Raw genomic sequence first — 72,089 nt, 5'->3', positions numbered from 1 at the left:
ATGCCAAGAAAAAAGCAGCGAATTTTACAAAGCGTGACGGGCCTCGCCATTTTTACATGTCAGCAGCAGCCACAAAGCAGAACACAACCACTGAACGGAAAGATTGTACAAGTCTATGCACTTACCGAAATCAAGAATTGAAAAAAAACGTAGTATTGTTCAGGTACTGACTTTATCAATGGCAAAAAAGTACGTTATGTAAACATGCCTAGAAAACAAGGCAGGAAAACGTGGGGCCCAGTTTTTATTTGCATAATGCCTTACTTAAAGATATAGGTAAGGCGGGGCAAAATGAGCGCGGGGCAAAACGCGACATTTTTACTTTGCCGCCCTCTACAGCTGATACAAAAAGTACCGTTTCTTTGTTTCTCTATTTCAGCGATAGGTGCCGGTAGTTTTCGACGTTTTTTGGGTAAAAGTGATGATTGCTCACAGCGTTCGCGCGGGAAAAATTGCGCGGCTGATGTCAGTGGGTTCGTGAGCCCGCTAAAAACGGGCGAAATTCTGCTCGGCCAAATTTTCGGATCCGTGCATGAAGCTACTCCGGCGTCAGTACAACAACGTAAGCTATTTATGTTGTTACTTTATACTACTAGCTACATTCCAGCAAAAGTTTAGTTCATTTGGTGTCGTGGGTCAGAGGGCAATTTTTTTTTTTAATTCGGACATGTGAGAGGGGCAAAACGCGACAAAAAGGCATTGAATTGCCTTCAGATAGGTGTCTTATTAGGTGAAACATTTATTTACGCTCATTATATATACTATTTTTTGTTTAGGATGGTACGGACGTACAAGAGAATATCATCTAGAGTTTCCTGGGAGAAAAACGACATGAAAAATGCAGCTGAATGCTTTTAAGGAGTTTCGGAGCAACACAACGTCGGGGTTCTGTTTGGATTCAATGCGTGGAGTGCAAAGACTGGGCTCATGAAGACTGCGTGTGGGCCCACGGAGTGAATTTGAAGAGCTTCTACTGCAAGAACTGAAAGGATAAAATTTTTTCACACTGTCTCGTTTTGCCTCAAGCAGCGTCTCGTTTTGCCCGCAGGTTGGTGCAAAATGAGACATCTGGTGTATTTTTTGTTTCTTTTAAAATAACCTTTTGAGCAGTCGCAACCAACCGTTGAGTCGCAACATGGCCATATTTATGTAGCACATACCTTGTACCCAAAAGGAAGTTCCTATATTGGCATTTCATGGTAGCGAGTGAAATAAAATAAAATATTCGCTAGTTTTCAAATTTTTGTCGCATTTTGCCCCGCCCTACCCTAGATGGTATCTCGGTCTACTTATCTCCGATGGTAGATACGTAGAGATCTAAGAGATCTGGTATCTGATTCGAGAGTGTGTGTGAACATCGTTCTGGCACGCTTGAATCATGGACTATGTTCACGGGTGCGCGAAATAAATGCAGTCTTATCTGCGAACTTTTACCGCGCACTGCAGAACAACTGTTCGCTTGCTTTTGCGACGCTTTCCCTGAATATACCTGAGCCCTAAAAGCGCAATATGTGAGTAATCGTTACAAAAGAATCCTTCCATTATGTATTACCTGCAAACTTTATACCTTTCTTAGACCTCCCGCTGCTAAAAGGAACGCGAACTTACACAATAAAAAAAAACGCACGTGTTTGGCCCACCTTAACAAATATGCGAACGATATGCCACAAGAAGCTCCAAAATTCTTTCCATTTTTTTTTTGTTTTTCAATACCGTGTTTTGCCTTTCAAGCATCGTCGACGAAATGTATGCCGCGGAACCGTTACAATTCGTCGAATTTAGTTCGTGTCGTGCAATGTATGACTCAAAGTTCGCCTTACAAATGAAGGTTAACTTTATCAAAATGTAATATGAGTCGCAATAGCCGGGAAACATTTACCTGGCTCGAGAATTGCGGCAAGGCCGTTCATAGATAACTGTTTTTGTACTCTGTGAAAGGCAATCGCCACTTCACTGGGCGTCATGCGTCCTGATCCGCCTTTCACATTTTCCTGTGCGGCCCTCTGGCGTTTTGGCATAGTTTTGGTAGGGGACGGGACGACTGGTATCGCTATATTGAAAGCCTACGATATGAAAGGACGTTTCGAGACTTTTCCACTGGGAGAGGGTCGCACGCGCCGTTGCATTGCGAAAAAGGCTTATTGGCCTTCTCGACTGCAGGTAGGCTTTCGAGAATAAATCATGCCATTCTCAGTCTTTTATACTATGTGACTTAATTTAGGGCTCCTCGTGTCCTTGCCGTATGCCTTTCATCTACGTTAGCAAGATCAGCTCTATGTCCGGCTAGTTTGACACGAGAATGACTTCAGGACAACTATCTCAACTGAGACGTTGAGGAATGACCTGTCAGTGCCGTTTATAATACGAACTTAAACCTATTGTGTATCCACGTGCGACCGCCACAATTGGAGCAGCTGCTGAGAGAGAGAGAGAGGGAAATGGAGAGGTAATGCGTGATACGAACTTTCGAGACTACGCAAGCTCTCGCGCATTGCGCGAGTTCCGCATGAATTTATAGAGCACACGCAATCTATGCGCCTACTGTTTCTTGTCAATCAGTCGGCGCCGGCATTACCGGCTCGTCACCATGGCAGCAAGGCACATTTTGTTGCTGGCACTGCCCATAGCCCTAGCTCAGCCGTTGTGGAACTCGCAGGGCGCGTTTCCTTCGGTAAACCCGTGGGCTGGCTTACAAGGCTACCCCGGTTTATCGTCTTCCGCAGGACAGCAGGAAGTCGTGAATGACGGTAACGGCGTCTACCAAGATGACGGTAAGAAATACGTCCCACGAAATATCGTTCGTGTTGACTTTCTTTGAGTGGATTTGCTGTTTTATTACTGGTTATGACACATGCTTTCTGCCATATTCGCAGCTTTTTCTATGTGCACTGCTACCTCTGTAATAATAATAATAATAATAATAATAATAATAATAATAATAATAATATAATAATAATAATAATAATAATAATAATAATAATAATAACGTTTATCAGCCATCAGCACAAGAAAATAACGATGATTCCTCTTAATCAATAATGCATGCTTCACTATATATATGCATACAAACCGCCCACACCCACGCCTTGTTAGTTACATGCATGTTACGTCGGGTGGGCTGCATTTAGATGGGGCTGAAATGCAAGAACACCGTTCACTTCGATTATGGTGCACGTTATTAAAGAAACCCAGGAGGTCAAAATTAACCCGGAGTCCCCAACTACGACGCGCTTCACAATGATACCTCGATTCTAGAATGTTTTCGGCACGTAAAACACGAGAACAATTACAGACACACAACAAGCACAAACACAAATGTTGGTTCGGCAACCGCTTCGCCTAGAACAAAACTGCCCACCCCACTTTGCCCTTAACCCTTTTAGACGTCACCTATGAAGAATTGTCTGTAAATGCGTCAAGGTTTTTTCAAGGCACCCGATATTCTACTGCAACAAGGATAATGTCATGATACGCTAATTTATGTGTTATAGTAATTATCCCAATTAAATTGTAATTAAATATCTATTTATTCTGAAGTCATTCATGCCTTGTTTTTGCATAAGTAGAATGAAATCTCAAGCTAGAAATACAGCGCGAATTCATTTTCGGTTATGTCAATTTTGAGCAAAGAAAAGTTATACATTAGACGGTGGCTCGCCGGAAGCGGCATATTGAACGACTCGTCGAACGTGGTTATGCCTTCAGCAAAGTAATCGTATGCAACAGTGCGCTGCAAAATGAAGTTAAATGAAGACAAATTTATTACGCAGGAGGCTCAATTCATCCCAAGCTGAATGTATCTGGCTCGCTCTTAGCCACTAGTCGATACAACTAACAAACACAAGTGATGTACACAATTCGGTACATGGCGTGTCAAAGGGTTAAGCAAAGGAGGTCCTTAAGCTCTGGATTTACAGATTCACGGGTTTGAGGTCCCGCGCACGCGCCTTCATTGGCAAAGGAGTGATTTGTTTAGGCACGTTGGTGCGACATCTTGCAAAGTTAATCAACGTGAAAGGCGAGGACATAACACGCACACACAGGACCAGTGCTGAACTAAATACTGAGGTTTATTCGATATAAATGTGATTTTGATAGTGTCACTCGTCACCAATGACTCACTGGACACTCTCCTTGCTTAGACACATGTCAAGCAGATTGTCCCACGCGTCACTTCGGCTGGTGTGACCCCAAGGAACGATGCCCTTTAGTAACGCCGCGGGCGCTGGTTCGAATCATTTTTAAGAGGATCTTTGATATTTAGCATCTTATTTAATTCATTTGGAATGTTACCTCTGTTTTTTAGGACCCGCCAGGTCTTTGTTGAACGACGCTTCCCGACTCATGACGCCCAAGTCAGATATAAAGCACACCAGTCTAAAGATATAGATCCAGTCTAAGAAATGTCCGTCGGATTTATAAGTACAGAGCTCTTTTTATCCTCTTGCTCTCTTTATCCACTAGGCGTTGCGTTCAGGCGCTGCAGTCGCACTGGAACACTGGACTGTACGTTGGCTATGGGAAACACCGGTGCTTCGCACCTCCCGAGGTTTCACGTTAGTGGAGCTGTTTACCACCGTCAGCTCTCATCGTGCCTTCCTACCATCAGGTTTCACATTCTCGGCACTTTCATCATCAGCCCTGCGGTGCTTTCATCAACCTGAAGTGCGCCTTTCCGTCTCAAGAATAAGAAAGAATAAATACTTTTATACTCTGCTCCAAAGAATTCTAACAATCGTTGACCGTAAACATTCTGTTAGGGAGCAAGATTTCACTTAATGTAACTTTTTTTTCTGGTGTTTGAACGCGGGAAGTTGAATATGGTTTTGGGTAGTCGAAAGCTTGCGTTCAATATTTTGCGTTCAATATTTTGTGACCACATTTACACGTACGCACATGACCACGTAGGCAACATTTACGCATGCGCTTCCACCAATGACGCGCGATTAGATGTAGGCTAACGTAAACCAGGCGTAGTCGGTAGAAGTCGCCTGTGTCACCCGGAGCGCGCCGCTCAAGCGTTCTAGACAAGCGTGTTGAGCTCTGCACAATTACTTCAAGGCCATCCGCCCCTGTCTCAACTTTCTTCGCACTCGGTACTTTCCTGCACTCTTTGAAAATGCTCCGAAAATATTTTACAGTGTCACATTTCTTTACTATGAAGCCCGCCTTCCTTGCTTATTCCTAGCCCAATCATTTGCTTTTATTATTTCGTCTTTCCAGGAGATGAAACGTACGACGTAGTCAACATTCCCAGAGCCATGGAAGGCGTTCCTCACGGAACTCACTTTGGCGGCGATTACGGCTTCCCGCGCTACGGCGGTCGGTCCCGTGTAAGTCGATACGGAATCGACTACGGAGACATTCGTTCTCGTTGGCGTGGCAGGCACTACGGTCTGCGTGGCTTCGGAGGATACCACGGTCCCTGGGCTGGTGCACTCGCTTACGGTGCTTTCGGCTATCCGGCTCTTTACGGCCAGACCTATCCAAGATGGACGGGTCGGTTCGGCGGCCGGGAACATCCGACAACTTTTGACCCGTACCTCGCGTATCCGTACTACCGCAATCCGTTCGCCGTAAAGCGATTGATGCCGTGGTGATGCCGTATTTTCGTTCTTAAGAACTACATTGTGTAGCACTACTGTGCAGACACACTAAGCTTCATAATGCTGCGAATTCGAGCAAACTTTGTACATACCCACTAGCAACAAGAAGGAAGACTCTCCGGGAAAGTATAGTTTTAAAATTTAATAAAATTTACCCAAGGCTTCGAGGCCAATTCGGCCTCTTCTTTACGGGTTAACTCTGAGACAGCCCTTGAAGAAGAGACCGAATTGGCCACGAAACGTTGGATCAGTTATTATGAAAACTAAACATGGCTGGAGAGTCTTTCTTCTCGTAATTTTACCCAGCCAGACAGGGCACTGCACGGGTTAACTTTTGGCAAAAGTTTCTTTAAAATATGCGTCGCTCCTTCTTTGTCGATCTTGTTTCAGCATTTGACATTTGTTACTTTGCGCTACCAACAGCGCCGAGCGTCTGTGTTTCTACATGCCATCGTTGAGCAACAGTTAGCACAACAACGAGACACGAAAGAATCAATTTGTAAACCGCCCGTTTGTGGCACGAAACTGCAAAGAAATGAACGCGGATTTTTTGGAAAGAAAAATTCGACTTGTCTGGAACCAGGACTAGGACCAGGAAGGACTGTTCGCCAGCTAACACTTTTATTGAAATTTATTTAGATTTCCTTCTAGCTTTGCTATACAAATGGGGGCATCACAATTTGCTCTTTCGTGACACTTAATGCCCCTTGCAGGATTTCTCACAAATAATGAGCAACGAGAACAGGAGCATCGTTTTCCAGCTTCTGAAGGGCCTGCCGACCGAAACGCTCGCTTAATAATTCCGAAAATTTCGAAAGAAGCATCGTGTTTTATGCAGCCATTCTTCGACGAAACGGCTGAAGTTAAAATGTTTGCATGCATAGCATTTGCACAACGTGCTTCTGTGCTTTTTTGTTCTGTAAATAAATGTCTATAAATTCGACCGTTTTTGAAGTCTTTCGATATATATTTGTGAGAACTGGTCCGATTGGCTGCTTGTACTGACCAGGTTAGGAATTATTCCGGAAATTGCCTCTGGATCAAAGTTCACAAAGAGAGCCCCTCGGGAAAGCTGGTTGACCTCATTCGTACAACCTGTCACTGTTTCTATTCACGAGAATAGGCATGGGTGATGGGGATTTGAAAAATATGCGTGAAGACGCAAAGTTGCAACTTGGCTATAAACTCAAAGCGTAAGACAGCAATCCGAACAACCGCAATGACTAATACGAAACCACTTGCTTGAGAAAGTGCATCAGCAATATAAACAATGGGCAGGCGTGAATGTACATTTATTGGTATGCCCTTAACGAAGTTTCAGCCAAACCTAGAATTGTTTGAATGTCAGATACGCTGAGCAAACATCAAACGGTCTCGAATATAGATTAGCTCTTTCAAATTACGGCTATAAATAAAAATAAATTGCAAAATACTTGTGTTTCCTTATATAATGTAAAATAACTAGCAGCTTGATGTTTTCTGTATATATAATAAAATAAAATGCAAAACCTTTTGTTTTCATATTATGCGTGCAGTCTTCAAGCTTTTCCTGGTTTCAAATATTCTCTACAAAACTTAATTTCCGCGACATGCACGCATACAGTAGGGATGGAAAGAAACGCGAAGATGTGGCGTCTGCATTCGCTGCTTTTTCGCATTTATTTTAAAGCACTTGTAGCCTGGATGGTGATAAAAAAACCACTAGAGTCAACCATAATAAAATCAAGAACCATCTAGAGTCTCTTTAGTGCCACCAAGGTCAGAGCGTGATTAAAAGAGCGCGCAGCGCTGTTCGCGTTTCTTTCAATCCCCCCTGTACTTTAAGATTTATGTTTGTTATCTGTACAATTACATACCATCCCCGCAATAACAAATCTTCCTTTGCTGAGCTCTCAAAATGCTGAAAAATTAGAAAATTTTGAGCAGAATTCGAGTATTTTAGATTTTGAGAACCCACTGGATGTTGTTGCCGTCAACGTGCTTGCATCTTTGCGTATTTTTGATCGGAATCTTGTATTTTACCATTCGCAAAGTAAAGGCTAACAGCAAATCCGTTTGAATGCAGTGCACTTTGCATGAAACTTCGTAAGCGTTTCCTTAAAACTTCTTAAGATTTCCTTAAAATTTTTGCATTGATTGTAGCTTCTCAGGACCTGTACTATTTGCCTCGAAAATAAAACTTTTTTTTTACATATAATGCGTTCTGCCCCATCTACATCGTCAAGGAACCCAACGCACGGTCAACTCTAACCAGAAAACAGGCGCGCCTCGCAAGTGACGCTCACATGACACAGTATGATTTAGCTTATACAGAATGACTCGGCATTGGTAGACAGGATTCCCAATTCCAATGTCCGCCGCTGAGCATAGCCAACCAGCTCACTCAAACATATGCACATCTTGCTTCCCTTAGCATTGCTTTCTTGGATACCAGAAAAAGAAATCGTTCCATGTAGATTTTTCCAACTGCTTTCGCAGTCGACATGCAACGAAGGCTTTGTTCTGATGACAACCCGGATGATGAATCGGCCAGAGCCTCGAGCCCACTGTCTAAACGTTGTTGCGCAGCTACGCGAAAACGCTGCTGGAGAAGCAGGTGTTCTTCTTTACCAGCGTTATTTTCTTTCTGGAAATTTGTTCGTATGCCCAAATAAAGATATCGCGCGATGTAAAAGAATAGATACATGATATCGTAACTGCGCGTATCCATCATGACCATCAAGAGCAGCCTCTTCTATGTTCACTGAAAGACTAAAGCCACAAGCCAATAGTATCAAATTTACCCTGTCTATACGTCCCCTTAAATATTGTTCTTGCTGCTGCAATAAACTCCGCTTCATACCTACAAGGGATATTGCCCATACTCAGTTGCTGGTTGATTCTTTCATTCAAAAAGCCGGCAGATCCCACGCATTGCGGGAATCGATGTAATGCGAAGCAGCCAGCAAAGAGCTGCATACATCGTCTTGTATGTCATTCAGGAAAATGCGTGTCATAGTTTTCATGTTAACTCCTATTATTTATGTTGGTCACACAGTAACGTCGCGCAATACCAACATCGGGGTCGGTCAAGCTAGAGAAACGGCCGCCAGTGCACCATGAGCGTGGCACGTAAGCCATGCTGTACATGACATGTGTGTCATGACTTTCATGGTAACTCGTGTTATTTATGTTCGTCACACAGTCACGTCGCAAGATACCAATTTCGGTGTATATCAAGCTAGCGAAACGGCCGCCAGCGCCCTATAAGCGTGGCACGTAAGTCATGCTGTACAAGACATGCGTGTCATGATTGTCATGTAAACTCCTGTTATTTATGTTCGTCACACAGTCAAGTCGCAAGATACCAATTTTGGTGTATATCAAGCTAGCGAAACGGCCGTCAGCGCCCCATGAGCGTGGCACGTAAGTCATGCTGTACAAGACATGCGTGTCATGATTTTCATGTTAACTCCTGTTATTTATGTTCGTCACACAGTCAAGTTCCAAGATACCAATTTTGGTGTATATCAAGCTAGCGAAACGGACGCCAGCGCACCATGAGCGTGGCACGTAAGTCATGCTGTACATGACATGCGTGTCATGATGTTCATGTTAACTCGTGTTTTTATGTTCGTCACACAGTCACGTCGCGCAATACCAATTTCGGGGTAGATCAAGCTAGCGAAACGACCGCCAGCGCTCCATGAGCGTGGCACGTAAGTCATGCTGTACATGGCCATGCGTGTCATGATTTTCATATTAACTCGTGTTTTTATGTTCGTCACACAGTCACGTCGCGCAATACCAATTTCGGGGTAGATAAAGCTAGCGAAACGGCGGCCAGCGCTCCATGAGTGTGGCACGTAAGTCATGCTGTACATGACATGCGTGTCATGATTTTCATGTTATGACTTGTCATTTATGTTCGTCATACAGTCATGTTACGCCATACCAGTTTTGGTGCACATTCGATTAACCAAGCGACCAGGAGAGCACAAAGTCGTAGGCGGCTAGATAGATAGATAGATAGATAGATAAATAGATACGCTCACAGTCGCAGAAGTTCGCTAAGAAATGCTTCGCATTTAAAACTTCTTAGGATGCATGAGAATTTCGCGAATGGAATGGTAGGGCGGCTTGGTACGGCCGCCATCTGGTTTTTTATGCTGGCCACGCCTGATGGACGAGACACTGCTACTGGCCACACTCTACAAAATTCGTGGTATTTACTAACTTTGAGCTAGTAAGCTTTTGTCACAATAATTATTACGTGCCTAGCAACGGAAGGCAGTAAGTAACTGCAGAGTTAGTTACTTTACTACCACGACACATACTACTTAGAGCTAGTACCTACAGGGAAGTAGTAGGGGGTAATACAAAGTGAGTAACCTTACTACCCCGAATAGACCAAATAAAAAAGTCAGACCGCTACGGTGTTGTCTCTTCATGTGATTACCCGGTAAATAAAGACCAAACTGACACCCTTAGAATATTTAATTATTTATTTATTTCTCTCTTAACACTCTACACTCTAACTCTGACACTCTAAAAGCAACCTAAAGGATATATATAGCCCTACTTCGTGGTAGAACACGTTTACAGGTGAGCTAACCATGAACTCAGACTTGCATTTGATGTTTTGGACCCGGATGTTTATGCCTAAATACTGGCATATACGTGTGCCCTGACGTAGCAGTCAGGGCACACGTATCCGAACGTAACTGAGGAAAATATAGTTTGGCAAAATTTTTCATAATACTGTCACAATTACAAGTCTAACATACCAGCCGTTAGAGGTAGTGACATTGACTAACTCTTCGCGTATGTAAGTAGTAACCTCTACAAACTTTGACACGCTAAGTATAAACGATTTACTACCTCTACTGTATAAAACTTTACCGAAAGATCGTAAACATGTTAAGGGCGTAGTAAATGCTGCCGTTGCTACCATTTTTCGAGGGTGCTGAGTCATCCCTACGAAGATGGTAACCCATTGATATAAAGTGAGAATACAGTCTACCACTGGGTGAAACCAGCAAGCCCGTGCATCGTGGCCTCGGTCCGCAAGCTCTCCACTGCAAGGTCATTACTATTTTCAATTCACGATTCCATAGATAGTACACAAGCCGTGGAATAACGGGATCAAAAGTAAATAATAAAAAGTTAAACACTGAGAAAGTAAATTTAACAAATTTTCATAAAATTATTCAGAAAGAAGCAGATTAGAAGGACCTTACGGTTGACAACCCTCTCAGCATTATCTTCAGGACACAGCCCTTAAGTTATGTGCAGCAGCCAGTTATCAAACTATCTCGTCTTCTTAGGCTTCGCCAAGTAAGACTGCTAAACCAAATGAAGAAAACAGTGAACGATCTCTTACACTGAACGATCACGACCCTTTAGTGGAACCCATACTACACGCCTGAGCTTTGGGAGTGAGCCTTAGCCAGCCCCACCCTCGAAGACCAGCGCCAGCTGATAGGGAGTGCTCTCGATGCGGCGAAAGCCTTTGATTTCCTGTAAGGGGGAGACCACCCTGAAGATGACGCTTAAATAATACCGAAATAAATATGTTTATTCTGTCTCTGTCTGCAGGATGTGATAAAGTCAGAGCATTGGTGGGCACAAAGGCACTTGAAAGGGGTATATTATTTCGCATTGGCTTCGCACCATGGCTACGGATTACGTGACTGCTGGCAAGAAAGAACAGCTGGCAAGAAACAGGCGTAATTGATGCAGGCCTTTTCGGGTGAGTTTCGAGAAGACACCAAGCAAATGGTAGATGTGCACATGTAATGGCACACACGGTGGTGCTAAATCCAGTGCTCAGTGATGCTCGCCTTTTGAGACACAAATCTCTACGGAGATACTTTCGCGGACTGGATGCGCGGGAAGCTAGTGCAGAGCGGGAAACACATCGTAGACTCAATGCTATGAACACAGCCTAGAGATGCGTCAAGACATTGTCTCGCCACTCTGAAGCAGCTCGTTATGGCAGATGGCGAATAAGATGGATGAGTCAGAAGGTTCTGTGTTCGATCCTGAGCAAGCCTTGGCTGATGACATATCAAATTGATGTGCCGTAGTGTTGTCGGCTCAATCTAAAGCAGAGCCTATAGCAGATGACATGCTATGACGGAGCAATGCGTCATAGCGTGTGTGCTCAACCTTGAGGAGATGACACGCAAAAATGACGCACCTTCTCAACGTATACGGATGGAGTGTGGCGGACAGCGGACAAAAGAGGTGGGTCACAGTGTTGTTGATTGCACAACCTGGAGCAGATTCCATAAGGTTTCATATAAAGTAGATTCGTCATGGCATTGTCTGGTCAATTTGAAGAAGGCCCTAGATTGATATAGGATTGATGCACTGGAGCACAGTGGACATGATAAATGCTGAGCAGACTCTCGAATTGACGGTTGTACAAAAGTGATGCATCGCAGTACCTTCGGCACAGTCTGAAGCCGAGTCTTTAGCGGACAGCGCGCCATATTGACTCGTCAGATCACCGCTTTCGCACTGTCCAACCCCATCTTTCAGGATGTGGCTTTGAATTAGCACCTACGCGGCATGCCGGTTAGTCACGTAATCCGTAACCATGGTGCGAAGCCAATGCGAAATAATAAACCCCTTTCAAGTGCCTTTGCGCCCACCAATGCTCTGACTTTATCACATCTTGCAGACAGAAACAGAATAAACATGTTTATTTCGGATATTATTTAAGCGTCATCTTCAGGGTGGTCTCCCCCTTACAGAAAATCAAAGGCTTTCGGCGCATCGAGAGCACTCCCTATCAGCTGGCGCTGGTCTTCGAGGGTGGGGCTGGCTAAGGCTCACTCCCAAAGCTCAGGCGTGTAGTACGGGTTCCACTAAAGGGTCGTGATCGTTCAGTGTAAGAGATCGTGCACTGTTTCTTCATTTGGTTTAGCAGTCTTACTTGGCGAAGCCTAAGAAGACGAGATAGTCTGATGACTGGCTGCTACACATAACTTAAGGGCTGTGTCCTGAAGATAACGCTGAGAGGGTTGTGAACCGTAAGGTCCTTATATCTGCTTCTTTCTGAATAATTGTTATCAAAATTTGTTATAATTTACTTTCTCAGTGTCTAACTTTTTATTATTTACTTTTGATCGCGTTATTCCACGGCTTGTGTACCATCTATGGAACCGTGAATTGAAAATCGTGATGACCTTGCAGCGGAGAGCTTGCGGACCGAGGCCACGATGCACGGACTTGCTGGTTGAAAGTTTGCGCTGTGTTTGTACTTGTCCTCTCTCCATGTTTTCGTCGCGCAATTTCTTTGACGTCCGAGAATGGCTTGCGCTCTGCGAAAGCGCCCCGGCTGCTCGCAAATTTCTTGGGTCCCCAATTCTAAATCTATCAGAGTGCTTCGCCAGTGTTGGGAATTGCGCCTCCGACTTTAACTTTGACATAGAGAACATCGTCGACCATGCTCGCGCGCTTATCTCTTGAGGGTAGTTTTGTACGTCTTGTGCTTTCATCGTAAAGTTTGCGTTGAAGCTATAGACCACATGAAGGTCAGTTTGCTCGCTGCAGCAGCCGCGTTTGAGAAAGGAGTGAGCTGCTAGGCTAGAAGACCTAAAATAAGAGTTAGTTGAAGTCACCACTGTGACAATTCGCGCTCGTCCTGCGTGCACCTGTGCGTTCTTTTACTGCGTCGTTCGCTGATGTTCGAGCAGCGTGCTGCAAGTGTCGAGCTGTGACAGTTGTTAGTTCGCACTCGCCTTGTCTATTTTATTTCCCTGCGTCCTTTGTGTTTGATCAACGAGCAGCAAGTTTCTAGCTGCTTGCCGTTCTTCCTGTGACATTCCCATTTCTTGCTATCGCGTTCATTGCGTCGCCCTTGAGGCGAAAGTGTGACTTTTTAGGAGAAATGACGATAGTGTGGGTGCGCGCTTATTCGAAATTCATACATACATTCGTTGTAGTTCATTTCTAAAATGCAAAAGAAATCATGTTTCACAATGCCCTAAGGTTGCACAAAGGCTTCTTACGAAAGCTTATTTCCATGAAAGGCTTGCTTGCGGTGCAAAGACCACAGTTTAGTCCGCGCAAGCTCATGAAATATTAGTCAAGTACTGCAGTTCGCACTCCGTTTGTGCTATAGAACCTGTTGGAAAAATGTTCCAGATATTTATGGAAGTTTTATAACGGACGCTTCAACACGCGATGGCCCTAGATTTTGCTATCATGTGTATCCTAACTCAACTAAAAAACATTCTACATAACATTGCATTGAACAGTGCCTCAAATCTATACAGCCCTTGATCCGGTCGCTTATCTAGATGCAACTTCAAAATTTTGAGGACACCGGTCACATGTGCGAAGCTCGAAGGTGTTTTTGCATCTTTATTAGTATCGAAGGAGGTGATATTGAACAGCTATAAAGCGCTTTCGTAGGATCACTCGCTAGTCAGCCTTATGTGGCGTGGCTTCACTGATCTCATCTAGAGTATCAGTGAAATCCTCAAATAAGAAAAACTAAACACTTAACGCCACGCTGACTCCGCCTTTCTTCGCCTCCTACATATCCTTGACAGCATGTTCTCATTATATTCATATTCATGACAGATTCAATTTGGTAAACTTTCTATCAGTTACATACGATACAACACTGCACGCTACGCAAGCGGTCAGCTTCTTGGCTACTCAAGCCTGGTACCTTGGCAAACTTAGGGCGTCCTGTAAAGTGTTACAATAACAATATGGTCACTCGCATGCGATAACTTGTGCGAAAACAATAGTAAGCTTCATCATCTCAACGTCATTTTGTATCGGGGCCATTCGCCGTGAAAGCAAGCGTCGGATACTTTAGAGTTAAGGTAATTCTTGAAGAGTCGCAGGAAGTATATATGTAACTCCTAAAGCGAAGCTAAATAGAAATAAAATGTAGCTAACATAAAGGAACGACGGTTGTCATAGTCCGACGTGGTGCCAGACAGGCCACAATAAAGAACTGAGGACCCGTACCACCCTCTGTCGCTGGACGACCAGCTAAGGCGTTTAGCACACGACACCGAAGTGGCAGAAAATTTCAAACCGTAGCCGATCCCACAGCTTGCAACGAAATCCGAAATGGCTGTCCAGAAAGTTCTTCAATTTAGCATATGCTCCTCTAAAGTTTTTCATTTGAGCAGCAAGCGTCTTTTGTGCCGAGACAAGCGTGGTCTTGTCTTTCGTGTGGCACAGACGTGGGTTTTTCACGCCCAGTGCGTTTCATTCATTTTTAGTGGACCAGTGGTCAGTAGTGGGGTTGGCCCAATCACTGTGGCGCATACGTTTCCGCTTACTACCCAGCGGAATGATTTAGTCATATACAGCTTCCCTATGAAATATCTCAGGACCTTCCAGTTAACAACATGGTTTGCAGAGCCCAAGTTACCCCCTGAAGGCAGCTTCAGACTGACACTTATCCAAACCCGTCAGCATATCATAGATTATACCGTGAGATCTATCACGACAACACCTACAAGATCTTCGGAACCTGCCCCACCCAAACACATGCTCTGGAAATGAGAGGCAAATACTAAATACATTAATCTCGGTGTTCTCTTGGCGAGGTGGGCCGATGCCCTGCACAGCTCAGAGCTCGCCGACCAAATCTGGGCCGTGCAGCAGTACCCCGAAGTGGCGATTAGGCAAGGCCCGAACGTTCCGACGTGGGAGACCGGAGCCTTGGTCATAAAACTGCAGGGCCCTCAATTAAAGTTGTGGCCCGCCATAATTCTGCCTAGCACTGCCTTACTGCTGTTCTTACGCTTTCCATCCACCCTTCGTCTAACCACCGGCTTCTTGACCGAGTCCTCGTAGTGGGTTTACACCATGGCTTAAGGCGCGAGAAGGTACGAAAATACATGGTTGAGTTGGAAGAAGTTGCTCGAGCCGTAAACGTGCCATTGCGCGTGCTCTGTCACGCGACAGGCTCAAAAACCGCTGTACGTCAAGTCTGTTCATCCGCAGCCGAGCCTAATCGCTGATCAGCGTGCGTTGCCCCGTCAGCCACAATGCCGTTCTTCAGCGACGACTCGTTCCACAACGTACTCTCCTTCGCGCTGTTCTCCATCTGCGCCGGCCTGGTGGCCGCGCTCGTGTGGGTGCTGCTGCGTCGGTTGCGGCGCCAGCGGCAGATGTGCGACCAGGAAACCATGACTGTCGAGCCGAGCGCCAAGCAGGGTAGCATCCTCGAGTCGGGCGCGGGCGCCAGCCACAAAGAAAGCGTGCCGCAAATGCCTGGCCTGGACACGGCCACCCATGACAAACGGAAGCAGAGTGCCGGCGAAGGGCAGCACCAAGCCGCTTCCGGTTCACCGACAAAGACAGTGAGTGCACTTTGTGGGTGTGCTCCAATACTCCCGTAGACGCGAAGCATTGGTAGCTTTGCCAGTTGGCTATGGTGAATACTGTGAAACATTGTACTACGAACAAAGACACGGACAGGATAGAAAGTTGTGCGTCTCTCCTATCTTTTCCGCATAGTCGTACGCACAGGAGGGGGGAGGGGGGGCATGAGGAGTTCGTCCACCTTCACCCCCTCCCCCCCCCTTAATCATCTAACACGGCATTTCTTAATGTGCGTTTATGGCTACGCATGTTATTTTAGGGTAATGGCGAGCAAGGACCATTGATGTTGCTTTCAAAGATCTGTTTACCTCCCACTCTTATCCCGGAAAGCCACGGACCAAAGACAGGCCTTTATGAGAAGCACGTGATTGGTTCGTTTTAATTTTTCCGTCCATTCAGGAGCTCATTTTCTTTCGGACTCGACCAACGGGAATGGGGGAGGGAAGTCGGCGGTGAAACCTGCCCCCCCCCCCCCCCCCGCGCCCCCTTATGAAGGACCCTGCGCACGCCTTTGCCTGCCCGTGTCTTTTTTTCCCAAGTACAATATTTCACCGTAGACGGTCATGGCAGGTTTGGCAGGGCGCCACCGCGCCATCACGCAGATTGAAACAATGTAGAGGCCGCGCTTGATCTTTTAATTACTTACACATCAATATGAGAAATCAAAAATGACATTTTTTGTTCATTGCTAATGTTACAACTTCCGGTTTTTTTTTTTTTCTATTCCATGGTGTGCTAGGATTTCCTATCCTTTTGTATCGGACCCACAACTAGCTTTTGGTTACAGGTCCATTAAGTGTTTGTTATCAGTATTATGTACAATATGAAATAAATAAAAAGAACGGATCCGAGCCAGATGACGCGACCGAGCCGAGTGGGCAGTCACGGCGCAGCCGCCCGCGAGATCTATTGCGAGGCCGGAACAGTAAATACTTTGCCGCGTCTTTTGTTGCAAACACACGAGGCGCGGTACTCACGTGATCAAATGCCGGTCGAGCTCCGAAGTCAAAGTGAGAGCGCCTCAGAGCGCTCCGTGCTGGGGAGTGGCAATCTAAAAGAACCAGCCGAACGTCGTATACGGAGCGCTCGATTTCAACCATCCGAACGGGCCGCGCGCCGCCAGAGCCCCCTGAAGTGCTCGAATACCACCAGTCGAATGTACGATTAAACAAACAGCTCGGTCAACGGCGGCCATCTGAAGACTCATTCGGATTGCAACAAAGCCGGCAAAAGAGATATTTGCGCGAATACAGCGTCAGACAAAAACTATGTAGGAAAAACAAGACAGGGGCTGTGCAGGAGGCTTGGTCTACTGACGGGGAAAGTCGCCTGCCCACAAAAAGACGTGGTCATTCTTTCTTACGCACTTAGTGTATCAACTACGCTAAGCTTCTGATAAATTGGAACTCGGGGTAAGCTTTCAAACTTGGTGATTATACGTGCTTTCCTTAGCTTGGTCGGAGAAATCGTGAGCATCGCTTATAATGGCGTTCCATGGGTAAGTGCCCCAACAACTCTCTATCATCCTATTTGTATTTTGCCTTGAAGGCTGCAGCAGAAAGCGCCAAAACCTCGCCTCCGGGAGCCGCGGAACGAGTCGCCGAAACCAAAGCAGAATCCAAGGAGCAGTCGGTCGCAGCCGCTGCAGGCTCGCCCGGTGACTCCAGGTAACTTACTGCGTTATGCTCAGGATTTTCAATGTTGAAACACGGTATCTTCGCGCAAGTGAACACTTCCAGAGATCGTTCCGGGTCACTGGAAATTAGTGGAAGTCAGCATGCTTCACCGTGCCAGAATTTTAGAGCAATTTCTATTTTGCAAAGTTACCGAGAAAAAATACCAGAAATAGCTGTATATGAGAGAGAGAGAGAGGTTTAAGCATGGTGTCAGCCGTCGTGGTCGTGTTGGGTGTACGTGGATGTGCCTGGACTTCGTCCATCTGGACTCGTACAGCTCAGAGGCCTCGCTGATAGGTTTTTGCCGAGTAAATGTAGCATTATTGATTCCAAAAAACCACACGGTCCATATGCATTCGCCCAAGACGACGCTAAGGCGAAAGATATGTTTTCTTCCGAGGCAATTGTCCGCTTTTTCTTTTTAGTCGATTAAGTGAACGCGCAGAAAACGCACCAAGTCGGCTGCCGCAACTTCGATCCTTATACCTATGTAGACAGCATCTACGCGAATAATATCTCGGGCTCATCGATCATAGCGATGGACCTTTTTTTTATTTTCCTGTGTTACCACTCTGCCGTTTTATTGCGATAGCAATTATATGGAGAGTCTCGGCTGGATTTTGCCGTCGCCGACGCCGCCGTCATGCACCGTATATGTATAAGTATGTATATATATGTAAAAGGCCCAAAGAAAAAATAATTCAGAAAAATGCTTCCGAAGCGCGGAATCGAACCAGGAACCTCTTGCTCCGCAGCGAGTGGCGCTATCCACTACGCCACGAAACGCAGATCATCCACGTAGCTAACGGCGAGCGTTATATACACATCCTTTACGGCTGGACGGACTCAGAGACGGCAGGCGATAATAAACGTTTCTTCATTACCAGTGAGATGGTGCTAGGAGCACGACGGGTGCATTTAAAAGTCGTCGGCGAGTTCGTTTGTGTCTTCTTATATTTGCGCAGAGAGAACCTTGCCCTTCTTATATTTGCGCAGAGGGAACCTTGCCTGTCTGCTTGCGCGGTTTTCTCGTGGTGAGGGGAACAGGGATGTTTCGACCTTTCACCGTGATATCCGCGCTCATGTTACTGAGCGTACGAAAGTCACTTGAGCTCAAGGGACGCCGCTAAACGAACAAACAGAAGATGAGCGCGAACTATCAAGTGTCACAGCTCTACACTTGAAGCACGCTAGTTTCCTTCGCTGCTTCGGCCGCCTTTGCAACAGGAGCGCTGTCCAAACTGAGAGTATCCATTGGCGAGCCTCACTTCGTATAGCATTAGTTTCTTGCTATTGCATTCATTGCTTCGCCCTTGTGGCGAAACTGTGACTTTTTTTTTTGTAGAAACGGGGGGGGGGGGGGGGGATTGAGAGGACAGACAGAGCTTTGCTTGCGGCGGGATCCGGGACAACCGAGCTCGCCAGAACAAACACCTCCGGGATCAAAAGGCGTGCGGATACCCTATCGATGTTTCGCGACTTTCTCACCAGGGGAAGGACTGCTTCGCATGAAATCTATTCCCGCAATGCGTGGAATCTCCCGAATTTTTTTGGTGGGGTACTCTAAAACGAATGCGCAGTTCTTTGTTTACGCAGCTGATAAGTTGCAAGTGACGCCTCTCGTCTGCGCACAGGCAGGCGAGTGTTCTCACAAACAAGTCCAAGAAGCGCCGGCACTCCGAGTCCAAAAAGTCGCCGGAGAGCAGTAGCGCGGCCGACAAGGCAGATGGCAAGGGACGGCGGAGCAGCGTCCCCTCAAAGACCGCCTCGAAAACCGGATCAAAAGCTGGCTCTAAAGCCGGCTCGAAGCCATCCTCGAAGCCATCCTCGAGACGAGGCTCGATGCAGCATTCTAAAACGTCGCCGAGCAAGGAGTCCGCGGGGGCGGTCCGCAAGAGCTCCTCGTCGGAGCTGCCCGGCGTCCCTGCGCTGCTGATCCGGCGGCCGTCCACCAGTTCCAAGAGCTCGCAACGCTCGAACCGCTCCACGCGCTACGTGCGTGAATCACCCAAGGTAATAACTAATAGACGGATCGCGTTGTTCGGCTGGTCGATTGGTTCGTGTTCTTATCGTAACTGAGTGAGTGACTCGCTTAGAAATACGGGGTAGGGTCGGGTAGGGCTGGAGCACCTACCCCCTGTTTACGGACGTTTTTTCTTTATCCCAAGCTTCCATCTTCCCGTTCCTGCCGTTTTTTCGCTTAGAAATATGATTCACAGAATGACTACGCTATGTTGTCATGGGATATATAAACCATCTAGAGTAGCTCAACGGGACAGGACAACAGAAAGGAACAGACGAGCACAGGCGCAAACTCACAACTGATCAGTTAGTTTGCGACTGTGCTGGTCTGCTCCTTTCTGTTGTCATGTCTCGTTGCGCTACTCAAGATGGTTTATATGCCCAAACACCAACTGGCCCAACAGACAACTGTTTTAAAGTATATTACTCATGGAATCATACGATATTATTGGATGTGTGCCATATGTGCCTTGTGTCAGGAACAGGGTTTTTCCAGACATTTTCTTCTTTAGCGGTGGACTATCTGAGAGCGATGGAAGTGGGCGGGGAGGGGGTAATCTATTCGATTTAGGCATTACAAGCTTTCAAATATCACTTTGTGCATTTCTGACTTATATGACGCATATAGAAAACGAAATCAAGGGTGCCTGTGTTCTAGAGCTGGCACTGGAATCGGCGATCTTTTAGACCACAAGACCGCCTGTCCAGACTTCATTTTACGTTACCAGGTGGTGGGAGGCACGGCTCGCTGGCGTTCCGCGCGCACATTTGCTATTCATTAGTACCTCGCGCACGCATTGAAAAGCGGTATATCAGAGCGTTGGGCAGACCTCCGAAAGCGCTGAGCAGTGAACCGGAGCGGTGGGCAACATAGGCGTGCGCAGGGGGGGGGGGGCAAGGGGGCGAGAAGGGGGGGCGCAATGTCAGCCCTATACATTGTAGGGGGGGCGAGAAGAGGGGCGCAAAGGCAGCCGCATACATTGACATAATAGGGAGGGTGGCGCTGCGACGAACCTTCGCCCCCCCTGAAGGGGAACCCTGCGCACGCTTATGGTGGGCAACATTCCCACCGACGCCCACCATGGAAATAACTCTGGTCACGGGTTATCTTACTGGCAACTTTCTAACAATTACCTCGTCATCTTCAGCACGTGTAAACAATTCAGCGACTCATGTACAAAAAGTAGCGAGATTCAAACTGCCACCATTCTGACTATTGACTGTACCACGCGTTGCTATAGGTGCCTCCAATGTGCATAGGAGAGAGAGAGAGAACAACTTTATTAAAGAATAAACGAACCCCGGTCCGGGTCCACTAATAAAAAAAAGGCAAGGCTTAGCCATCAGACAAGCCTAAAAGTTTTAAATGTCCGAGTAGTGCCTTCATGATGTCTGGGGAAGAGTCCGCCAGCCACTCCTCCAGGGTCGCAGGTCTTAGATTGATAGGTATGTGTTTAAGGCTCTCGCCCATGGCTGCACGGCCCCCCGGACAATCCCACAGAACGTGAGCGTTATCCGGGTAGCCACCGCATGCCACGCTTCAAAACGCCCCCAACTTATTCAAGTGTCAACTTATTAAAGTGTACAGTCCGTGCCTTCAGCACGAGAGTTTACGACATGCCCATCCCGCGCTTAGGCGGCCATCGGCGTTCACCAGTTCAAAATTACCTACTTCTTGGCAACAGGTTGACCCACCCTTGGATGTCTTCTCGAGGGAGCACTCGTCAATGGCGGAGTCGCCGCCCTCCCAATCTACGCACAGCCCGCCGCAGGCTGTTGTGGTGACCGAACCCGCAAAGCCGCCAGAGGCGCCTCACGCGTCGTCCTCCAAGACCGAGGCGTCGGAGAAGCCTCGAACGGAGGCCACGACGGATGGTGGTCAATGATCACCATCCATCCTGCTCTCGCTTTTTTTTTTCATTTTATTCCAGCAGCTATATCCAGTAACACGTGTTTTGTACGATTCCAACGTGCAATTCTTTTCACCTTCGCTTATTTTGACGATTCTATTGAAAGTATCTTGAGCGACAAAAGTTACGTAAGGCACACTACGAAGTAGACATTCATTCTGCGTGTTTGTTTTTTTGTTTGTTTTGTTTTGTTTTTGTGCCTCTGCGCAGACTCTTAGTGTTTCAGTCATGGCGTTAAATGTAATTTAAGTTATATTTGTTTCTCTTTCATACCAATGAATATCTGCAACACGACGGCTTAATCATTACCAGCCCCGTTGAAAAAGAGGTGGCGACCTGAAGTAGCCTTGCCTGTTGGTTACAATCATGCCCTCCTACTAAATGCGAAGCATTTCTCAGAGAACCAAAGGCTCTTTGACCGTTCCTATCTGCATCAACTTATCCACTAACGTATAGGGGCTCTCGTGGTCACCTCCTTAACTTGGTACAAACCAAAGTTGGTATAGGAGGACATGAGTGTATGGAGAACAGAACAGACCATGACATGAATGCTATGATATTCTGTCTGGGTCATTTTAGCAGCAAGTATGGTTTCGAACATAAATGAACTAGGCCACGAACAAGGTTCTCCACTTCACGTGTCTCAAATATTCGCATACCACGGCCCGTTCTTCACGGGTGATCGCCACATGCATATTTCACATTCCGTATAAAACCAGGAACCGAAAGAAGACAATGGAAGTTTTATGAGATGCTATGCGGTGGGTTAAGCAAAGTAATTACATCCCGTTGGTTATAGTTGATTTCGATGTAGGAGACATACATTGAAAACTCGCTGCAACGACCTTCAGCCAGTGTCCAAATGGTACAGATCGTAAATAGATGTATTATATAAGCAGTTACGGGGACGGTTGCTTAACACCCGCTGTGATTGTGGTGCTTGTCTCTGCGTCAGTTGAGGTCGCAGTGTTGGTTATCCGCTTTTAAAAAGGTCTAATAAGCATTCATGTGCGTCAGCGAGCTTAGTCAAACGTTCCTCGTCCGCGAAGCCAAAGAACGCTATTAAAAGCGAAGCATTTCTTAGTGAAACCAAAGCACTTTGAGCCTTCCTATCAGGCCCGTAGCCAGGAATTTTTTTCGGGGGTGCCCACTTGCTGGAAACCTTGACTATTTGAGAAAAACACCTATTTTTATTATTTTTGGTAAAAACACCTACTTCGCAAAAATTTCGGGAGGGGGGCCTAGTTCCCCCCCTGGCTACGGGCTCTATCTATCTATCTATCTATCTATCTATCTATCTATCTATCTATCTATCTATCTATCTATCTATCTATCTATCTATCTATCTATCTATCTATCTATCTATCTATCTAGCCGCCTACGTCTGGGTGCTCTCGTGATTGCCTCCTTAGCTTGGTGTAGACCAAAATTGGCATGGGAGGGTAAGAGGGCTTGCTGAATATGACTGTCTGATCACGTCATGAATAAAGCGAAAATCCTGTCGCGTGCGTCGTCAAACCCTTTCCTCCAGACACGTGTGGCACATACCGTATACCATGGGCCACGGTAAGCGGGTATGCTACGCAGGCGATCGACAGTTTATACCTTCCGAAGAAAAGCGAGAACAGACATTAGTAAATTAAATGCCAGTGGCGTAAAGAAAAACCGATATCGGCAGCGCTGATCCGACGAACGCAAAGAATAAAAATTAGGATCCCAGCAGGAATCGAACTTAAGCATTCTGCGTGGCAGTCAGTTATTCTACCGCAGAGCAACGCCACGTCCTGGAACTGCTTTGGAAAAAGGCTATGCAGGCCTAATATCGGTGCAGCGTCAGTTGTGGTTGCATTGCTGGCTATCTTATTTTATAACAAAGCAATAAACATTACATATGTACTCCTATGACACAAGCGTCATGCCGGGTTAACGTGAGTTGTGTGTTCCACTGTTGGCTTCGCTTTCATAGAAGTGTAATAAACGTTACATTTGTATTCCTGTGATTCAGAAAGCTATATTCAAGCGTTGTTGGACCCCGGAGGAATACTCTAAGGAAAGCTACATATGATATTCACACCGCACCGTAAAGCGCGCTGCGTTTTGATAATACTGACGTCTGTGCTCTAAAGTGAGTGCTGTCGTTACGTCAGACCATAAGTTATTCTTTAAACGCCAGTGTAGTGACGTGCCTGTTAAGGCCACGGTGTTCACAGAACTACTACGCTTTCAAAAACACGTCGATCCACCTCGTAACGTTTAGCTCAGAGCCAATAAAAGCAGCATAGGCAGCTACTCGCTGATTGATTCGCATGAAACCGATTCCCACAAGGCGGGGGACCTGCCGAATTTTTTTTATTGCGATAGCAATTATATGGCCACTCTCGACGGGTTTTTCCCGTCGCCGTCATGTCCCGTATAAAGTCCAAATTGATAACAATCACCCCCCCCCCCCGCATCGCATGTTGTACGGCGGGTATAAGCACGCGAGCGGAGGTGACGAACGCGGCTGAAGCAGAGATGAAACGAACCGGCATATCTCCGTCGCCCGGAGGACGCATGCGATGACGTCACCCCACTCGAGAGGCCTGCCGTCGATGCAGAGAGGAAACACTCTGCCCGTGTTGAACGAAGATGAAAAGACGCAAGCGGGGGTGTGGGGCGAGGGGGGCTGCTCGTGCAGCAACTTTGAACTTTCATTCTAAGGACGCGGTCGCGATCGTTGGCGCGCGCCCTATCTCGGCAATAATGCGCAGGCGGCTCGTGTGCCCTTCTAAGTGCTGCTCTCTCAGCGCGAAGAGACTGTGGGGAAAGAGCACCTCTCCCTGGAGCGGCCGTATTCTCATACTTGCGTTTTGTAGAGTTACGCGAGACCGAACCCAAAAGAGCTGCTGCCAGCCTTACTTCGTGTAACATTACAGTTTGTTGCTATCGCATTCATTGCTTCGCCCTTGCGATGAAACAGCGACTTTTTATGATCACCTCATCTAACAAGCATTATTACGACTCAGCATGCTTAGTCAAACGTTGCTCATCCGCGAAGTAATAAGCCAAAGAATGCTGTTTATGATCACGTCATCGCGCCGCAGCGTGCATTTCGTTTGGATAAAACTAGGCAGCTACTCGTTCACTGCTTCACATTAAATGGATTCCCAGAATGTGTGGTATCTGTCGCAATTAAACTTTTCGCGACAATAAACCATCAAAACTACGTAAGCAGCTCCTAGAAAAATTCTGCCAATCTTAGAGCACTCTCTGTATTCGGTCTTCTCTCCTGAATGTTGATATTAGTGGCCCGGTTCTAAATTATTGCAGAACTTCGGGTGGTTAACTCTATTGCAAGCCACATTACACTCACGTGAGTCGTAGCTACTTTCGTTTTCCTTTCATTTCAACAAATGAACTGACACCGTTTGTGCCGTTCAATTCTTCCTCGTCCCTGACCCTTAATTTCTGCTTTGCTTAACAACCAGAATTCACCAGGTCCTTTACCAACCGATATAGCATGACCACCGCGCAGATATTGTATTAAGGTCCGCTGGCGAGCAGCTGGCTGCCTAAATGCCAACAACATTCTCAAAAAAAGAACACATGAGTCTTAACGTACGGCACGAAGAGCGCGAAGCACAGTACATTCCCTGTGCAAAACTGCAAAATTTGGTCGCTCGTAGAATTGCGCGCGGGCTTTCGCTGTTCATGAAATATTGAAACGGCGTCGTTTGGCGCGCAAGCCTTCCTAACGGCTTGGATGCAAGGCAGCGTACCTTTCGGCCTCCGGAATGTGGTAAAATCATTTCCTTGGTTCCTGTTGCGCAACATAGCAGAATGGTGTGGAGCAGCGTCGACAACTGTTCACGATCACGTCCTTCCGAGGCATGGCACAATGGTCGAGCAACTTCTTGCGAACGAAAGCAGCCCTTTGTCTTGGATGCGATTCTGTCTACAAATTTCAGTGCGCTGTGTATCACAGTTCTACACCGGTCAACTTCGGCCTGCATTATGACTGCGCCACAGCAGTTACAATGCGTCCACGGACTTTGCCGCCCGTTGTAGCCAAACAACGGCCGACCAGACATGACGGGCTCACAGTGTCGGCGTCTATAACGTGTGTATCGGAATGATGAAATTGAGAAAACTAAATTAGATAAAGAACGACGCAGTTATTGTGTTTTACTCTTAAAGGGCCCCTCACCACACCGAGTTCACGGACGAGGGAATGGTTTCTTTCTCGCCTTGACTACCCTTCCTACAGGCGCTATCTCCTCCGCGACACTTATTTCTTAAAAGCACGTGCACAATGCCAGCACTAAGCGTGGAGCCGATCAGGATTTCGCGCTTGTGGGCCACACGCTTATATCTCCGCCTTGCGCAGTCGAAAACAGAGAAAATGAAGTGAAATAAGTTGATCGCTCACGATAGTCATGCGAGACAGGAAAGAACGGGTGGGCGTCTGCATGGCAAAGCAGTTTAGGAGACAGTTCACAACTGCTATTTAGCGTATATGTACCAATCGAGAGTATGTATCGTAATGACATCACGTGAATCACTGTTCTTGCGCCACGAAGTGTGCCAGAAAGACGAGAAACGCCAGGAGAGGATAATGCGCTCGTCTTTTGTGTTTTCAGAGGCCGGTAAGGGGCCCTTTATGCTAAGATAGTGAACGTAATATTGAGAAAAAGGCTAGGTCTAACAGTCCCAACGTCGGAGCGCCCCGCGTTGTCGCGCTAAGAAGTGGCACTTTTCAGGATGCTTTAAATAAATTTCTTCGCAACGTACCCCGTTTTCACTCCAGTTTACCTTTTCTTTTTTCCTGTCTACTTTTGACGTCACAACCCCTAGCCACTGACCAGTTGAGCGAAGGAAACATTTCGCACGATAGCAACGCTTACGACACCTTCGATATTACCACTTATCAACTTGAGTCCCTCTTCTATACCCCGTGCAAAAAAAAATCTCGAATGAGTGTCAATAATAACAGCTCATTCCTTGTATCTTTTTACAGCAGAAAGTCATATGCCGTACGCGACCTTAATTAAACATGATTAAGCATGTACGCGACATAAGCATCACCGTTAGTGCATGGTGAATTAGACATGCACCAACTAGCCCAACAGCGAGTAGTACTTAAGCGTCACCTTAATTAGCAATGTCCTAATTAACGACTGACCTTAATTATCAGTCTTAAGAAGAGCACGAAGAAGGCGCGCACCGGCCGAGCAACGCGTCAGATGGTAGAGGCCGATCATGATAGTTTTTTGTTCACTCTGCAAGACCTAAACTCGAGATTCAATAGCTCCGCTGCTAAAATTGTAGCTGTCAAGTCACTTTGGTGTTTATGTGATGTTGCAGAACGTTTGTGTTTCAGAAGTGTAATCCACGGAAACAAACTAATTTATTGTAATAACACGCATCTAATAAAGTCCTCATAATCAGCCTGACTGCGCCCACTGCGGGGCAAAGCCCTCTTGCATGTTCCACCAGTCAACCCGGTCCTGCGCTTGTTGAGGTCATGCCATACCTGCGAACCTAATCTAATTGGTCCACCTAACTTTCTGTCTCCCCCTGGCCCGTTTGCCTTCTCTTGGAAGGCAGTCTGCTACTCTTAATGACCATCGGTTATGTTGCCTGCGGGCTACAGGTCCTGCCCATAACCATTTCTTCTTGATTTCGATTAGATGTCCTTAACACCCGTTTGTTCCCTTACCTACTCTGCTCTCCTCTTGTCCCTTAAAGTTACACCTCTCGTTTCCCTTTACGCCGATGACGTCACAATCTGGGTAAGCAAAGGGTCAGACGGCGCCATTCAAGACGCACTGCAGGACGCTGTCAATGTGGTTCAAGGGTATGCCTTAGCCGGAGGACTCACTTGCGCAGCTGAGAAGTCGGAACTACTGCTGGTGTTTAAACGCCGGAAAAAACCAACATATCACCAGACGTTATCGTGTATCTGAATGGAAACCTTATTCCAAGGGTAGATAGACTCCGCATATTAGGACTTCATATACAACACAACGGCAAGGCCACATATACCCTCCAACTACTGCGCAAACAAATCGCCCAAGTGACTCATATGATTAAGCGCATTACCAACCACCGACATGGACTTCTCGAAAAAGATACTCTCCGATTGGTGCAAGCCCTCATCATAAGCAGATTGACCTACCACCTCCCCTACCACAAGCTTACTCAAACCGAGACAAGCCGGATGGACGCCCTTCTCCGCACGGCACTAAAGGCTGCTCTGCCCAATCACGCGTCCACGCAGCTCCTTCTACCACTTGGGGTTCACAACGTGAACTAATTGAAGTGCATTTTAACAGCCAAATTGAACGTCTGCAGCGGACAAGACAGGCTTGTCTCATTCTCTCTCGGTTGGGATACAGCGTGCCAAACAAACCGCAACAAGAGCCCAAACATCTTTCACTAGATATCAGGAGGAAAATTCAAGTAGCCCCCATACCCCGCAATATGCACCCTGATCGACATAAAGGCCGGAGACGAGCAAGAGTAAAAGCTCTAATGCGAATCGTAGGTGACGGCACATCTAACGCACCAGTCCTTTACACTGATGTGGCCCGATATCCACAAAAACGGGCCATGTGTCTGGTCGTAGTGGACAACACCGATTCTGTAACGGTGTCGGCTACACTTAAAACCCTGGACAGCGGCACGGCAGAGGAGGCTGCTATCGCCCTGGCTATTCTACACGCTTCACAATTACCAGCACCGGACGAACCAATTACCGTGGTTACCGATTCACAAACTGCCTGTCGGAACATAGCGAAAGGAATGGTCACACCCTACACACACCGTATCCTGACATCAATACACCCCACTTTGTTACACAGGGTGCGTATCGTCTGGACACCTGGACACGCCAATCTGTCCAACCCAACCCAACCCAGACGATGCACCAACAGCACCACTCAACTACACTGAAACGCTAACACTACCGACAAAGCCGCATGTACTTCCCACCACCACACAAATCAGTCAACCGAGAAGACGCTGTTGCCTGGCGGCAGCTTCAGACTAATTCATTCCCCTGCCTTTACATCCTTCATCTCTTCCACCCCACACAATATCCCTCATACTGTCCCTATTGTGGAGCGAAGCCCACGGTGTATCACTGCACCTGGGAATGTCCACAACCACCGGGCTGCCGCCCTATTCCTTCACCCTCACAATCCTCTTGGGAGACTGCGCTGAGCAGCTCAGAGCCGCAGGAGCAGCGTCGGCTGATCCAGCGGGCACGTTGTGTGGCGCGAGCCAATGGGGCCCTGAACTAAGGGCTCCACCCAACGAGGATAATCCTTGAGGCCTTCACAAATAAAAGTTTTCTCTCTCTCTCTCTTCCCTTTCGAGTGCCCGCGGCGTCGTCTCCAATTTCGCTGCGTCGTCCATATAAAAAATACTTGAAGAAATCTACAGCGGCTCCACAGCCACTATAGTCCTCCATAACGAAAGCGACAAAACTCAAATAAAGAAGGGTGTAAGGCAGGGAGACACGATCTCCTAAATGCTATTCTACGTGTATATACAGAAGGTTTTCAGGGCCCTAGATTGGGAAGAGTTAGGTATATGAGTTAATGGAGTAATCTGCGATTCGTTGATGACCACTGCACGAATTTCAACTCATTATTACTCAAGTGAACAAGGAAAGTAAAATGGTAGAAAACAAATCTAATGCAACAGTCATAGAAGAGAACAGCGTTTTGCGTTAGGTAGCGAGACACTGGAAGTGGTAAAGGAATACGTCTACTTAGGTAGTGACCGCGAAACCGAACCATGAGGCTGAAGTAACTAGAAGAATAAGAATGGAGTGGAGCACATTCATCAAGCACTCTCAAATTATGAATAATAGCTTACCACTATGACTCAAGAGGACCGTACGTAACAGCTGCATCTTACCCGTACTTACCCACGGAGCAGAAACATGGAGGCTTACAACGGGGGTTCCACTGAATTCTAATAAAATACCTTGTTTTTAATTATTTCATCCCCGTTTCGGTGGGGCCGCTTCTAGGGCCGCGACGCCGCAGTCCACCGGGCCAAGTGAGGAGCGCGTGTCCGTACCACCGCCGCTGCAAATTCCGGAAACCGACCGCCTTCGCCGGCAGCGTCTACCCCAGTAACGCATAGCTCAGCCGCAGAAGCCTCGCGCGATCAAACTTGAGCTTGGGTTCCCCACAAATACCCGCCAAATACTACCTTTCCAATCGCTTGCGTGTGTTTGTCAGACGCAAAATGAAAATACAGCAAAACAGAATTTTAAAAAACGCTGCTGCCTTTTGCTGCGCGTCAATGCTACAATATCAAGCTGTTACCTGCCATGCGTTCAGCGTGTCGTAAATAGTAAAAACATACATATTGTACTGTAGCAAAGTTAAAAAAAATTACACCACCTCCCACTAAAGGGAACCATGTGGGGATGCGAAGCAGCACATGGGTCGACATAAAGTTCCGTTCATCACGGGCACCTTGCCCGATGTTAACGCGTCCTGGCAAGTGGAGCACACCATCAATTCACTGTAGTTGCTGTTGCTGTTACTCCTCCCGAACTCTTTTTGGAGCACGCCACGCGGGTTCATCGCGCGTCTGCGGAATCTCGTTCCCGACGTCATCGCATGATTGCTGAGAGAGTGTAAGAGGGAGAGGACACAGCGTCTTACCCAGCCCCTTACACAGGCCCGAACACGCTAGCGCGTGCCAGCACACATGGTTCTCGGGGGGACGGTCGCCGATGAAAGGACAGACACAGCCCCAAGCAAAAGCTGCTTCGCATCTAAAAAGGGAGGAAACAGTAAACTGAGAGAAAAGAAAGGCGCTGCTCTGTGTAGTGTCGGCGTCAAAGGAAACTTGAACAGCGCAAGCATTATCACTCGTATAATGCTCGCCGTCCAGTCATCCCCATGGACACGCGCAGTGCTGCCAAATCGGAGTGCTGCGTTCGCGTTTCATTGACACCGATAGTACTTCTGTGTAGCGCGTGCCTTTCTTTCCTCTCCGTCTTCTGCTTCCTTTCTTTTTCGAATGTTACGCCACTACAATATCTTCAGTAAACACCATCTTCCGCAAGAAGAAGTTATCCTGAAGTAAAAATTGACGTGTGCTGGGAGTGACACCAGTTCGCGGAAAAGTGTCACCCTTTCCACTTTAATTTTGTCAGCGACGTCTGAGTATCAGTCTGATTGGGGTTTCATACTATTTGCCAAACGCTCGCGTTTTCCCGCTCAAATCGGTCACGATAGTACACACTTCCATGGACATCCAAGCGTGTCAAATAGGACATTTCACTAACCTTTATTAACTACGCATCGCCTGCGTAACGTGTTGCATTCAGCAAAAAAATTCAGTTATCTGTTCGCCCTCTCTGACTGTTGCTGATCCACGTGGCTTAAACACTGCTCTCGTAAGGTTTTCGCCGTTGGCACGTAACCCCCTCACATCCACGTGCCGCGTACAGTCGAGCGCAATCTGAAGGTTATCGCGCGATCGTCGACCAAGAACTACAACAGGGCCACGGCTCAGATTCCCCTTTCGATGAGAGGGAGTTATCAGGAAAGCTTCACTCACTCGTTTGTCTGTTCCTCCAAACAGCCATCTGCTCCAGAAAACTGCAAAGTGAGTTTAACTGCGATCCCTCCCACCTGAGGAAGGCGCATTTTCATTTCTTCTTTTCTTTTTTTACGACGATGTCATATATTTTGTTACACTTAGCAAGTCCTTCAAATGACGCAGTGCCAAGCATCAGCTTTGCCACATCTTTCCCATCAAATTCGTTATCGTCCGCAGAGGCAAGAGCAGACGAAGACTGCGCTTGACTGCAACAAAGCTTAAAATAGAGAGAAAGGGCGGAGAGTTTGTCGTAGATGCGATTGGTGCAGCATAGAAAAGCGAACGAGCGACACAAGATGATGATGATGATTACCTTTATAAATGGCTCACACCCACTCTGGGGGATTGGCCAAGATATGAATAATTTATAGGTAAAATTGGTGACGTGAAAATAAATTATAGAAAGTTAGAATATATTAATAATGGTAATTTAAAAATTCAGAATCAAAATGGCCCTGATTCAATTAAGAATTTTTGTACAGCGGAACAGACATCCCGGTGACAATGACCTAATGAGGAGGCTCCCAAGGATAGAACATTCAAAGTAATGAAATCCAATCTAATACGATATAGCGCTGCTTTGAGAATGTTTTTCCTGAGTAAATTGAAGCGGTTACATGATAAGAAATAATGTTCAATTGTTTCGTCCTTGTTACGAAACACAAGAATGTGTAATCTTCATCTTCACTGTTCCGAAACGTGCCGCTAGGCCCCTGGGATGCCGGTCGATGCTCGCGCGATAACCTTCAAATCGCGCTCGACGGTACATTATTTGACTTGCACGTGTTCGCTCTGAAGCACCCGTTTGAATGTTATCGCACAGCGTGCTCCTTACCGTCTACAAATAAGAACTCTTGCGTTCTGGGGGTATCATCCATTTCTCCGGCTCCTCAAAGATAAACTCGACCTTGCCTAGGCTGCTATCAGAGAAAAAAATCCCACAACTGGTGTGGTGTGGAGAACACAAACGTGGTAGAATACAGGATGTCTGCATACGCTTAAAAAGCCACAGCCACCTCGTATGTACCTTAAACGCCAGCGCGCCGAGCAGCGATGTTGCAGAGTGAGAAGCTTCCACTAAATATGAAATTCCACCCAGCTAGCTACTTGAAATTCATCCGTTATTCCGATCCATTCGAGTATGAGGTGTTAAAGAACATACGCTTCCAAAGTTCGTTGCCCGAGGATCACCAAGTTCTGGAGGTCGGGTGCGGTACGGGGCACTTCGCTAGGCGTTTTTTGCTGAGTCACTGCCAACCTTGTAGAAGGATAGTGGTCACAGATTGCGATCCCGAAATGGTCGACTTGGCGAAGGAACATTTTCCGCACGAGGACATCTCCACGACGTCCTCGACATCACCACTTCAGACTTGAGTCCGTTCCTGGAAAGATACGGAAAATTCGAGAGGGTGTTCTCGTTTCTTGTGTTCCACATGATTCGGGAACAGAAAACTGCGTACGCGAACATCGCCCAGCTACTGAACGACAATGGCGAATGCCTGGTGGTCGCTTTCTCTCTACTAGATACAATGGACGCGTGGCTGGAGATACACAAGACGCCAAAATGAAAAGCCCGGATTCCGGTGAGCCGACCATCAACAGTGCTCGCTTATTCAACCCTGCTGCACAGTGTGCTTTGAAATTGATATCATAAACTGCTGTGTGAGAAACTTAAGGGATGTTTGCCTTTATGGTAGAGCGGTTACGGTGCTCGGCTGCACCCCCTAAGGTCGCGGTTTCGAATCCGGTCTCTGCGGTCGCCTTTCGATGGCGGCGAAATGCTGGAGGCCCGTGTACTGTGCGATCTCAGTGAATGTCAAAAAAGAGTATATCCCACTTTCCGGAGCCCTCCACTACGACGTGCCTCATAATCATGTGGTTTCGGCACGTAGGATCCGAGATATCATTATTGAGCTTTAAAATGTTACAGAAGCGTACCTACTCGAGCTGCTTGGTTCGTGACACGACTTGAAGCATAGCGAGGAAACGAAACATCAAGAAAGAAGACGGTGAGACTACAGTCGAACGTAATTCATGTCATACACTAGGGAAAATGTGTAAATTCTCGCATGAATGCATAATGACAGCGTACCGCCACATGGAGGTCTGTTGATGAAAAACGCCGGACTCCAGCAGGACAACCGCCCGCCAGGCACATTTCTGAAAGCTAGAGGTAAAGTTCAGGGGACCGATGCTTGAAATGATGATAAATTGTTGAACGGAGTATTTCGCTGGAGCCGACGTTTCGATAAGCGGACTAGTTTTCGTCGAGCCAGCAACAAGGTTGCTGCCTTGGCGAAGACCACTTCGAACCCGCGTCTTTCGGGTGAATAGCTGAGCAGCGTAACCACTACACCGAGAATATATTATTCATTCATTCATTCATTCATTTTATTACCTGAAAGGTCCCAGTTGGGATATTACATGAGGGAGTGGGTAATAGAAAGGCTAACAATATGATGGTAGTTATGATGGGATAGTTTCGATGAGCCGTTTGAATGCTTGGGTATCGGCGATGGTGGCGACTACATATTATCGCAAACATCATGAAGTTAGTATGATAATGAACGCAAAGAGAGTGGTCTCAGAAACATCGCTTCTCCACAGTTAGAGAATATATGCGATTGTAGTAGCAACGGTTACAGTGGTGGATGACATAACCACGTTGTTGTCGAGTAATTTACCAGCGTTCTTTCAAACAATAGGCACGGTTAATCCGTCATCAACACTTGATGGAGTCATATTGAACACCCTGAGCCACGTGATCTCTGGTGAGTCAGCTTGACTCATTCTTGTCATTTCCGCTCGCAGAATCCGCGAAACGTTTTCAACGCCTCCATCAACTTCAACCGCGTCAAGTCAGCGGCTCAGGTTGAAGCCGAAGTCAGAGACACATTACGGGGAACCGGTTTGCAATGCATCTCCTGCGAAGTTCGCGATTCCTCGTTGAAGTTCGACAGCTTGGATACCATTCTGGGTAAGCCACGGTAGAAACACATATAAAGCTGTTACACTTGTGTACTTTTGTGCACAAAAAGACTACCAATTGCAAAATTTTATTTATGAATGATGAGGTGCTACCAAACTTCTATAATGATCATAACTCTGACTTGTGCTAGGGTGAAAACAGAAGCGCCACATCAAGTTAGACTACTCGAAGGCGAAAGCCATCTTTTTTTGTTCTTCTTTGACAATTTCTTCTTTGACCCCCCCCCCCCCCGCGGAAGCTTTCTGCATCCAACGTGCTTCTACAGCACCTCCGGGATCGAGCCGCCTTTGACCAAGCGACAGTGTCATGCGATGACGTCATCATGTGACGTCATTATTGCTAGGGTTGAAGCTTGCGCTAGTTGGTTCATGTATGTAACAGGGTAAATGATCACGTTAGGTTTTCTAGATGGAAGCATCTTATAGCGGCGGCATGTCCCGCGGCGTCGTAACAGCGTCCGCACTAACACTGCGCATGCGCAACTCTTCTCCTTCCCTCTCTCCAACAGCTACGCGTTACTCTCTCCACTTCTCTCCAACCACCTGCTTGCGCTTCTCCTGCGTTCTCGCTTCTGCTCTCGCGGCGCATGCGCTACTCTCCTCCTATAGTCTCCTCTCCTTCAAATGTGAATATAAAGCGGATAGAGCGCTGCGCGCGTTCAGTTCAGCGCTTGCTTCGATTCACTCCGCTTGATTCCGTTGATGCTTCCGATGAAGTGTGATAGTCCGATGAAGTGTGATGCGGGCTCGACATGCCGAAATTCTCTCCTGCGCAACGCCGCGATGAGCGCCAGCGTATGCGCGTCCCCTCTCTCTTTTCTCCTACGCTGCGCCTCTCTCGCGTGCCTGTCGACCGCGTTCCCCGCTCGCCCTGTGAGAATTAACGGCCAGGCTAGAGGGAAGACACGACGCGCGTAGCGTTCCTCTTCGCGTTCCACGACGCGAGGTCGGTAGCACGCCCAACGAACACCAACGGAACGCGTTCGTGCAAGTGCTCCGGCTTCGCATCGCCTCATGGTCCCCTTTATCGGGAAATGGTCTATTTTTCTATTTCTCATATTTGTGTCTATTTTTTACTGTCATTGCACATATTTGCCCACTTATGTAAAAATAAAATCAGCTTTATGTCAGCCTTGTTCTCGTCACTTCTTCGTCTTGTCCCCAGTCAGAATTTTGCGCTCTTTCGTTCCGTGCATGTTACATGACGTCGTGATGATTTCACAAATTTTGTTAACTGTCACATCGCGATGATGTCATCACGTGATGATGACATTTTGCATCACTCGTGTTGACGACGTCGACGGTCACTGTTCGCGTTTGATGAGGCATATAATGCTTTCACCTTTGAAGAAGCAGCGCATCCACGCCGTGGCCACAGAGGTCGAGCTCCACTATGCTCCGCGCTTTCTCGGAGACAATGTCTTCGTGCGCACAACGCGTTGCAACCCTCTCATATACGCTGCGACCCTCTCATATATTTTGTTTAATTTTCTATCGCTCGCTCGTGCAGCCCTTCAGAGATTTAGAGCTTTATGGTTACCTTGTGACATAGGATCGACATCGGTGGTTAAGTGGGCTGGGGAAGCATTTCTGTTGTTGCGAACACTAACTCCTTATTATTATTGCTTCTCCTCTTTACAGACATACTCTTAACGGTTTTTCCCTTCAAGGACTTCGTTTCTGCCGAAGAGTGGGAAGACTTCCGCAATTTGTGGGCAGAGGTGCTGTATCCGAAGTTGTCGCCAACACCGGAAGAGCAATTGGCATTGAAATTCACATACTACCTCGTGCACGCACGACGATCCACGGATTAGAGCGGAACAAATGCCCGAACGGTCACATTCACCCATGATATTGTAAAAGCCACCGGGCGATGATTGCCGATGCATGCGAATGTAATATGTGCATCAATAAAGTGCATTGAAAGAACGAAGCACATGATGGTGTATACGTATATTGCGAAGATATTTAGGCAGCGCTTGTTGTTTCTTTAATACGGCGAAATCCGTAAGCGCCGCATCATACGCTGGCCTAGACGTGCTGTACAGAAGCTCACGTGATCTCGCGCAGAGTGAGAAATGAACACCAGAATTCGAGAAAGAATGGAACCCAGCCACCCTACGTGCAAGTCAAGCATTCTACTTCAGGCCACGCCAGCATTTGAAACTTCTTCGAAAAAAATGACTCTATATATAGAGGTGTCAAGCCAGTCGAGCAGTCACGTTAACAGACGTCAAATAACGTGGCAGAGGCGTAGAACTGCAGCAGGCGTCGCACCATATGAATTGCGTAATGTGCGGCTGGTTCAGTGCTTGCCGACTGCAACAAATTTGGCTCAGCTATAATTCATAATCGTCCTCAGCAACCACAGGCTCAACACAATGTGCAGTTACATAGGTGCACATTGCATTAGAGATTCGTAGTGGGTACTTCGCTGCTTCGCAAAATGACGATGGATTATGGCGTATCAGATCGCCTTCGCCTTCCAGGCACCTCAGGCGAATCCATAAGGGACCTCGTGAATTTTTCTTTTGTGTATTTTTGTGTAGAACCGAGCCGCTAACCTGCAATTTTGTAGCAGTTTAGTATAGGCAGGCAGCACGCAAGTCTCAAACAGCAGTGAGAGTTTCCAATCGTCCAAGAACGCGCACCGAAACATGCGCAGCTTGTGTGACAACCTAAGTGTTTAAAGCACTGATACAAAAACGTCCCACTGGGGAACTGTAGAAGAGCGTGTAAGAGTTATGTGTAATTGCATCGTCTGGCAAAAGTATGGGATTACAAATGAGCAATATTAACCAGGAAAGCGCTGGTCCCGGGATCGAACTCTGGACAGGGACGAATTTGTCGTAAAAAAATCCCGTCTTTCCTAGAAATCACTGCGGATTTCGTTGTCGCCTAGGACAAACTGGTGAATGGAACTTTTTTTTTTTCCTTTCTTAACCATTCGTTCATCTCCCACAATTCCGTAGAACTTATATGCCATGATTCAGCCAACATTTTGAGTCAGTAGCCGACATTAGGTCATCATTTAACCTACATGAACCAACAGTATCTTGCAATAGCCAGCATTTCCCCATAGCTAAGTTTTATCATAGCCAAGTTTCGTCCAGTTTTACCATAGGCCAAACCGGAAAGGCGAGCTAGTTGGTACTGATTCATAATGGCGTAATAGTAGCGCAAAAAAAGACGAAGACAAGAAAGTGAACACCACAAGCGCTTAACTCACAACTGAAAGCTTTATTGCTTGAACAGAAAATATATATCTAAACTTGACGCTCGACTAATTCCCGCGCATGCGCATCGTGGGCAAGGCAAAAGGCAAAAACGAGAACGAAAACACACCGCTATCAACCCCCTTCCCCCAACAGGCTACCCCCTTTCCTTGAGTCGCATCACTTCTCTCCCCGATATGGCTAAAGAAGGACTAACGCGCGTAGATGCCCTCGTTACCCTCGTGTTAATATGAAAAGCTTCAGAAAGTTCTCGTGTCGTGCGATCGTGGTGTCTAAACAAGATCTCCGTCGCCGGGAACTGCGCTTCGCACCGGCACTCAGCGCAGTGTATGGCCAAGTGCGTTAGGGGTCTCCCCTGCAAGGGGAGACCCCTAACGCGCTTGTGGTGTTCACTTTCTTGTCTTCGTCGTTTTTTGCGCTACTATTACACCATTATTTACCATAAGCCGCTCGCACTGAGGCCCTTACGATCAGAATGAAGTGCAAAGTCAAGGTTTTAGAGGGGCAGCCACCCTCCTGCCCCGCTTTTGTGCACGCCTATGATCACGTGCAATTTCGCAGAAATCACCCTTCTTTTCATTCCCACTCCTCTCTCTCTACAAAACACTGCGGATTTGTCACTGTTCTAACCCTGTTTTCATCGTTGTTGCATCCCGTCATCACAGCAACGTGTTGTGCATGTCTACAGACCTCGTGTGTATTCTCCCCTAAGTGTTCGCCCCAGTGTCCTACCGGCCACTGGCCGGCAGCTATGAATTAGAAACAAGACTGGCGTCGCTGTTCAAGAATATAGCAGTTTATTTCAGGCCCGAAATTAAACAGGAAAGAAACGGGAACGAACTAACAATATAGCCGTTTAATAGGCGTCTGTTCTCATTTCCTTGCCCTCTCCAACTGTTGCTTCACGCACGTGGCTTCAACGATGCGCGCGCTCTATTTCCATCGATAGTAGGTCAGTCACTCACATCAACGTGCTGCGTGCGTCATCCAGCTTACACGTGTTTTCTCCAGAGCACCCATATCAATGTTATCGCAAAGCGCACTCTTTATATTCCACGAAGAAGGCATCTCTCGTTCTCGAGTTTGATTCCATTCTCGAGATCATCGAAGATAAAAAAATGACCACGAACGCGACTTTTTCCCAGGCCATTATCACAGATAACGCCCCACAAGTGCTACGTTTTCTGTGCGAAAGACAAAACATAGTAGGAAAAAAAAAACATCTGCACGCGCTAACGGAGCCGCTGTCGCCTCGCATTTCCCATGTACGCCAGCGCGCAGAGAAGCCGTGTTTAAGCAAGTGTGAAGGTTCCAAGAAATATGAATTTCGACCCGGACAGCTTTGCGAAATTCGATAGTCAGTCAAGCCAATTCGCGGATGAAGTCCTAAGAAAGATGCGCTTCCAAGTTCCCTTGACCGAGGATCATCAAGTTCTGGAGGTCGGGTGTGGTACGGGACGTTTCGCTCGATATTTTTTGCTGACTCACTGCCAACTCTGCAAAAGAATAGTGGCCACGGACTGCGATCCCGACATGGTCGACTTCGCGAGAAAACATTTCGCGCACGAGGACATCGTCTACGACGTTCTAGACGTCACCACGGCAAACTTGAGTCCGTTCCTGGAAAGATACGGAAAGTTCGACAGGATCTTCTCGTTCATGGTGTTCCACATGATTCGGGACCACAAGACAGCCTACGCGAACATCACCAAGTTACTGCACGACAACGGCGAATGCCTGGTGGTCGCTTTGTCGAGCCTCGATACAATGGACGTGTGGCTGGAGGTATACAAGACGCCGAAGTGGACAGGCCGGATTCCGGTAAGCTTACCGTCCTCCAGGCCCGTTACAGGGACACTAAACGTATATAATTTGTGTTAGATGGTAAGTGTAGTACGCGAGCTGCGCTTCCAGTGAAATATTCTTGTACTGCAGCCCGATGATGTAGAAGGGAAGGGCGATAGTACAAATAATTCCTACTACTCACACTCTCCATGATAAAAAGGTGTCAGTGAATTACAAGACTGAACAAGATGCAACTTGTGCATTTAAGTTTCGTTCATGGAAGAAGGAACTTCTTTACTTTGCCCTTGAGAATGACGTGGCTGGCCCAAGAGTTCCGTTTTCACCGGGCTGGGCTTTGCCGCGCCGGCTGTCGGGCAGTAGAGAGCGGGCATTCCGATTGCTGCGCCAGAAGCCCCTCCTCGCAGGCGGGTAGTTTGAATTGCGCTAACGGTATGCGGACCACTGAACAATGGCGCTTTTTTTCGAACTAAGCATTTGGTACGAAACAAGCACTACGAGGTTTCTGGAACGGCATTTCAGCAGTCCACGACGTCTTAGTATTACCCTTTAGTGTTCCTCTGATTAAAACCAGTGGCACAGTGCCTTTTGAATTTTGTATTAGCGATTGCTGCTTAGGAACCTAAAGAGATGACAAATCTTTGAACTGGACGAGTCGCTGGAGCCAACATTTCGACAAGTGGTCTTCTCTTCAAGGCCGCAACTGGGTTGCTGCCTTGAAGAGAAGAACACTTGTCGAAAGAAGGAATACAAAGAGACACAATATACAAAGAGACACAATATTATTCCGTTACGGTGAAAGCGAATATCGCTTTTCCACCTTTAAACAACACGTGTAATTATAGTGGCAACCATCACTATACGTAGTGGACTTCATAATCATATGATTTTCGAATAAGTGAGTTAGCGTGATTAATGCTTTATAAATTTATTGAATCATTAGAGATGCAATGACCACAGAAGAGTCAACCAGCGTCATCGCTAATATCTTCGCCCACAGGACCCTCGAAACATTTTCAACGCCTCCATCAACTACAATCGCGTCAAGTCAGCGGCCCAGGTTGAAGCCGAAGTCAGGGACACATTACGTGGAACCGGCCTGCAGTGCATCTCCTGCGAAGTTGAGGATTCCTCCTGGAAATTTGACAACATGGACGCGCTTCTTGGTAAGCTACGGTGAAATAAGTGTAAATCCATTACGTATAAGTAGGACGGCATACTAAAATTCGGCCTTTTTTTCAAATTTCGTGGCTTTTTTTCACTGGTCGATCCGGAGCGGGCTCGTGTTTTTAACTGGTCATTTCGGTTCAACTTGCTCCACGCAGGATCGCTCTCATTTACTACGGCGCCGAGGCGCAGATTCGGGCGGAAATAGCCCGCGTCACACCCATCATGTCTTGTGGCATAGCATGACTTCCGGTACCAATTTCCGTCACGTCTTAGCGAACTTCCTGTAAACTCCCTTTCGGGACGTTTCCGCTTTCCCCTGCCAGGTTCTGATTCGTGAAATCCGAGGGTTCGCTCCAGGGTTTCGGCGGCCGCTCCAGTCAGGAATCATTTGGTGTCGTCGGAAAACTAGAGGAATGAAATTACTGACAATGCTATGACGAGTAGCGACTGTCACCCCCATGCTGCGAATTATAAAAGTAGAGGGTTCCTTCTCATAAGCACAACGATAGAACTGATTTACAGTCTGCACAACCTCGGAGAAAGTATCTCGACGCCTAAACCACCTTGTGCAAAGTTGCAAATCATTTGATGACTTCTTTAAAGTAGGTCTTCGTCACTAGCCTGCGCATTCTTTCATCGTTTTAGAGTTTTATTATATTGCGACGTACAATCACTGTCGCTGTTTAAGTAGGCCGGGAAAATGTTTCTCCTGCGGCATACACTAACCACCTTTGTTTAAGGCGAAACCTTTGTATGTCTGTTGGGGAGGGTTACGTGGTGAGAAACGGGCACGTGTAGCACAAAGAAAAGTAAAAAAAGCCTCGAGCCACCTGCGCACCTCGCAGGTCCATGCGCGCGAGCTGCGTGGTCACATTGTCTTTCAATTCGTCTGATTCAAAAATAACGAAACCGGAGTTCGCGTGACTAACTTCGTGTTTGCGAAAGCCTGAAAGTCGGGCGATAAAGAAGATAGAAGAAGACAATTCCGTGGCGCAAGCAGACGTTAGGAAAGCTTATTAGGCTAATACACATTCTTGAAGTTATCAGAAAGAAGTTACGATACACATTCTTGGCCAATCCCCCAGAGTAGGTATGTGCTGTTACGTTTGGCCTAAAAATTCATCGAGGCCGACGCCATTGAGCGTACAGCTGTCTACCGGAATGCTGTCTTCTCCCCCCGTATAGGCGCTTAGACGGAGGCAGGAATGCCTATTCTTCCTGGAGGAGCTTTTGCCGGGCGAGCGGACATGTCGCCGTGGATGGATTTCCCAGAAAAAGGACGTCGGAATTCGGAGACCCCTTTTTGGCTCGTTGTTCTCTGCGTGAGATAGCTCCGCGGAAGGGATTCTCACCCAGCCACATCTGCCTTCTACCCTACCGCAGCAGGGAAAATTAACCTGCGCCGGAGGGAGCGGTCTGTGTGTTTTCCGGAATTCGACACACCCGCTTTGTCGTGCGTTTTGGTCAGCGTGGGACTGCGCCGTTGAAGACGCTCCCATCAACCCAGGTGGTGCCTTCACCCGAGGCAGCCATCATTCAACGCTTCTTCCAAGTATTACTGGCAGTGGAAGCGGAGGTCATCGGCCCTTTCCCCTTTGGACTGAAACTCCTCGCCGACCTTCTCACCTACGAGTCTTCGGGGCGTGGCGAGTGTATTGTGTGACTCTTTGCCTCCTTTCGCGAGGCCGGACGCCAAGACGACAGGTCACCGGATTGGCGGGAGACGCTGACACCGGTTTGCCTGTGCTTCTGCAGTGACGGTTTCGGGGCTATAAAAGCCGAAGACTTTTGACGTTATTTCTCTACTCTGCTCTCTCTTTTCACTCCAATCTCTTAACCATGTAAATAAATCTACGTTCCTTCTTGAAAGAACGCGCCTCCTCACTGGAAATCATCGGCTATGGGGACGGACGGCGGGAGCCAGCTACCGTAACGAGACCCGCCGAACCCCACTCCTTACAGTGCCAGAACTTTGAGGAAACAAACAAACAAAAATTGGGGGACCCTTAAGCTTCGCCTTTAAGAGTTGAACGCGATAGCGAAATCCGGCCCCCAGTGCGCACTTCAACCACTAAGTGCATACTTATTAATGTAGGAAAGAAGTGTTAATTTTAAGGGCTCGTTTTTCTTTGTTATACACAATATTAATGAGAACTAACAGACAATAATGCCAAGGAAATAATACCAAGGAAAGTTTCCTTGGCATTATTGTCTGTTAGTGCTCACTTATTAATGTGTATTGTTACACACACACACGCACGCACGCGCGCGAATTGTACAGGCTTTCGATCTAAAGCAAGAGTCGCATGGCCTCCAAGATATACGCCGCGCGCCCGCCCTCTCGTATGCCATGAAAAGTCGAGACATATTTCTCACAATGCCTCACAGATGGCAGCACATTATCTAGCGTTTGCTGCGTTGGCTTGATATGTTTTCCGCTAGATGGACATAGTTGTCCATTTTTAGAGCTGTTTGAAAGTTCGTGTGTGTATTTAGCGGCGATGGCTGCACTATCCCGGTCCTTTTTCGACGTAGTTTCATGGCCTCGCGATTGCGCCTACAAATCGCCGTATGGGCTCGTTTTCGTCGTGACACCTGCCGAACAAAATGCGTTGAGACTCCTTTCACATGACATTTATGTAGTGTTTTTTTCCAAAGCAGCTGCAAGTAACATCGTGGCTTTGTGGTAAGACACCTGCTTGCCACGCGAACGGCCCGGGTTCGATCCTCATTGGGACCGAAGGTTTTATCGTTTATTTGATTTGCTACTTTCTCGATTTTTCGCTCACGGATGATTTTTCGCTCACAACCAACGGTGCCGACGCCGACACCGGAATTTCTGCGACACGAGCTCTCTAACGCTATCGCGTTAAAAGAAACCTTCCATATTGCCTAGGCTACAACAACAGCAACAAAAGATATTCCGTGGAACTGCACCGACCCCTTGAAGAGTACAAAAAATAAGCAGTGTTCGCTTTGCTTTGTTTACTGACGTATAGGGGAGTGAAAGACACACAAAAGCGAGGAAAGTCTTCATTGTGTATTTGTAAGATTATAAATCAAAGCAAATTATGTGTGCAGAGAGACAGTGAAAATTAATAGCGAAATAAAATTAGTGAAATTCGTTAATGTATAAATTAGTGAATTTTAATTATATGATGACAATCAAATGATACTAAGCGAAAGTGAGTTTATTGAACAAAAGAAGGGAAATTTTAAGGGCTCGTTTTTCTTTGTCAGACACAACATTAATGATAACTAAGAGACAACCAAGGGGATGATATTTATAGTAATTGTGACATCATTGAGATGTAAATCAATTGGACTAAAAGATAACTTGCCGCCAGCAATAGCTGAAACTGCAACCTTAGAATAACGCGTTCGATGCTCTACCAATTGAGCTACGGCTGCAGCCATCCTGCAGTCAATTATCGGGTATAACTGTGCATTTCTTCTCATTTATGTCACAGTTACTACAAATAACATCCCCTGTACTTCCCTTGGCTTGATTGTCTGTTAGTTCTCATTAATGTTGTGTTTGACTGTGTTTATTATTTACAGTTAACTAGTGCACGTTGAAAGTCCATAGAAAGTACATGGTACATAGTCACACCGGATAGTTTTTCGCCATCGAGTCATCTTAGGCGAACCCATAAGGGACACCCTCCTCCCCGCAAGGGCATCTTAAGTATCAAGGTGGTAGTGCTTGGCGCCACCACGCCCATTAGTCTTGATGCCGAAGCTGTTATCCACACCGTGGCAAAAGGTCTAAGGTGAAGGGTAGAAACCATGAACTGTGGCGGTCGGGCCCATGGTCAAGCTCCGGCTGCTGGGCTCCCCGTCTGTTTACCAGGCGAAGAGCTCCGAACCCTCCTGTGAATAAGACGATAAAATACAGGTGACATCTTAGGAACCGTCAACACACCCATGTCGCATGAGTACTCCTTCCTGCAAAAAAAAAACAAGATTGGTCCCTGAAAAGGTACCGCACCGTAGAAAGCTCCAAATAACTCGACCTTAATGGGGCCACTTTCCCCGTTTTCTTATCACACACTCACTCGTAGATAAGGACTCGCTTGCGGTAACGTCTGTTTTCCTCATCGCTAAGACCCTTGAGAAATCGATACGAAAGAACTACGACGCAAAGAAGCTCTCATCTGGTGATCTTCTTGTTGAAGTATTGCAAAAACACCACTCCGACATCCTTCTCATGCAAAAGAAGTTTGCTCACTTGCTGGTGTCCATTACCGCACATCACAGCCTGAACGCAGTCCAAGGCGTAATATCAAAACGCGATCTAATGCGCCAAACAGAATCTGACCTCCTCGAATGATTCAAAGACCACGGTGTTCTCGCCATCCGTCGGATCGCGATCAGGCGGAACGATGAAGAAGTGGCGACGCCCCATATCGTCCTAACGTTTAGCCTTTCCATCCTGTACGAAGCTGTGAAAGCTGCGTTCATTCACTCTAAGGTACGCCCCCTATATACCGAACCCAAGAAGGCGTTTTAAGTGCCAGGAATACGGAATCGGATCCAACAATTGTCGCGGAAAACTCACGTGTGCGAAGTGTGTTGCCCACGAGCACCCAACCGAAAGCTGCACTACCACACGAAGAGAATGTCCTAACTGTCACGGGCCATACGCCGCGTTCTCGCGGACATGTCAAATATTCAGAAGGGAGAAACAAGTAATCCAGCTCAAAGTAACAGAAAAGATCACACTCTCGCAAACCCAGAAGAAGCTCTCGCCTCGCTCCGGAACATCCTACGGACACAGCGCGCCGGGGAACCGGGCGGCGTATAGTCACGGGGGCCACGCAATACAGCTTTGCTGATGGGTGCCCATCACAGCCCCCCACCGAGCAGCCGTCGGCTGCACCAACCTTTCATGTCCTAGGGGTCAACTTCTCATATTCCTCAGGAACAACACACAGAACTGAGAGGTAGTCTATCCCTCTTGACAAATCCCATTAGCTTCCGAGACACCATCGGAAGCTATGGAGGTGACACCAGGATACTCAGCGCCTCTGACGGGGACAGAATCCCCTAAAATGAGGCAGAGCTCCCTTGACCACCTCAAGCTAAGAGAACATACTCCAGTCAAGCTGCATTTTAAAGGCGCTGAAGCCTTCTCTTCCTCCGTCACAAAAAGGGCTCTCGACATTATTCATACACACTACTAATAAACTAATAATACACTACTAATAAGCAGCAACGTCAAATATTTCAATTGTTTTCCATCGCCCCTCTCAAATAATCAAACATGGCGTTCCTATTACTTTTGAACTGTCATGGATTCATAAAAATTACGGTGACGTGAAAGACCTCTACAACTCTTTTTCACCTGTGGCTTTATGTTTACAAAAAACTAACTTAGGACCATGACATAAGAACATTTTCAGAAAATACAGCCTTTCGCTGTGATAGATAACAAGCGAGTAGGCTCTCTGGAGGTGTCGCAGTCATAGTTCGAAATATTGTTGCTACTCGTGAACTCAAGCTCCAAACCAAATATGAGGCAGCAGCAGTAACAGTTCTGGATTTTAACCCTTTGACACACTATGTACACAATTGTGTACACCACTTGATTTTGCCATTTGTTACGACTAGGGGCTAAGAGAGAGCAAGATACATTGAGCTTTGGATAAAATGAACCTCCTGCATAATAAAATTGTATTCATTTAACTTCATTTCACACTGTACTGTTGTATATTGTCACCGACATTTCGAGACCTCGACACTTTTTAAATCTAGCAGCGAAAGGACACTAAATTAGCATCGCTCTTCACAGCTACTACAACACACCATTTCTGTGCACGTGACGACGCCCCTTACCACCGCTTGGGCACCAGCTATAATTATTGTAAAAACACCAACTCCGCACTCGTGTGCCTGCTTTCTTCGTGCAAAAATATGTATCATCCACTAACATCTCGAGGCACAAAAAAATATGGGAGAAAGTCCACAGAGTGAACTCCACCTTCTCCTCTTCACAATTCCATTTCTAACGGCTTCCGGCCCACAAACAAGTTTGGAAATACAGTCTGATATACTAGGCCGAAATTTCTCTAAAGTTTCGAGCTCTGCAGACTGCACAGAGTCATTCTTCAAATACGAAGAGACGGCCGAAAAAAACAACTTCTCGCAAGTGGCAGTACAAACGAGACCTATAATAGACTAACAGACTGCAGGAAGGCGTAAAAGTATTGTCTGCCGGCAAACAGACGGCACCTGACCCTGATGATTTTTATTAAGAAATACTTGCTCACCTCTCAGAAGCTCTAACAAACTTTGGCTATCCGGAAAAATGCCCAAAGCTTGGAAAAAAAGCCTTAATCATACCGTTTTTCAAGCCTCAAATACCACCAACCAATCCTAGTAGTTATAGGCCCTTAGCTCTCAGAAGTTGCCTCGAAAAATCATTTGAAATTGTCTTGAACATGAGGCTCATGTTTATTCTCGAAACACGTTAACTGCTTGACATTCACCAGAGTGGATTTAAAATGGCGCGCGGAACAACTAATCATTTTGTTCGTCTAGAAAACACAGTTCGTGAAGCCTTCGTACACAAACAGCACTGTTTGGCAGTCTTTTTTGATATGGAGAAGGCCTACGAAACCACATGGAGGTTTGGAATTCTTCACGACCTAGCAGACCTTGGTATCCGTGGTAGGATGCTTAACTGCCTGAAAGATTTCCTGACCGACTGTTCCTTATATATACGCCTGGGTACAACTCTGTGAAAGAATTTCGTCCAAGAAAACGCAGTGCCGCAGGAGGGTATTTCAAGTACGACACTTTTCATAGTAAAAATAAATTCCGTAGCAAACAGTATCCCACAGTCCATTATGAATTCTGTGTGTGTCGATGACCCTCGATTTACTGTACACCCTTGAGATTGCCAACATGTGAAAGGCAAATACAAATCATTTTAAACAAACTCGCGATCTTGGCCGACAAGAATAGTTACAAATTGTCACCACAAAAACAGTCGCTGTTCTTTTCTCGCTGAAAAGAGGCCTTCGGGTTGGCCCCACCCTGCACCTACATGAAACCGTACTTCCAGTAAAGAAGTTGGGACCATCGTTGGGTCGTTGGGAAGTTGGGATGAGTTGGGACAGTCGGGGCCCTTGCTGAGACAATAGCTCGCGGATGAGATCCAACTTTTTACACAATTCATAACTTGCGCTTGGAAACGAACACATCCCTCTTCACCGAGCGCTATTTTTAGGCGAGGATGAACTCGTTGATGCAACGTGTGCTGTTAGCTTTTTAAAGGGAGCGGAATTTCTTGGAAAACTTCGAACTCACCGTGTACCTAGCTAAGCATTCCTGTCTACCTCATCCACTTTCTCATCCATGAGAAGAGGAACGAGGTTTTATTCTTATCAATTGGGGACAATCGGGACCCCTCAGAGACAAGAGCTCGCTGAGAAGACCAAGCCGCCCCGCCATGGTGGCCTAGTGGTTATGGCGCTCGACTGCTGACCCGAAGGTCGCGGGATCGAATCCCGGCTGCCGTGGCTGCATTTTCGATGGAGGCGAAAATGTTTGAGGCCCGTGTACCTAGATTTAGGTGCGCGTTAAAGAACCCCAAGTGGTCGAAATTTCCGGAGCCCTCCACTACGGCGTCTCTCATAATCAGATCGTGGTTTTGGGGCGTTAAACCCCAGATATTATTATTAGAAGACCAAGTCATTTTCGCAATTTATACCTTGTGTTTGGCGCATGATAGCCTTAGTTGTTTACGGGCCATTAAACCCAACAAACAAACAAGTATAAAGCACCCTAGTGGAGCCCAGGTATACTACGCGGAAGATCATGAATCACCAACTTGCCCAATTGCCCACATTAACCTTGTGGGGTATCTTGTTTCTTATTCATATTCTTTCTCCTCTTTACAGGCGTACTGTTAACAATTTTTCCATTCAAGGCATTTGTTCCCGCAGAAGAGTGGGGAGGCTTCCGCAGTTTGTGGGCAGAACTGATGCACCGGCAGTTGTCCCCGACACCAGGAGAGCCATTGGCATTGAAGTTCACGTGTTACGTAGTGCACGCAAAACGATCCGCGAATTGAAGCGCACTGAATGCCCAAAAGGTCATGTTTCTCCGGAAGATTGCGGAAACCATCGATAGTGATTGCCGATGCATGCAACAAGAATAAATGCTACGTGAAAGCTGTTCACTGTAATAAATTAATGAAGCTTATGGTATACTTTTGCTGCAACGCAAACACTCAAGGTAGCGTTTGATCTTTCATTGTCTATTTTTGTGTAGAATAAGCTCACTAAACAGACGGGGTGATGTTTGAATCAACAAATGAAAGAACACGCGCAAAGTGTCAAGGAAGCGACACGTGATGGTTGGTTGGAAATGCACTGCAGTTGTTGTGGCTGTGAACCTCTTTTCGCACAGTGTATTGCTGTCAGCAGAAGTTGTGAGAGGCTCACTCGCGAGATTATAGAGGAAGAAAAGATGACTTTATTAGGTTCAGTCTATGTCAGCATCCCTTCTGTACACCTTTCGGATAAAGGGCTGTCCTTTCTTAGAAAGTGGTGCACGCATGTGCGATGGCGACGAGAGCACAGTGTGAACACGTGTGGTGTTCAATAAACCTTTGTTGGTAGTCAGCGCTCATACTTCGTCTCCTGTCTTCCTTTGTGTCTGTGTTTCCTGCGCTACAAATCACTGCAGGCCCACCAGCCAGAACATTTGTAGCAGTGGTTCGGGCACACAGCACGCGGGCCTTTAATAAGTTGTAGTTTGCGGTCGTACGTAGACGAGTCCCTAAATCATCAGGCCCCGTGCGCATCGCCTTCTCAATTCCTAGCCTATAGCTTCGGTTCTCAGTGCATGCCTCAACCGCGCCGTAACGAAACCAACGACTGTGCGCGTAACATTGGCCGTTTCAAACTATCCTAGAATGCCTACTGCAAGAGCGGTTGTTAAGTGCCCACTACGCCATAATTCTTCCTTTTGCGAATCAGCGAAAGGCCCACTACGCGTCCGTAAGGCAACGCGCGAACATACGCAGCTCCTCTCTTTTTTGATGCTTTTGCAGCTGATCATGACCAAATATGCCTGAGCGCTTTGTAATGGCTGGGCTTTTGAAACACTGCTCGTTGCGCAGTTCACATGTTTTGACGTCTGACGCGATTCTACGCTCCTGCCACGCAATATTACAGGCGTTAGGAAGACTCCTTCCACTACATGACATTATTATGGTGGTTTGTCCCATTACAGTTTCAAGAAATTGCGTGGCTCTGTGGTATAACACTTGCTTGCCAAGCAGACGCCCTGGGTTCGATTCTCACTCGAACCGAAGATTTTAATTATTCATTTTATTTGCATCTTTCTCGTTATTTCTATCACAGACAAGATGATGATTTTTTGCTCACAACCAACGACGGCGACACCGCAATTTCTGCGAAACGAGCTCTTTAACGCTATCACGTTAAAATGTGTCGGCTTGTGTAAACACCAAATAAATAAAAGACTGAGACAAACTTTGTATTATAGGGAGATGTTGGATAGTGCATAATTTACATCTGTAATTCCACTACCTAAAAAGTAATAACTACCGCCATTGTTCAATATTTCGCCCACATTATCTACCGCTTCCGGACATCAGTCGTAGTTTATCGAACAACGCGATATTAACAATCATTATCCGACACTGTACGACTGTACTCATTTTTACCCATTGTTAACCAATCGTCACTGGCATTAGCCAAATTAGGCCGACACTAGACAACACTGATCATCATTGGACAACAGTGTCTGACATCAGTAATTCTTAACGCCAATATTAAACCATGACTAGACCATAATAGTCATCACTAGCTAACACAAGACACATAGTCAGCACTAGCGAATAACTAGGGATATGACAATGTACTAGACGTGCACCCACAAGCGTCATTTGACAGAGACGTGTTACCAGAATCACAACGTTATCGCATAATGCCCCTTTCTGCAAAGACAATGAAGGCCTCTCGCATTGGCCTCAAGTGTCTTTCCTTTCTACGGCAACAGAAAGATATGGTACCGTGGCGGCCAACGCAATCATGTCTATCTATAATCCACAATGATTCGAAAACACAACACTCGAAAACTCGATTGCGTACTAAAAGGCTCGTTTTTACGTGTAACGCAGGCATCATTCTCTCACCGTTCTCTTAGAGTCCAGTATGCAATGCAGCAGCGTTGTCGTGCATGACAAGGTTCAGCAAGTTATGAAGTTCAACCCCGAGAGTTACGTGAGGTACAGCCATTATCCCAGTCAGTTCGAGGATGAACTGGTGAAAACAATGCACTTCCGAAGTCCGCTGACCAAAGATCAGCAAGTTCTGGAAATCGGTTCTGGTACAGGACACTTCGCACGGCTGTACCTGCTGCTTCACTGTCAACCCTGTAGAAGGATAGTGGTCACAGACCTGCAGCCCGACATGGTCGAGTTCGGGCGGGAACGCTTTTCGCACGACGACATTGTCTACGATGTCCTAGACATCACCACTCCCGACTTGAGTCCGTTCCTAGAAAGATACGGAAAGTTCGATAGGGTCTTCTCGTTCCTGGCGTTCCAAATGATTCGGGACCAAAAGGCAGCCTACGCGAACATCGCCAAGTTGTTAAACGGAGAAGGCGAATGTCTGGTGGTCGCTTTCTCCGGCTTCGATATCGTGGATGTGTGGGCAGACGTTTGCAGGACACCGAAATGGACAGGCCGGATACCGGTAAGTTAACGTCCGAGCAAACCCAAGTGGCACAACGCCTGCTGAAATTCTGGTTGCCGAATTCTAAGAACCTATCAGAATAATATTCGCGTAAAACTGCGAGATGAAAGCGCGAAGTGCCACTTACAACGGGGACAGATTGGCCATCGTCATCTAACTTATTTTACGTTCGTGCTATTCTGTGCCTCATTCTTCCTCGTTATCATCCCTCTGTTTCTCCTCTGCATGTGTGTGTCTTTCTCGCACAGAGTTTTGAGTAAAGAACGAGGAAACGATGTGGTTGTTACCAATCACTGCTCTAGTTTTACTACACCCTGATTGTCCGCCTCAGCGGTACTGCGGTTACGGTGCTCCGCTGCTGACCCGAAAGTCGCGGGTTCGATTCCGGCTGCGGCGGTCGCATTTCGATGAAGGCGAAGCTCTAGAGGCCCATGTACTACGCGAAGTCAGCGTACATTATAGAAGAACAGATGGTCGAAAATTTCCGGAGTCCTCAACTACGGCGTTCCTCATTATTGTATCGTGCTTCTGAAACGTAAACTCCAGATATTATTATTCATCATCATCATCAGCCTGTCTACGCCCACTGCAGGGCAAAGGCCTCTCCCATGTTCCGCCAATCAACCCGGTCCTGTGCTTTCTGCTGCCACGTTATACCTGCAAACTTCTTAATCTCATCTACCCACCTAATTTTTTGTCTCCCCCTCACGCGTTTGCCATCTCTTGGAATCCAGTCAGTTACCCTTAATGACCACCGGTTATCCTGCCGACGTGCTACGTGGCCGGCCCATATCCATTTCTTCTTCTTAATTTCAACTATGATATCCTTAACCCCCGTTTGTTCCCTGACCCACTCTGCTCTCTTCCTGTCTCTTAAGGTTACACCTATCATTTTCTCAAAAGCCTCAAATGCAACAGACAAAATAGAGCTGGCGGAGCTTTCGAAGTTGATCAATAGGCGTAGTGTAGCCGACATAAGAAAGTATAATATGGAGAGAATTGAGCATGCTCTAAAGAACGGAAGAAGCCTCAAAGCTACGAAGACAAAACTGTGCATAGGCAAAAATCAGATGTATGCATTAAGGGACAAGGATGGCAAGGTCACAACCAATATGGATAGAATAGTTGAGGTAGCGGAAGAGTTCTACAGAGATCTGTACAGCAGCCGAGACAGTCAGGGTGATAATGTAAGAAGCAGTAATATCCCAGAGGAATCTGACATCCCACCAGTATTAACAGGAGAAGTAAAGAAAGCCCTAAAGGGAATGCAAAGAGGCAAAGCCGCTGGTGAGGATCAGGTAACATCAGACCTGTTGAAAGACGGTGGAGAGATTATGTTAGAGAAACTGGCCACCCTGTATACGAAGTGTTTCTCGACAGGGAGGATACCAGAATCTTGGAAGAATGCCAACATCATCTTGATCCATAAGAAAGGGGACGTCAAGGACCTGAAAAATTACAGGCCCATCAGCTTACTGTCCGTTGTCTACAAGCTATTCACAAAAGTAATTGCTAACAGAATTAATACGACACTAGAGTTTAATCAACCAAGGGACCAGGCAGGATTTCGTACAGGCTTCTCAACAATAGACCATATTCATACTATCAATCAGGTGATATAGAAATGCGCGGAATACAACCAACCCCTATACATAGCCTTCATAGATTACGAGAAGGCATTTGATTCGGTGGAGACATCAGCAGTCATGCAAGCACTGCGGAATCAGGGCATCGACGAAGCCTATATAAACATAATGGAAGACATCTACAGCGCATCCACAGCCACTATAGTCCTTCATAAAGAAAGCGACAGAATCCCAATAAAGAAGGGCGTACGACAGGGAGACACGATCTCTCCAATGCTATTCACCGCGTGTTTACAGGAGGTTTTCAGGGCCCTAGATTGGGAAGAATTACGGATAAGAGTTAATGGAGAGTATCTCAGTAACCTGCGATTCGCTGATGACATTGCATTGACGAGTAACGCGGGAGACGAATTACAGCTCATGATTACTGAACTAGATACGGAAAGTAGAAGAGTAGGTCTGAAAATTAATATGCATAAAACTAAAGTAATGTGGAACAATCTTGGCAGAGAACAGCGCTTTGCGATAGGTGGCGAGACGCTGGAAGTTGTAAAGGAGCACGTCTACTTAGGACAGGTAGTAACCGCGGAGCCGAACCATGAGAGTGAAATAACTAGAAGAATAAGGATGGGATGGGGCTCATTCGGCAAGCACTATCAAATCATGAATGGTAGTCTACCACTATCTCTCAAGAGGAAGGTATATAACAGCTGCATCTTACCGGTAGTTACCTACGGAGCAGCAACCTGGAGACTTACAAAGAGGGTTCAACTTAAATTGAGGACGACGCAGATATTATTATTACTGCACCCTGATTCCTGAAACCTTTTTAAAATAGTTACTGAGAGGCACTGGATCTTTTACACCGGCTGTTCATCTTTCAGTTCCCTATCTATTTGAAAAGGTGCCAGTAGCACCACTTTCATTGCGCCCACGTTGTGCTGCAGTAACTGGTTATTTCAAGTGTTGCACGCGCGGCTGCAGAGATAGTGACCACTTAATCTGAAGACGATCACCAACTTGTGTGACTTGTTCTAATGTTGTTTGCAAATACTTTTATCACAATGATGTCATGGCTCTACTTGGTGAGGACGAGGATGATTGTAGTGGTGATGATACATTGGTTAACGTGGTACCTACGTAGTTTAAGAGACATTTATCACTTTCATTTTAGACAAAGGGCAGGGTTATTGCTTCCTCATAAACACTCGGTGTATGAGTACCTTGTAGCACATTGCCATTCCTGAAGCAGCCCGTATCATCATTTGATTCCTGAACCTTATCTCCACCTTCAGAAGCCACGGAATGTTTTCAACTCCTTGTTCAACTATAACCGCGTCAAGTCAGCGGCCCAAGTTGAAGCCGAAGTCAGGGACACTTTAGGAGGAACCGGGCTGCAATGCATCTCCTGCGAAGTTCGTGATCACTCGTGGAAGTACGACAGCATGGATTCTCTTCTTGGTAAGTCACACTTCGAAAAATATAAAGGCATTCCAGAATTCTATACCGTTACTGAGTTTTTGAAACAATACCGCTTGCGAATAATAACCTGCTGCCATGAAAATTTATATACCTGCAGTGTCGGAATAATTATTATATATAATAATCATGTATCATGATAATTATTATACCTGCACTTCCAAGATGACGGCAGAAGTGTTCACTCCTGCAGCGGAAGAGAAAAATAATGGCTCAGTCTTGGCCACAGGTCTTTGCTCGATTACGGAGGCCCCGGCCACTGTAATTCAACTCAAGATCTTTGTGTTGTTATTCCAAGTTCGCCATTAAACTTCCTTGATTGGTCGAATTCACAGAAACTTTTGGTCCCGAGCCTATTTGGCCTGTACATAGTAAATGTGGCGATCCAAAGCGGCAAAAGGCCATGACTCCATGACTCCAAATTATCTGATTATCCGATCAAAAAGAAAAATAGAAAGAAAACTTTTTGCTCATTTGCTTTGCTCTTTTCAGAGATGTTCTTAGCGGTGCTTAACTTCAGGGCATTCGTCCCCACCGAGGAGTGGACAGACTTCGTCGATTTGTGGGCGGAACTGATGCACCGGAAGTTGTGCCCGGAGCCGGGAGAGTCATTGAAATTGAAGTTCGTGGTCTATGTCGTCCACAGCCGCCGAGCCGCCGAATGTGGAAAAAAATGAGTGCACAAGAAATGCATGGGCGCTCAATATAAACGTAGAACTACCAATACGGGGTAGCTAGAGATTGCTTTTTAAGCCGGTTGTTTGACCTAAGAATGATCCTGTTGGCACTCCTGGAAACGCGTAGATACAGGGTTTTATTAGTGGAAAGATCACCGAGTGGCACTCTTGTTTATCTTCCATGCACTTCCGGTCGAGCACTTCCGGTTTTCCGAATATTCATAACAAAGGCATCTAAAAAATAGAAATCGACTGTTCTGGCTCAAGTTACATATGATGTAAGAGCATAACTTTACTTCCGATATGGACCAATGAACTGTCCGAATAATCAAGGAAAATTACTTTATTGACATTATTTAAACATTTTAAGCAGCTGGGGTCGCTGCGGCACCTAGCGGAGCAGATTGCAACCACACGCTTGTTTCTACGTGGCCTCTGAGACAAGCTTCGGCACCGCGCCAAACACAGGTAACCCAAAGAATACACCAGGGCATACAAAGGCCGACGTGCGAGTGCCACTACAAGGCACCTTAGTGAAGCTTTAACGTCGCCTCCATCTCTTTATTCGTTTTTCTTTGTTACAAGAAGGAGTTACGCATTCCGGAATACATTTCATAATGATGATCAGTGACGGATGCTTATGATCAACAGTAATACTAGCAAACCTACGGATCTTCCAGTCGGTGTTTGGAAGAAAACGTGCAAAAAAAAACTCACGTGGCCATCCGCGTGACTACACTTGCTATGTAGCACATGGAACATATATAAGCATACTCCTTGTCCGTCAGACAAACTGATGCTTGCCAGATGCGCTCCTCTCCCAATGTACCCAATGTGCAGCGGCATGAGCCAGGCAAGGAGAAGGTTAAGAAGGGAGGTGGTGCACCCCGCCAGCGCCATCATTACCTGATCATCAACCTCGCCCTGTAATGTATAAAATCCCGGCGCGCCTTGCCGCGGTTCACTTTATCGATGGTCGACACTCTGTTCGCCGCTATCAGCCTGCAATGTGTATTGCTGTAGTTTGACTTCCTTTTCCCGGATGCAATTTCGGCAAAATAAAGAGTTTCGTCTTGGACACGGCGACTGCTGCCTTCATCGACGTCACGACCCCGTGGCAATACAACGAGACGCTCGAAAGCATGACTTTCTGCCTTAAGACAATGCACGTGAGCGCATAAAACAAGCAACACTGTGCGCAACCCCTTCTAGATGCCAGTATGCAGAGCAGCAGTGTTGCAATGCGTGACATGGTTCACCAAACTATTAATTTCGACCCCGAGGTTTATGCGAGGTACAACCGTTATTTCAGTCAGCTCGAGGATAACCTTCCGAAAAAAGTACGATTCCGAGGTCCGCTGACCAAAGATCAGCAAGCTCTGGAGGTTGGGTGCGGTACCGCGCATTTGGCATGCCTGTTTCTCCTACACCACTGCCAACCATGCCAGAAAATAGCGGCCGCAGACTTCGACCCCCCCATGGTCGACTTTCACACCAGAACGTAATCGACGACCTCCTCGACATCACGACGAGTCCGTTCCTGGAAACGTACGGAAAGTTCGACAGGGTCTTCTCATTCCTGGTGTTTCACTTGATTAAGGACCAACAGGCAGCCTACGCGAATATCGCGAAGTTGTTAAACGATGACTGCGAATGTCTGGTGCTCGCTTTCTCCAGCTTCGATTTCGCGGACGTGCGGGAAGAGGCGTACAGGATGCCCAAGTGGACAGGCCGGATCTCGGTAAGTTAACCATCCTCAAGACACCTGCGGGGCAACAGATGTGCTCCACACAGGCATGGTATAGCGCCTGTTGAAACCTTCATTGCATCATGCTGTGTTAGGACCCACCAGAATATTACTCGCTTAAGACAGCGGGATGAAAGCGCAAAGCAGCGTTAAAATCTTGGCCAGTTTGGCCATCACTCTCTGGCATCTTTCTTGCTTTGCGTAAGCTGCTTTCCTTTCTCGTTCTGTCACGCTCACACTCCCGTTTCTCCAATGACCGAATCGTACTATTCGTACGTGTTAACGTGTCATAATACTCCGTGGTTTGCCTCACTTGACTTTGACACCGAATCCATAATCTGTACACCGACTGCAGTGGGCCAACTATACAGCTCTGCGACCATAAAATGACATTTTACTGGTGAGCCAAACTAAGCCGGCCCACCAAATCGGAAACCCCGGCAATAAGACATACAGAGTTTTTGTTTTCCTATTAAAGTAAATTGTGTTCCTCGTTACAGTGGCTAGAATAGGGAAGTGTGAAGACCGCGCCGCCTGCGCTGACGCTCTCCACCGATGCCTCGACCGGCGCTGTCTAGGTGGCGCTGGTTGTAACTTACACGTCGCTCGCTCGGCTCGCTGCAGCGAAGCTGCCATGTCAAGGCTGATTTGAGGCGGATATGGTTTTGTTTGCGCCGTAAATTTACTATACTATATTGCTGGGCGTAAGTGTCTCATAAATAAATGAAATTCGCGGCAGATATTATCAAACATTATCACCGTATGGTATGACCGTACGCACAGTATCATAAGTGAAGCTTTACATTCGCAAACATCGCGGCCTTCTAAGCTTGCTACTGCTTATGATCATTCCTTGATGCTGAGAAATGTAACCGATTAACATTTTGAGGGGATTGCCATTTCACAAGGTGATATGCAACCTCAAGAAGCACGAAAAAATGCTACTATGACATTGATATTCATTTTCTTCATGTTGTTATACAGTATACTTAACATTTTGCATGAGATAGTTCTTAAGGATTTAATTATTCTTGCGTATTCACACTGGAAATATATTTCAATTAACAACTGCACAGAAAATCGGAGAGCATTTCACTCTTCTCACACATTTTATTTAAAGTGGGAGGCATCAAAGTGGGGAAGAAAGCTAGCACACTACAGGGTGATGCACATAACATCGCTCTTCGAAGCTTGAGGTGCTTTTAACTTCCTCTTGCAGAACTTTTCTGTTTGTTTAGAGGTTTCGTGAAGAAGTGAAGCTGTGTGAGAACAAAAAATTTGATTATATGTTGCTCGTCAGATCTTGCTTGTTCAAGTCGCACCCTACGGATGGTACGGTCTGCATTGAGTTAGGAAGTTCAACTATAGTGTCCCTTTGGAGCTTATTATAACTGAACCACAATGTGAATGTGTCCTCCAGTGCCTCCACAAATGAAAATAGTTCCGGTGACAGGTACAAAAGCCCTCCAACATCACAGAATGCTGTGAATGACGCAAGATCCTTATCTGCGTTCTCGAGGGATGTGAGCAGCTGCTCAAAACAGTCCCGGCATTTCGTTGCCATAACTTTCCTCCGTGCCACATAGCCGGCCAAATAGTACACCAGTCTTCCGTCACTGACTTGCACAGGATACACATGGTCAGAAAGGAGAGTCGATGCTTGTAGTAGACTTGAACATTCGTCCAGGTTTCTAGGGTCCAGTAAATTGTAGACATGGATGGCCACTTCATCAGTTCCAACTAATGACGTAAGTATGTCACCTGCACAGTTGCCCGTGCCTGCTGCTTTTACCAAATTGTAAAAGCTAAGGGAATTCACGGCAGTAAGGAACTGGGTCGATGTGGGATGATCATTGCACCCGGATTATGCAACTGACGAATTATACCGAATAGCTTTTCGATTGGATCTTGGCGATTGGAACGAAAGCATTCTTTTCCAAAGGCTTGTCTGCTCTTGGTATATTACGCTGCCACTGCTGGAACAAATGGTCGTCTTTCGGGACTCCAAGCAATGAATGCTTCTGCTTGCACGATTTCTACCCAGTTGAGCATCTGGGCACAAAACAGTGGCTCTGACGTTTGCTCGTGGCACACACCCCGTAAAAGACATAACGTAAACATGACAACGCTGTCTGACCAGCAAATGCAGCACGAAAGAACAGCGTAAACATGCAAAAGAATCACGTTTGACCGGCGAGTTGCAGCGTTGAACAACGTGTTCAGCCTGAGAGCCTGACGTGTATACGACAGCGCGCGCCACCTAGCGGAAACATCGTAAGGCGGCTTCACTACCTCCCATTGCAGCCGCTTGGCGGTGATCACACTTCTAGTATTCTAGCCACTGTATCCTCGTGAAGGCGTATATACCCCACCGAAGTAAATTAGGAACTGGTTTTTACTTTACTGCGCAGTGTGTGGCCGCCGCCTGCGGAAGGGGGGCTCCGGTATAGGGCTGGTCCCCCGACCCCTGCCTCCCTTGACGCCAGCAAGGACTCATAATAATGTTTCGTCTCTCTCTCCCTCCAATATCACTGCAACCGACCGTTCTACAAGAAAACCTGTCGCCCGTGTGTCGGAGCTTTCACTAAATGTCGACGCTCCCGTAGGTGTCCATTCAGTATCAAATAGCCGTTTTCACGAACTGTTACACAAAGTAGCGGATGGGCAACGCGCGAATGTGAGAAATGTTTCCTCTCCCGACTCTTCTTCTTTTACTAGACCCTGCGGGCCCGCCACTTCTCTAACTGCATTTTCGTCGTTGCTACATCCCGCCATCGCACCAACGTGTCGTACATATCTGCAGAGCTCGGAAGTCTTTTCTCCGAAGAAGGGCCATGGTAGGGGCAAGTTTGTTGTACATAATTGACACTTGCGACGCACTGATCAAACACGAAGACACACGAAAAACAACAGATAGTACACACATTCGCGCTCGTGTGTGTACTACCTGTTGTTTTTCGTGTGTCTTCGTGTTCGAACAGCGCGTCGCAAGTGTCATATTTTCTCCGAAGCAGTTCCCTACTTATGCATTCCATATACTATTCCAATAATTCCATGTGTTTCCGCAAAATTTTAAGGAAATATATGAGAACTATGTGAAAAACGTATGGGCTTTGTGAATATTCCGTAAGGAAATATACGGAATTTCTGGATTGCCATACGGAAAGTCTCTATACGCTTCTTCCAGTTCGTTGTATTCTACCGGCCAGTAACCAGTAACTTGGCGATAAAAACCAGATCATTGTCGCCGGTCAAAAAGCCAGTAGTTTATTTCACGCAGTTAGCTAACGTTAAAAAGAGCAACGGCGAAATCTTATTATCTCACGAGACACTCATTCCATTGCATTGCATTGCTACTTCCATTTACTTGCCCTCTTTCAGTCTCCTACACATCTGCACTGGTTATACACGCTGGACGTTGGTCGCTGAGGGGTCCATTCGCATCTCATTCGTATTAATTGCACTTTTATTCACCTTTTCGATAGATTAGCTTTAACAACCCATTCCCGATAAATAAACTTACCATTTCATTAACTTACAAACCCTTACTACTATAAATGACATTTCATTCAACAATATTTCACCTTAGTTAACCCCTGATATCCTTTAATTCACCCTAATATTTATTTCACTCTACGAGCTAGTTACAACTTCTTGTCCCTTGGCACACCCTTGCTATGTTAACTCATTCCCACCCCTCCTAGAAACTTTTCTGCACCTCACCCGGTTTTTTAATACCTCCGAGCCACCTGACAAATGGTACCATTCATGTTCACGCCTCAGAACGCCGCGTTTTTCGACTCATGCGTTATATAAGGCTTTCGCCTAAATAACGACAATGTGGTCAAGTGCAAGCGTTACCTGGCACTGACATGTTATCTTGCAGCACAGTATTATCGCACAGTGCCCCCCTTAGTATCAACAATGGCCTCTTAAGTCCCACAGCTAGGTGTCCATTCCTTACTACGGCAACGGCGAGATATGATAGACGGCCAACGCGATCATGCCGTAGTCCACAATACCAGACAATCTTTGACAATACAACGAGCACTCGAAGACGCGACTGTCGGCATTAAGACAGAGTGCGTGTGCACATAAAGTAAGTATCGCTGTACCACGGTTCTCTTAAACGCCTAGTACGTGGTGCAGCGGTGTTGCATAGAGTGAGAAGCTACCGCCAATCATGAAGGTTAAACCCCGAGAGCTTACGCGAAGTACAACCATTACTCCAGTCAATTCGAAGATGATCTGCTAAGAAAGAATCGCTTCCTAAATCAGCTCACCAAAGATCACCAAGTTCTGGAAATCTGTTCTGGTACCGGGCACTTCGCCAGGCTGTACCTGCTGGAACACTGCCAACCCTGTAGAAGGATAGTGGTCACAGACCTGCAGCCCGACATGGTCGAGTTCGGGCGGGAACGTTTTTCGCACGAAGACATTGTCTACGACGTCCTAGACATCACCACTCCCGACTTGAGTCCGTTCCTGGGAAGATTACGGAAAGTTCGACAGGATCTTTTCGTTCCTGGCGTTCCACATGATTCGGGACCAAAGAGCAGCCTATGCGAACATCGCCAAGTTGTTAAACGGAGAAGGCGAATGTCTGGTGGTCGCTTTCTCCAGCTTCGATTTCGTGGACGTGTGGGAAGACGTTTGCAGGACGCCGAAATGGACAGGCCGGATACCGGTAAGTTAACCTCCGAGCAAACCCGAGTGGCACAACGTCTGCTGAAATTCTGGTTGCCAAATTCTAAGAACCTATCAGATTATTATTCCCGTAAGACAGCAAGATGAAAGCGCAAAGTGCCACTTGCAACCAGGACAGATTGACCATCACCATCTAACTTATTTTTCGTTCGGGGTATTTGGTGCCTGAATCTTCCTCGTCATCATTTTTCTCTCCATCCTCTGCGTGTGTGCATCTTTCTCGCTTGGAGTTTCCAATAAGGAACGGCTGCCACCGATCACTGCTCTGGTTTTACTACACCCTGATTGCCCGCCTCGGTGGTGCAGCGGTTACGGTGCTCCGCTGCTGAACCCAAAGTCGCGGGTTCGATTCCGGCTGAGGCGGTCGCGTTTCACTGGAGGCGAAGAGCTAGAGGCCCATGTACTGTGCAAAGTCAGCGCACACTAGAGAAGAACAGATGGTCGAAATTTCCGGAGTCCTCCACTACGGCGTGCCTCATTATTGTATCGGGGTTTTGGAACGTAAAACCCCAGATATTATTATTACTACACCGTGACTGCTAAAACCTTAGGAAAATAGTTGCTGAAAGGCACTGAATCTATTACACCGGTTGTTCATCTTGCATTTTTCTATCTATTTGTAAGGATACCAGTAGTTCCACTTTCATTGCGCCCACGTTGTACTTTAGTAACCGGCTATTTCAAGTGTTGCACGCACGGCAGCAGAGATAGTGACCACTTAACCTGAAGACGATCACCAACTTGTCTGACTTCTTTTAATCTTGTTTGCAAATGCGTTCAATACAATGATGTCACTGGTCTACTTTGTGATGATGTGCATGATTGTAGTGGCCATGGTACATTGGTTAACGTCGTACCTACGTAATTTAAGAGACATTATCACTTTCTCTTTGTACAAATAGCGGAGTTAATGCTTCCTCATAAACATTCGGTGTACGAGTTCCCTGTAGCACACCGCCATTGCTGAAGCAGCCTGTATCATCATTTGATTCCTGAACCTTATCTCACAGAACCCACGGAATGTTGTCAACTCCTTGTTCAACTTTAATCGCGTCAAGTCAGGAGCCCAGGTTGAAGCCGAAGTCAGGGACACTTTAGATGGAGCCGGGCTGCAATGCATCTCCTGCGAAGTTCGTGATCACTCGTGGAAGTACGACAGCATGGATTCTCTTCTTGGTAAGTCACACTTCGAAAAATATAAAGGTATTCCAGAATTCTATACCGTTACTGAGTTTTTCAAACAATACCGCTTGCGAATAATAACGTGCTGCCATGATGATTCATATACCTCCAGTGCCACGGTAATTATTATAAAATATTAATGATTATCATGATAATTATAAAGCATTATAATTACTATACCTGCACTGCCGTGATGATAAGAGAAGTGTTAACTCCTGCAGCGGAAGAGAAAAATAATGGCTCACAGCCTTGGCCACAGGCCTTTGCTCTTCTCGATTACGGAGGCCCCGGCCACTATATTCCAAGTCAAGTTCTTTAAACCGTTATTCCAAGTTTGCTATTAACCTTCATTGTTTGGTCGAAAAAATAGAAACTTCATTTTCCGAGCCCATTTCGCCTGTAAATGGTAGAAGTGGCTATCCAAAGCGGCAAAATGCCACGACTGCAAAATGGATAGAAGGCAGAGATTAAGACAAGCTATGCCGAATAAACTATTAAGAGAAGTTGTGCCGCATACCCGGAGCCGCAGCTATCGGACTAGCGGAGGGAAACTATCGGAAATAAAATGAAGTCAGTGAAAAAGCGTGATTGCCGATCTAAAAGAAAATTATAAAGAAAGCTTCTCGCTCAATGGTTTTGCTCTTTTCAGACATGCTCTTAGCGGTGGTTCCCTTCAGGGCCATCGTGCCCACCGAGGAGTGGACAGACTTCGTCGATTTGTGGGCGGAACTGATGCACCGGAAGTTGTGCCCGTCGCCAAGAGAGCCATTAAAATTGAAGTTCTCTGTCTACGTTCTTCACGGCCGCCGAGACGCCACATATGAAGAAAAAAATTAGTGCACAAGGACTTCACAGTCAGTCAATGTAAACGTAAAACCACCTGACACGGATTAGTGAGGGGTTTCTTTTTGTGCCAATTGTTTGTAAGACAGATCCATTTGGCGTTCCTTGAAAAGCGCAGATACAGGGTATTTTAGTGGCACGATCACCGAGTGACATTCTTGTTATCTTCGAAGCACTTCCGGTCGAGCACTTCCGGTTTTCCGAATATTCATAATAAAGAAATCAAAAAATAGTGACCGACTGCTCTGGCTGAAGTTGCATATGCTGTAAGAGCATAACTTTACTTCAGATGTGGATCAATAACCTTTCTTAATAATCAATGAAAATGAATTCCTTGGCCTTATTTAAAGATTTTCAGCAGCTGGGATCGCTACGGCACCTGGCAGAGCAGATCGCAACCACATGCTTATTTCTACGTGTCTTCTAAGATCAGCTTCGGCACCGCGCGAAACACAGTTAACTAAAAAATACACCACGGCGTACAAAGGCCGGCGTGCGAGTGCCACTGCAAGAATCCTGAATCAAGCATTAACGTCGCCTCCATTTCCTTTCTCGTTTTTGCTTGTTCCAAGGAGGAGTTGCACATTTCGGAATACGATTCATAATGATGATCAGTGACGGACGCTTATGATGAACAATAATAGTAGCATACCTGCGTATCTTCCAGTACGTGTTTGAAAGACAATGTGGAAAAAACACCCACGTGGACATCTGCGTGAGTCAACTTGCTATGTAGCACTTGGCGCATATATAAACATACTCCTTGTCCGTCAGATAAATTGGCGTGTGGCAGATGCGCCCCTCTTCCAATGTGCCATATATTTTTGCAGCGGCATGAGCCGTGCAAGGAGAAGGAGAAGAAGGGAGAAGGTGCAGCCCACCAGCACCCTCATTACTTGATCATCAAGCTCGCTGTGTAAATAAGCGCAGTTCGACCGTAAGCGTAACAATATTATGATCCGACTGAATGAACGAGTTATTTTTCGGTTTGGAACTGAATGCCAGATGCTGAAGCGGCGGCAAATTGACAATTACAGATTACCAAATATTACCACTTAGAACGCAGGGCATTTCCTCCGTCACATCAAAAAATTAAGTAGCGCCGCCGAAGTTACGCTTAGGCTGACGTATCTCAACTCGGTCGTTTTCAGCAAAATCAGCCCTGAATATATTTCCACTTTTTGTCAGGCATGTAAGTGTTACCTAGATCTTGACCACATGCTCTGGCCATGCTCTGCATTTGTCGGGGGCGACGACATCACAGAGGAGATGTGGCGGCAAATGATATAGAGTTCATCTCAAGACGACCAGCTCTACTCTGTCCGAAGGGTCCACGAAGCGGCGGAGGGCCTTGGCATTCCCGTCCCGACGTGGGAGAGGCCCGCTTCAGTCTGACTTAACGGATCACACCCTTGGCACCAGATGAAGTTTATCATACCATATTCAGTAACTGCTGCTCAATATGTCAAACCTCTCGAATCAATCAATGGTCTTTAATGAATACAACATTCTTTAAGCATTGTATTATTTTTGCTCTTTATTGGTTCTCTTCAGCAGCCCTCATGCTCACGATGACAAACACTGCTACCGGGAACAGCGTCGGGACTTAGCACTTCTCCTTGGGCACGCACTTGTCGTCGCTGCCCCTTCGTTAGAGGTTCTCCTTGCACAGGCATCGGCTGAAGGCGTCTATGGTGCAGGTCGTGTATCTGTACTGTGACTCTCCGCACTTGTGCTCCCCGCAGCTGCTGCTCAGACCGAACTGGTACCACTCATCGTCACTGCATGGCCCATCTTCTGAAATAATACCACAATAGGTAATTGTTGGGGTTTTACGTCCCAAAACGACGATGTGATTATGAGGGCCGTCGTAGTGGAGGGCTCCGGAAGTATTGACAGTCTGATGTTCTTTAACGTAAACCTAAATCTAAGCACACGTACCTCAGGCACTTCGCCTTTGTCGAAATGCGGCCGCCATGGTCGAGTTTCGATCCCCCGCGACTTTCGGATGAACAGTCGAGCACCATAACCACTATACCACCATGGCGGGTCATCTTCTGAAAGATGAATCACGTCAAGCTATACGTTATCGCGAACGAAAGAAGGGAAATTTATCAAGTATTTGTCTTCTTTATTAGACACAGCCTTAAAGGGGCACTAAAAAGAAACAATCAATGCGTTTAGATTGAAACTTTTTACTCCGAAAACTTCAATGACGTTAATTTCACCATCATAGGTTTGCTAATAGAGACGAAAATGAAGGTCACAGTTTTGTTTTTAAATTTCGTGCCGTAATCTCCGCGTGTTACGTCGCGGATTTTAAAGTGTATTTTCCGTATTTTGGCGACGGCTGAACTAAATTTCCTGAAAATCGGTAAGTTAAGACTCTATCTCCCTCAGAGCCCAATGTACTTCAATTTTACCGAGTAGGAACTACGTAGGCCCTGGTGGACGCCGTCAAAATCTATGACGTCGCAGTGATTGGTGCGGGAATTTTAAGGTGGCTTCGCCACCTGCATTTTCTTTTTGTGCGTTTTCTAGCTTACCAAGCGTCTTCTCGCGGCTAGCGTGGTGATTTTCGTATAGTAAAAGAGTACTTTACTAATACGCAAAAGCTCTTTTGTCTCGTTTATGTCCTTTTAATGAAAACCAACAGACAGCGAAGCCATGGGAGGTAAAGGGGACGTTATCTGTATTCTTTTAACTGAGGTGAAGTAATGATGATATAAATGTGAATAAATTAAAATAAACAAAAAGACAACTTGCAGCCGGTAGGGATCGATCTGGCAACCTTCGGATAACGCGTCGGATACTCTGCGTTGTCATTCTTGACAGCTTATCTCAGCCAGAGATATGCCATCGAAGATGGGGACAAATCTGAGCACGCGGCAACAACAAAATTTATCTATATCTTCGATAGCCCCACTCTAGCGCACTCGAAAAAAAAAAGAGAAAGCTTTGACTCTTTTTGGCGAGTTCTGACTTGGCACTATATGACTCTCTTTAAAGAGACACGTGAACTCTTTTTGGGGGCCATTATACCCTCGTAGGAGAGTCGTGAGACGCAAAAGAGGGTTAACGTGTCTCTATAGATAGTCATACACGTGGCGAGTCCGGACTCACAACAAAGGGTCAAAGTACACTTCGTTTTTTTTTTTTGTTAGAGTGCAATTTTTCTCAGAGCTAAACTCGAACCCCCCCCCCCCCCCCCCCGAAAAAAGCAGTTAGCTCATTGTTAGTCCCACCTAGTTCGAATATGAGGCCCCAAAGCAGCCAATGACTACGGGACCTCCCATTAGGCATTATGTTCTGACATTGTAGATTTCGGAAGCAATAAAATTATGATTCTGAAAGAAATTGCTATCCGGCGAACTATGCAAAGAATTCAGCTCATTCTGTTCTCCATTTCTCTGTCAACGACAAAGACGAGACATTTTGTCCAGTAGAGTCTTAGTTTGAGCTGGTTGGCTATAACTGAAGAAACATTTTCGGCCCAAACTAAACGAGAACGAAGTACACACAAAAGAACAGCACGGGTGCCTGTATCCAAGGCATATATGTACAAGGCACATATACAACTATCACGCAGCATGATTTTAAAAAGTGGGAATGGCGTCACGCCAAGCAAACCTGGTGCACATTGTTCCCAGTAGGCTGGAGTGGCCACCACTAATTTTAAATGCGAAGCATTTCTTAGCGAACTTCTGCGACTTTGACCGTATCTATCTATCTATCTATCTATCTATCTATCTATCTATCTATCTATCTAGCCGCCTACGACTTTGTGCTCTCCTGGTCGCTTGGTCAATCGAATGTGCACCAAAATTGGTATGGCGTAACATGACTGTATGACGAACATAAATGACAAGTCGTAACATGAAAATCATGGCACGAATGTCATGTACATTCTACGATTTACATGCTACGCTCATGGTGCGCTGGCGGCCGTTTCGCTGGCTTGATATACATCAAAATTGGTATCTTGTGACGTGACTGTGTGACGAACATAAATAACACGAGTTATCATGAAAATCATGACACGCATGTCATGTACAGCATGACTTACGTGCCACGCTCATGGGGCGCTGGCGGCCGTTTCGCTAGATTGATATACACCAATATTGGTCTCTTACGACGTGACCGTGTGACGAACATAAATAACACGAGTTATCATGAAAATCATGACACGCATGTCATGTACAGCATGACTTACGTGCCATGCTCATGGGGCGCTGGCGGCCGTTTCGCTAGATTGATATACACCAATATTGGTCTCTTACGACGTGATCGTGTCACGAACATAAATAACACGAGTTATCATGAAAATCATGACACGCATGTCATGTACAGCATGACTTACGTGCCACGCTCATGGGGCGCTGGCGGCCGTTTCGCTAGCTTGATATACACCAATATTGGTCTCTTGCGACGTGACCGTGTGGCGAACATAAATAACACGAGTTATCATGAAAATCATGACACGCATGTCATGTACAGCATGACTTACGTGCCATGCTCATGGGGCGCTGGCGGCCGTTTCGCTAGGTTGATATGCACCGAAATTGGTATCTTGCGACGTGACCGTGTGACGAACATAAATAACACGAGTTATCATGAAAATCATGACACGCATGTCATGTACAGCATGACTTACGTGCCATGCTCATGGGGCGCTGGCGGCCGTTTCGCTAGATTGATATACACCAATATTGGTCTCTTACGACGTGATCGTGTCACGAACATAAATAACACGAGTTATCATGAAAATCATGACACGCATGTCATGTACAGCATGACTTACGTGCCACGCTCATGGGGCGCTGGCGGCCGTTTCGCTAGCTTGATATACACCAATATTGGTCTCTTGCGACGTGACCGTGTGGCGAACATAAATAACACGAGTTATCATGAAAATCATGACACGCATGTCATGTACAGCATGACTTACGTGCCATGCTCATGGGGCGCTGGCGGCCGTTTCGCTAGGTTGATATGCACCGAAATTGGTATCTTGCGACGTGACCGTGTGACGAACATAAATAACACGAGTTATCATGAAAATCATGACACGCATGTCATGTACAGCATGACTTACGTGCCACGCTCATGGCGCGCTGGTGGCCGTTTCGCTAGATTGATATACGCCAATATTGGTCTCTTCCGACGTGATCGTGTGACGAACATAAATAACACGAGTTATCATGAAAATCATGACACGCATGTCATGTACAGCATGACTTACGTGCCACGCTCATGGCGCGCTGGTGGCCGTTTCGCTAGCTAGATCTACCCCGGAATCGGTCTTGCGCGACGTGACTGTGTGACGAACATAAATAACACGAGTTAACATGAAAGTCATGACAGACATGTCATGTACAGCATGACTTACGTGCCACGCTCATGGTGCGCTGGCGGCCGTTTCTCTAGGTTGATCCACCCCCAAGTTGGTATTGCGCGACGTTACTGTGTGACGAACATAAATAATAGGAGTTAACATGAAAACCATGACACGCATTTTCCTCAATGACATACAAAACGATGTATGCAGCTCTTTGCTGGCTGCTTCGCATTACATCGATTCCCACAATGCGTGGGATCTGCCGGCTTTTTTTTTATTAACCAGGTATAATTTATTAGTAATAAATGTATTGATAACTCGACAAGTGCTAACATAATTATCAAAATGTGAATGAGGCATATCTACGCATGTTCAAATGATATCTAACTGCGCTATTTTCAACAACGTACTAATTGCGTGCTCATTTTTTCCGGCTGATAAAGAAAGCCCGCGAAATATGAAAAATAACACGTGACTACGCTCCCACCCGCAAAAGAAAACAGCGTCCTCAAATGAGCTTACTGCAAGCAACCGCTTTGGCTGTTGTCCGTTGCCAGAGACAGCGTTTCGCCCTTTGGCAAGGGTACAAGTCGTGCGCCAACATGCGCCGCAACCTTGCAGCGATTCATTACACTCAATTGTAACGGCACTATCATTATCCAGATCTCACGATAGACTGTTTTCATTGATAACGCGGCAAGAGCACTTTTCTGATTATGGCCTAACTCTCTAAGATCAAAGCGGTGCGTTTCTTCGGCCGGGGAATGGCAGATGGGGCGATTCGTATTTTTTTAGTTCGGCATTTTTTTTTCTTTTATACTGGCGACCTTACAATGAGCCTGCATCAGGGCGCAGCTTCCTGATGCGCGCAACAGTCTGGTCACGTGTCATTTTTCAGACTTCGTGGGCTTTCTTTATCAACCGGAAAAAATGAGCACGCAATTAGTAAGTTGTTGATAATAGTGCAGTTAGATGTCACTTGAACATGCCTACGTATGCCTCACTGACATTTTGATAATTAAGAGAGCACTTGTAGAGTTACAAATAATATTATGACAAATAATTGAACCTCAATAAGGAGAAAAATACTGGTGGCTGCTGATGTGTAATAGGAACAATAGGAACTAGGTTTATTATTATGCCTAAGGGCAGACTTTCGAAAAAAAAAAACTAGGTTTCCTTTGTGTAACACCGCTCCTCTTTCTTTAAATTGTGCTGCGTGATAGTCGGGACACCCTGTATATGCAAGATACATATGTGAACATGCAGCTTTTTATTTTTTTTTAAAGCAGGTCTTGCTAAAAGCACACATTTGGGCGTGGAACCAATTCTATCGTACTAATGGTCATTTTGTACAAAGACACGAAAATAATTATGATACCAGTATGCCACAAAAGGCCATTCTAAATTGAAGGCTCGCTTTCTAAACTCTGAAAGCGCTCAATGAGCAAGTCGTCGAGGTACGGAAACTGTGACCTGCATGAAATAACACTGAAAGTGAGGGTTAAGAAATTTCAGTAAGGAAATACTTAAACAATTTCGTAGAAAGAGGGTAACTCATAAAGATTAATGCTGATAACTAGGATAAAGATTTTCATTTTACTCCACATTATGGGGTGAATACGAAACAGAGCTGTATTAGTGTCTGTATTGTTTAATAGGGAAAGGCGGTGGTGGTGGTAGTGGTGAACTCTTTATTTGGCCCAAAGATAGGAGAGCAGTCTGAAGGCCGGTTGCACTGTCGATAGAGGCGTTGTGTTAATCATGTATTCTTTTGTTACATTGTTATAAGGGTGAATAGCCACCACTAATCAAGTCAATATAAGCTAACGTGAAAATTTGTCGCTGAGCAAGTTCGTTGAATACTAGACAATGCATTACTGGGGAATGGGGTAAAGAAAGACTTCAGAAAGAATTATTAACAAGAACTGTCTGTCTAATATTAGCCAACAGCGAACCAACACCTAGCCAGCATTGTCCTTCGCTCATGTTAAGCGACCAAATACGAGAAACTCTAAGGAGAACAAAAAAGAGTCATTTGACTCTTTTTGTTACGTATATGACTATCACATATGTAACTCTCCTTAAAGAAACGTGGTAACTCTTTTTTGGGGAGTCGCGGGGACGCACGTATCCCCAAAAGCGTGTTAACGCGTCTTTTTAAGAAGTGCTATATATGTGAGAGTCATGTATGTCGCAAAAAAGAGTCAAACGACTCAGTTTTTCTTAAAGTTTAGGTTTCACACACTGGGCTTCAGACAGTCTCGTACACTTTTGATCTTGTTATTATATTCTATTTCGACTCGATTATGGTACTGCATAATAGCTTTTGTTCTACATTGCATAGCAATTTGTTTATATCCCTAGTTTTACTAGAAAAGGGTTTTTTTATTGGTCACCGAGAAGCGCTTCTAAGAAGTGGCAAGTTACTAATTATAGTATGTTCCATATAGGTCACTGAAAGTGAAAAGTCGCCACTTCAACTTGACACATAAGAGACATCTCACCAGCGAAGCTGTTCTGCAGGAGGATGGCGAGCACCACTACGCCGAGGAAAAGAGACTTCCCAGCCATGTTGCAGTATACGAATAACACGACCTGTTCTTTCCTCACAGAGCTCTCGGTTTATAACATGTGCCGAGTCGGACTGCTTGGTGGAATTTCAACTGCGCACGTGCTGAACTTTTCCTCTTCTATTTGCCCGTGTTTTCAGCGCTGCGAAAACATTTCTTTTCGGCGATAAACCGATATCCCCTGGCTGGACCCTGTTTATGCATACCACTGTGACAGGCAATCTCGTTCCAACGGCGCATTGCGAGAACATTTTGAGATTGCTTCATGCAGCATGATATAATTTATTGCATGCGCTTAACATGTCAACGCAGTTAAATGTAAGCTTTTTCCATGTCACTCGCTATTACTAGAATGCCTCTGCCAGCAGATATCTTTGAATAGAATGAAACCCACGTTTTTCCGGCACGATATATTGCTGCACTTCCTATATCTAATGAAGCTTGCCTGCCTTCCAGGTGAGATAAGAACACACAAATGAGTTTCACTTCAAAGTTTAAATTTGATAAGCTGTTATTCAGCGAATAGGGGACAGGTCTCGATTTGTTTTGATTAACAGGCGTTCTGTTACAGGCGTACAGCCAAGTAATAGAGCACTCGTGTTTTCGCACAACGCCTCTGTCGGAATGCGGATGCTGGGACCCGGAGTCGAACCATCGACCACATGCTCAGCAGTTTCATTCGGTAAATACAAGGCGGGAAGGAAATATACAGTGGGGGGTGCATCTTGTAGTATTCTGAATGGCATGACAGACAGTTATTTTTCGGTTTTAAACTGAACGCCAGAAACGGCTGAAGATATGTCAATTTTTGTAAGAGCTCGTCCACCCCTCCTGGAGGACGCCGAATT

The 72,089-nt window shown here is 46.3% G+C and overlaps 3 protein-coding genes across 3 annotated transcripts; all 3 read left to right on the top strand.

The window, feature by feature from the left end:
* The first annotated feature begins 2,439 nt into the window (after positions 1–2,439).
* On the top strand, positions 2,440–6,554 carry LOC119400303 (uncharacterized). Its single transcript, XM_037667324.2, has 2 exons — positions 2,440–2,771; positions 5,224–6,554. Exons 1-2 carry the CDS (start codon positions 2,588–2,590, stop codon positions 5,598–5,600), a joined length of 561 nt encoding a protein of 186 aa, XP_037523252.1. The 5' UTR covers positions 2,440–2,587; the 3' UTR covers positions 5,601–6,554.
* Positions 6,555–15,616: 9,062 nt separating this feature from the next.
* Positions 15,617–21,554, top strand: LOC119399178 (microtubule-associated protein futsch). Its single transcript, XM_037665992.2, has 4 exons — positions 15,617–15,931; positions 17,502–17,620; positions 19,264–19,642; positions 21,337–21,554. The coding sequence occupies exons 1-4, from the start codon at positions 15,617–15,619 to the stop codon at positions 21,535–21,537; spliced, it is 1,014 nt and encodes a 337-aa protein (XP_037521920.1). The 3' UTR covers positions 21,538–21,554.
* A 17,061-nt stretch (positions 21,555–38,615) lies between these two features.
* On the top strand, positions 38,616–49,001 carry LOC119400302 (juvenile hormone acid O-methyltransferase). The gene is made up of 3 exons (XM_037667323.2): positions 38,616–39,218; positions 40,201–40,366; positions 48,278–49,001. Exons 1-3 carry the CDS (start codon positions 38,718–38,720, stop codon positions 48,448–48,450), a joined length of 840 nt encoding a protein of 279 aa, XP_037523251.1. The 5' UTR covers positions 38,616–38,717; the 3' UTR covers positions 48,451–49,001.
* Positions 49,002–72,089: the final 23,088 nt, after the last annotated feature.

Source organism: Rhipicephalus sanguineus, chromosome 7 (assembly GCF_013339695.2).
Source record: "Rhipicephalus sanguineus isolate Rsan-2018 chromosome 7, BIME_Rsan_1.4, whole genome shotgun sequence".
In the NCBI taxonomy this organism is placed as follows: Eukaryota; Metazoa; Arthropoda; class Arachnida; order Ixodida; family Ixodidae; genus Rhipicephalus; species Rhipicephalus sanguineus.
Note: the sequence above shows the minus strand (reverse complement) of the source record. Positions and strands in the feature narration are given on the sequence as shown.

Coding starts and splice junctions, on each gene's coding strand:
- LOC119400303 (XM_037667324.2), top strand. CDS start 2,588: ATGGCAGCAAGGCACATTTTGTTGCTGGCACTGCCCATAGCCCTAGCT. Junction 2,772..5,223: donor CGGCGTCTACCAAGATGACG/GTAAGAAATACG, acceptor TCGTCTTTCCAG/GAGATGAAACGTACGACGTA.
- LOC119399178 (XM_037665992.2), top strand. CDS start 15,617: ATGCCGTTCTTCAGCGACGACTCGTTCCACAACGTACTCTCCTTCGCG. Junction 15,932..17,501: donor CCGGTTCACCGACAAAGACA/GTGAGTGCACTT, acceptor TTTGCCTTGAAG/GCTGCAGCAGAAAGCGCCAA. Junction 17,621..19,263: donor GGCTCGCCCGGTGACTCCAG/GTAACTTACTGC, acceptor GTCTGCGCACAG/GCAGGCGAGTGTTCTCACAA.
- LOC119400302 (XM_037667323.2), top strand. CDS start 38,718: ATGAATTTCGACCCGGACAGCTTTGCGAAATTCGATAGTCAGTCAAGC. Junction 39,219..40,200: donor AGTGGACAGGCCGGATTCCG/GTAAGCTTACCG, acceptor CTTCGCCCACAG/GACCCTCGAAACATTTTCAA. Junction 40,367..48,277: donor CAACATGGACGCGCTTCTTG/GTAAGCTACGGT, acceptor TCCTCTTTACAG/GCGTACTGTTAACAATTTTT.